Source organism: Coregonus clupeaformis, chromosome 12 (assembly GCF_020615455.1).
Source record: "Coregonus clupeaformis isolate EN_2021a chromosome 12, ASM2061545v1, whole genome shotgun sequence".
In the NCBI taxonomy this organism is placed as follows: domain Eukaryota; kingdom Metazoa; phylum Chordata; class Actinopteri; order Salmoniformes; family Salmonidae; genus Coregonus; species Coregonus clupeaformis.
Genome location: NC_059203.1, coordinates 22,288,907 through 22,360,212, shown reverse-complemented (window position 1 = coordinate 22,360,212; position 71,306 = coordinate 22,288,907). Strand labels below are relative to the sequence as shown.

Genomic DNA, 71,306 nt, shown 5'->3' with positions numbered 1-71,306 from the left:
CTTTAGTTTCAGCTCACAGACGGATGGCCTGACATTCTCCTGTGGAATTCTCTGATACAGAGCAGAATTCATGGTTCCTTCTATTAAGGCAAGTCGTCCAGGTCCTGAGGCAGCAAAGCATCCCCAAACCATCACACTACCGCCACCATGCTTGACCGTTGGTATGAGGTTCTTACTGTGGAATTCAGTGTTTGGTTTTCACCAGACATAATGGGACCCATCTCGTCAAGTTTGCCAAAAAGCACCTGGAAGCACCTGGATGATCATCAAGACTCTTGGAAGGATGTTCTATGGACAGATGAGTTAAAAGTATACATTTTTGGACGACATGGGTCCCATTATGCCTGGCATTTCAACTTAAACCTCATAAAATCAACAAGGCTATATATGCTTTGTTTAATACACTGAAAACAAACTTAAAGATTCAAAAAACAGTTCAGTCCAATATATGTTGCTAAATATCAGGTGGCTGTCCATGGAACTGATTTCTGTGTGTGTGTGTGTGTGTGTGCGTGCGTGCGCAAGTAAAACAACATTTTTTTGACTCACCCTACTTGTAAACTAATTGAACGCCAATGCCATCCTCCTCTCTTTCATGTTGGCAAAACGTTCTATGGCTCTGTCATACAGTACACTTTTAGTTTTTGTTATCATAGGCTACCTAGCTAAAATGCTTGCTACAAGCCTAAGTTCCTCACATGGTCAACAATGAACCAGCGAAGTTAGCTAGCTAGCTAGCTAGTTAACGTGAGCCTGCTAGGCTACATCTAGGCTACATACTGAACTTCAATCGTCTCAGGCCAGTGGCACAACATATTAATTTATGTTTGGATCAAAATCGCCATCATAATCATTGGCCTGTACGGAGAATTAAGTCAAAATCACAAATCCACATCTCCATCCATGGCTTAGGAAAGCGCCGATTTAGCAAGCAAGCTACTGGAGGACATCAACACAAGCTGACCAGAAACAGACAAGTGTTTCTGAAAATTATGTTTTGCTTAGGAAGTGATTTAATTGGTCTGAAGCCAAATCCAAACTGTGCTCCCTTGGGGGGTGTTTTGCTGTACCAGGACAACCCACAGTTGAGCTCAGCTCAACGCTGATTGGCTAATTGATTTGGATGTTTTTTATCAAGAGAGGCCAAATTCTTGCTGGCTTCAATCAATCAAATGCTATGGCGGCAACATGTTATACTCTTTTGTTCCAGACAGCATCAGATACATGGGCTACACATACTGAGACAGAGGGGCGCTGTTCCCCATGCTTGGATGATTTCTCTGGTGAGATTCAGCCACTTGAAAATTGACGGACATTTATGAAAACACACTGAGACGAAAGATACATTATTTCATCATTTTTATTGGTCAAATATCTGGGGAAGCCTGGCTTCCCTTGGCATCCATGAATACACATCACTGCACCCCTGTGGGGCTCCCGTGTTGAGGGTCAGCGTAGCGAAGGTGATGTTGCCGGGTCGGCCCGTCAGGAATTCCAGGATCCAGTTGCAGAGGGAGGTGTACAGTTCCAGGGTCCTACGCTTGGAGACGAGCTTGGAAGGGACAATGGTTTTGAACGCGGAGCTGTAGTCAATTAACAGCATTCTCACATAGGTATTCCTCTTATCTAGGTGGGTGAGGGCAGTGTGGAGTGCAATTGATATTGCGTCCTCTGTGGATCTGTTGAGGTGTTATGCGAATTGGAGTGGGTCTAGGATGATGGTGTTGATGTGTGTCATGACCAGCCTTTCAAAGCACTTCATAATTACAGAGGTGAGTGCTACAGGGCGATAGTCATTTAGGCAGGTGACCGTGGAGCTCTTGGGAACAGGGACAATGGTGGTCAGCTTGAAACATTTGGGGATTACAGACTGGGACAAGGAGAGATTGAAAATATATACTCTAGGTGTGTGTGTGTGAGAGACTGTGGATTTCTTTAGATATTGTTATGAATAAATGAAACAATAATAAAAAAGAACAATATAAATAAGAATAATATATGCATATTAACAGCTGTAGCAATGATAAATGTCCATCGGGGGTGGGGGCAGGGTAAATGTTCGTTGGGACAGGGGGAGCAGGTAGCTGCCTAGTGGCTTGTATAGTTTCGGTGGGAAGAAGTTGTGTGTGTCAACTGTCGGGGTGCCCATGTTGCTGGGGATCGGAAGTATCCGGTGCGAGAGAGGCAGGTTGAGGTGACTAGAGTCAGAGTAGTGCAGAAGGTGACATATGCTGAGGCAGTGAAAAAAGTAGAGGATGATGGGTCAAGGGTGAGTATTAGATTTGTGCCAGCACAGAGGGATAGGCCAACGAGTGATTTATGCTTCAGTAAGTGATATATGGCTTCTTAGCGTTCATAGCAATGGTTATAAACTGTACTACAGAAATGGAACGTAAATCACAGAAAATAGATGTTGTGGTGGCAGCTGCAGAGAAGTATTTGTGTATACAAGATTTTACTTCAGAAGAGTTACAGGGTGTTGTCCCATCCTCCCAGGCCATTGGCATGGTGCAGGAGCAGATAGGGTCAAAGTAGTTGAACGGGGTACTGGGTTTTTATTGAGTGTAGGTGTCAGCTGCAGAGAAGTACCTGGGTGTACGATAATTTTTATTTTATTTTACCTTTATTTAACTAGGCAAGTCAGTTAAGAACAAATTCTTATTTACAATGACAGCCTACACCGGCCAAGCCCTATGGAACTCCCAATCACGACAGCCTGGAATCGAACCAGGGGGGCTGTAGTGACGCCTCAATAACTGAGATGCAGTGCCTTAGACCGCTGCGCCACTCGGGAGCCCAGAGAATACTGCAGAAGAGTTTTAAAATGTTATAAAATGTTTTGAGATTTTTATGAAATAGTTGTATATAGGTGTAGGGTTGGTTGGTGATGCAATTTATTATTTTTTTTCTCCCTTTTTATTTTTGCATCACAAATGTAATGTGATTGAACACACTACCGCACAGTAGGTGGCAGCATACACAAAATATGCGAACGCCATGATACCAAAGAAGAAGAATGTCACCGTCAGTTTATCAGCAGCTGTAGTGGAGAAGACGGAATACATGTATGGTAAATACACGTTCATTTTCTGTTGAATGTTGAGTCAGCATTTTGCAGCGATTTGAAAGTTTGTTCCAAAGCAAGCTTCAGTAATTTAGTTTATGGTAGTATATGCTACAAAATTAGATAATAACAAACATAAGCAGGGACAAATGTTAGAGAAGTGTCAAGGCGTCCTAGCACACTTTAGTTGTGTTCACACTGCACCTTAGCTAGAGACTCCTTAGCCAGGGGCTAAGCGACTCTTCCCACTACACATTCTAAAGTGGGCTAGCACCTCCGGAGCAGGGTTAGCACCAACTTTTCGGGGATAGTCCCAGAAACACGGTGCCAAAATAGCCATTATAAACTGGGTAGTTTTGTTCCTGGATACTGTTGGTGAACACATAATAAGGAGAGGGAGTACAAACCATCGACGCTAGACAGAGAGGAATTTGCTTAATGCAAAAAGGCAGTTTATTAAAACAGAGAGATCTTGTCCTGCTCAAGCTACATGCATGGACCCCAATCAATTGCCTCTTATGGAGACAGTTGAGAAGGATGTTTAAACAGAGTTTACAGCATTACTTTATACAATGTAACATAAAGGAAGGGGTCCTTCTTCTAGTCCCTTGATTGGTTCCCGAGGCGTAGGAGGCGGGTCTGCTCTGTCCAGAGCAGATGCCCCATTGGTGCACGGCAGAGTCCTCTGCCCTTGGCACCCGACCAGTAGAAGGGGAGTTGAGAATGAGTGTGCGTGCAAATGAAAGGTTTGTGTGTCAAAGAACTCGTGGGGAGTATCTGGTGGTTGTGGCCTTGGGCGTGGGTGTTGTCCTGTTATTGCACTCCTGCAAGACTAGGCCATCTGGTGACAAGATATGGCCCTCTGTCCTTTGTTCTTGCACAGGAACAGCATTTATTGAAAACAAACTCCTAACACGAATGGGTCCTGCACAACCTCTTGCACAACATTTTAGTCAGACCAATCTATAACATTTTATATTTACTACGACAATACTTATTGGCTGAAAGCCATGGTATATTTATGGTGTGGTATATGGCCAATGTACCTTATTCACAACGCAATGCGTAGTGCCTGGATACAGCCCTTAGCCGTTCTATATTGGCAATATACTACAAACCCGAGGTGCCTTATTACTATTATAAACTGTTTACCAATGTAATTAGAGCAGTCAAATTAAATGTTTTGTTATACCCGTGGTATTGGCTTTCAGCCAATCAGCATTCAGGGCTCGAACCACCCAGTTTATAACAGACCTTATACCACGGGTATGACAAAATAAAACGTTGGTAACCAGTTTATGATAGCAATAATACACCTTGGGGGTTTGTGGTATATGGCTAATATACCACAGCTAAGGACTGTATCCAGGCACTAGCGGTGTGTGGATAAAATCACTGAGGAAGCCAAGCCAGAAAAAAAAGCCATATTACAACCTATGTGTTGTGATAATTGCGTTGTTTGCTCTATAAACTGTTAGTTAACATGCCCTGCCACCGTAATATATGCCTAAGGCCGAGATAATAAGAAGACAGTAGCAGAAGAAATTCAACCACACCTTTGTTTTATCACAAAACCGGAGAGCAACATCTGTCCGGTGAAGCCCACAAAGCATATTGCATGTAACAAACATTTAGCATGGTCAAGCAAGTTAATGTTTCCGACTACCTTTTCGGACTACTAAACATCTATTGATTTAGAACAGGGATGGGCAACTGCAGAGCAATGAAGAAAAAAAAGTTATTTTCAGGGTCTCAACTTACTGTTGAGAGTTAGAATAATGGAATACACAAGGTGCAATTTCGAAATATGGTTGTGCATCAGCAGTCACTCAATTAGCCCATGTCAGCTAAATGTTTTTAGTTGGTAAGTTAGTCTAGCGGCCAATTATATAAACTTGTAGTAAGCATTGTCGAATTACCGATCGGGGTGGGGCCCATTGATAATCAGTTATCAACAAAAGAACTGCAAACATTTGCCTCCACCCTTTGGCAAAATGTGTAGAATTGCAGGAAATTAGCTGTAAAACTGGGTGGGCTATGGATGTTGGTACGCAGACCCACAAGCCCCCACCCCCATCAAAGTTGCCCATCCCTGATTTAGAACCACGGAGAGTTACCGCAAGTCGCAAAGAAAACAGGAGCTGCCTCCACTATTCCAGCACCATTTCAACTTCAACATCATCAAATCACCTATGCTTAGTTTAACTAAAAGATACCAAAAACAATTTAGTCCAATCAACGAAAGCTAAATATGATGTGGCTGTGCATGGTACTGATTTCTGTGCGTGCCTGTGTGCAAGTAGAAAAAAACATGTTGACCTACCCTACTTGTAGAGAAACGCCAATGCCATCCTCCTCTCTGTCATGTTGCCGAAACGGTCTATGACTCTGTCAAATAGTAGCTACATGCTTTTCGTTTTTGTTGTCCTAGGCTACCTGGCTAAATGAGACCAGGCTGGGCTAAAATGCTTGCTCGCTAGCCTAACTTATTTTCATGTGCAACGATACGCCAGGCCAGCTAGTTAACATTACTACATCTAGCTACATGTTGAACTTCCATCCTCTCAGGACAGGGGCACAATGTATGCATTTGTGGTTGGTTCAGAATCGCTGTTATAATCATTGGCCAGTATGGAGAATTAAGTAAAACCACAGGTCCAAATCCTTATCTCCATCCATGGCTAATTTAGGAAAGGGGCGATTTTAGCTAGCTTCCCTTGCATTCAATACTATAGGTGGCCACCTAGCCACCGGAGGACAACGACACCACATAGTTTCTAAACCGCGAGATGCAACAATTCAAGTTTTTTCTCTAAATGACTTTTGATTTGGTGTGCTTGGTGTGAAGCCAAATACAAATTGGCTTTCCTTGACACTTTTTTTGGTGCGCCAGGACCATTCACAGGTGAGCTCACTCAGTTTAGCTCAATTCTCTGTTCAAATATTTTTTATTGAACACACACAAGAATGGTGTATAGGTATGAAAGACATGTGTACAGTTCTTATTTTTACATTTACATTTTAGTCATTTAGCAGACGCTCTTATCCAGAGCGACTTACAGTTAAGTGAATAAATTTTTATACTGGCCCCCAGTGGGAATCGAACCCACAACCCTGGCGTTGCAAACACCATGCTCTATCAACTGAGCTACATCCCTGCCGGCCATTCCCTCCCCTACCCTGGACGACGCTGGGCCAATTGTGCGCCGCCCCATGAGTCTCCCGGTCGCGGCCGGCTGCGACAGAGCCTGGATTCGAACCAGGATCTCTAGTGGCACAGTTAGCACTGCGATGCAGTGCCTTAGACCACTGCGCCACTCAGGAGGTTAGAGAACATAAGAGAACATACATGAACAACAAGACCCATAGTTCTGGACACAAAACTAATATTACAAAACAAGACATACAGAACAGGGACAGGTAGAAAGAAAAAGGGTAGATGTAACCCCCCCCCCACTTATACCCCCCTTTATCCCCCCCTTAATTCCGTTTAGGGAATCGGACACTCCCAGGATTATCAGAAGCGGGTCTGGGTCTATTGAAGTCTCCAGAACTTCAGAGAGGACCCCAAAAATTCCACACCAATAACCATACAGACTAGAGCATAGGGCAAAGCAGTGGAGTAGTGTACCCTGCTCAGCCTGACATTTATCACACATAGGGGATGTATCAGGAAATATCCTATGCAGTTTAGTTTTGGAATAGTGTAATCTGTGTAATACCTTAAATTGTATGAGACGATGTCTGGAGTTAATGGAGCAGGTGTGGATATACTCCAAGCTATCCTCCCAGTCTGCCACCGAAATATCAGTCCCTAGTTCTTCCTCCCATTTTGCCTCAATGGCATCAGTAGAGGGTGCGCTAACAGATTGAAAAGCGTCATATAGACGAGATATCAGTTTGTCTGAGGTGGGGCATATTTTTATGCATCCGTCAAACATGGAAGGTTTAGCATTCCCAAATGTTGGGAGGTGTTTTCTAACATAGTCTCTAATTTGTAGGTATCTGAAAAAGTTACTTCTGGGAAGGTTATAAGTTTCCCTCAGCGATTCAAAGGAAGCAAAGGTCCCTCCTATATATAAATCCCCTATGGTACTTATCCCCAACTCTCCCCATCGCTCAAAGGTGTTATCAAGGTTAGAGGGGGCAAAGGAGGGATTCCTGGCAACAGGGAGCATGAATGATATTGGTCTAAGCTCAAAAAAATTAATTTGCTTCCAGATTCGGACTGTGCTATGTATAATAGGATTGTTACGGTAAAGTGACATCTCCAGATTGACAGATGACAAAATCACAGCACCAATAGAGAAGGGGTGACACTCCTCCCGCTCCATGCTAAGCCAGCTGGGTGGCGGGGGTGCGTCATCCAGCAAAAACGTAACAGCGCGGAGGTTAGCGGCCCAATAGTAAAATATACAATTTGGGAGAGACAATCCTCCTTCCATCTTGGATTTACATAGGTGTTTTTTACCTATCCTGTGTGTTTTATAATCCCAGATGAAAGGATTGATAATAGAGTCCAGTTGTTTATGAAAGGATTTAGGTATGAATACTGGGATGTTCTGGTATAGGTAGAGCAGTTGTGGGAGGAAGACCATTTTAATGGCATTAATTCTTCCGAGCAGAGAAATTGGGAGAGTTCTCCAAAATTGTATGTTTGCCTTGAGATTTTGCATCAGAGAAGGGAAATTCTCTTTAAATAGTAAGGAGTATTGTTTGGTAACTACAATTCCAAGGTAGATACATTTTTCTGAAGATAACTTAACTGGAAGATGTTCTAGCCAGGAGGTGTTTTGCAACCGTATGGGCATCAATTTATTCTGTATCCCGAGAAGGTACCAAACTAATTAATCACCTCAAGAATAACTGGAATACTAGCTTGGGGTTCTGTTACATAGAGGAGAATATCATCTGCGTATAGGGAAATCTTATTTAGAGTATCTTTAGTATTATAGCCGTGTATTGCTGAATGAGATCTGATCGCTTGAGCGAGAGGTTCAATAATTAGGGCGAAGAGCATAGGCGACAGCGCACAACCCTGCCTTGTCCCTCTGTGAAGGTTAAATCGGGGCGACAGTGATTGGTTAGTGAGTATTCTCGCACAGGGGTTCCTATATAAAAGCTGGATCCAATTTATGAACCCATCTCCAATATTACATTTCTGTAGGACCTTAGATAGAATAGATAGGGCCACTCAACTTGGTCAAAGGCCTTTTCGGCGTCAAGAGATATAACGGCAAGGTCCACGTTAGGTAACCTCTGAGAATACATAATGTTGAAGAGGCGCCTGAGATTGAAGAATGAGTTTCTGTTAGGGATAAAGCCGGTCTGGTCCGAATGGACCAATTTGTCAATTAAAGAGTTTAGCTCAATCCTGATTGGCTATAATTGTTTTATCAAGGGAGGCCAAATGCTCTCAGGCTTCCCTTGCATTCAATGCTACGGGTGGCAACAATGTCATACTCTTTTTGACCAGACAGCATCAGATAGATGGGCTACACATAATGAGACAGAGGGGCGCTGTTTCCCTCACTCTGATGCTTTCGTCGATGAGCTACGTTCAGCCTCTTGCAAATTGAAGGAAAATTATGAAACACAGAGAGACGAAAGATTGTTTTGGGGAAGCCTGGCTTCACATGGTATCCAAGGCTTGAAGGGTACTCTAGAGCGTGCATTATTTAAGTGATAATGCCCTCGAAGCCGGTGTTTGGAGGATATATTGGCACATCGAGGGCCGGCATACCGTGCCAATATATCCTCCAAACACCGGCTTCGAGGGCATTATCACTTTTATATAACAGGTTATTTTTCATTAAAACATAATTTTTATGCATTTATTCATACTATTTCATCCTTCCACAAAAAAAGGATTCCTCTTGCAGCTGGACCTCTATTTTTCCACCATCAGCCCGGCTCCATCGGAGCGGGAGAAGGTGTCCGCCCTCGTCTCCTACCTCTCGGGGAAAGCCCTGGAGTGGGCCAACGCGGTCTGGAGTGAAGGAGGAGATGCGTTGGACAACTACGGGGCGTTCGCTCGCCTCTTCCGGGCGGTCTTCGATCATCCCCCCGAAGGTAGAGAGGCAGGCGAGCGTCTGGTCCATCTGAGGCAGGGGACGAGGACCGCGCAAGACTTTGCCCTGGAGTTTAGAACTCTAGTTAAATAAAGGTAAAAAAAAAAAAAAAATGCCATCCAGCACCCTGTCCATCAAACGCTCAAAAGTAGCTGGAGCGTTGCACAGGCTGAAGAACAGGACTTTGAACTGCCGGTGTCCTCTGTTAGTGGAGAACGCAGTTTTGGCTCTGGCCTCTGGGAAGAGGGGCACCTGCCAGTAGCCACTACGGAGGTCTAGTGAGGAGAACCAGGAGGACCCCTAACCAGGTCCAGTGACTCATCGATGCGTGGTATGGGGTATGAGTCCTTCCTGGTTACCTCATTCAGCCGCACCAGTCCGCACAGAACCTCAGCTTGCCCCTCTTCTTAGGAACCATGACGACTGGTGCCACCCAGGGGTTGTATGAGGGCTCGATGAAGTCTGCATCTCCAACACAGCCTTGTCTGCTGCCTCCTGCCGGCGGGACGCATCTTGATGGGCCAAGCATCACCTGTGTTGATCTCATGCTGCACCAGATGAGTCTGACTCCTAAGGGTCCTGCATAGCCGCCACACACACAGGATGACGCACAGTCCGGCCCCCGACTGTCAGAGTTATTATTCCCTTCCCTTTCATGGGTGCCAGCTCACCTGTGACTGTGCGGAGCTGCACAGTTGTGGGCTCAAACTGAGTCCAACCTGGCACAATATCCGGCCTCACCAGGGTTACTGTGGACCCAGTGTCCACCAGGGCAGAGCAGGGCATCCACAGTGACAGGGACATGACAAAAGTCCCCAACACAGATCCGACCCACCACAACAACAGGCTCCATCCGCCTGCACTCGTCTGCTTCTGGGGGGGCGTGGAGCCTTGCTCCCCCGTCCATGCCGGTGGGCTCCTCCTGGCGATGGTGGTGGTTGGGAAAGAGAGCCAGGGGTCCGTCTATGCAGACCCCGAGCCTGAGCTCTGAGGGACATGGGGCAATCCCAGCGCAGATGGCCTGGCTGGCCACACCCCCAGCAGACCATGGGACCAGGGCGTGTGTTGCATGCCACCTGTAGCGACACAGCACGAATGAGTTCAGTCATTTAAGCCACCCATGCAGTTTTATCCGCTCTGGGCTGCTCTGCCCCACTGCCCACACAGTGGGTGTGTCTCCTTGCACCCCCACCGAAGCCCCAGCCCACACGAGCTCCCTCTCCAAAGCCATCTCCAAGGCTATCTGCAATGACTCAGGATGAGCCAGCTGGGTCTATATGCGCAGCTCCTTAGGAGAGAGCGCCTGTATGAACTGGTCCTGTGCTAGCTCGCGCTGTATGGAGGGGGGCATGTGAGCATATGCCCGCCGAGAGAGGCTCTCAATGTCATTAGCTAGCACCCGTAGTGGCTCTCCAGGCTGCCTGCGTCTATTACTCAGTTTGGAGCGCAGCAGCCCGGGCTGAACACACTGTCCAAAGCGCCTCCTCAGTGCTCCAACTAAAGCCCCATAATCACGTCTGTCCTCGGGGCTAATCAATATCAAACAGGATAGAGCATCATCCGTGAGGCACAAAGCCAACTGCAGTGCCCTATTTTCATTCGACCACCCCCCAAAATGAGCTAACAGTTCAAACTGAGCATGAAAAGCTTCCCAATCCGCCTTACCGGAGTACTGAGCTAACAGTTCAAACTGAGCATGAAAAGCTTCCCAATCCGCCTTACCGGAGTACTGAGCTAACAGTTCAAACTGAGCATGAAAAGCTTCCCAATCCGCCTTACCGGAGTACTGAGCTAACAGTTCAAACTGAGCATGAAAAGCTTCCCAATCCGCCTTACCGGAGTACTGAGCTAACAGTTCAAACTGAGCATGAAAAGCTTCCCAATCCGCCTTACCGGAGTACTGAGCTAACAGTTCAAACTGAGCATGAAAAGCTTCCCAATCCGCCTTACCGGAGTACTGAGCTAACAGTTCAAACTGAGCATGAAAAGCTTCCCAATCCGCCTTACCGGAGTACTGAGCTAACAGTTCAAACTGAGCATGAAAAGCTTCCCAATCCGCCTTACCGGAGTACTGAGCTAACAGTTCAAACTGAGCATGAAAAGCTTCCCAATCCGCCTTACCGGAGTACTTCGGGGTCTTAACAGATCGGGGACGGGGCGCCGCCATGCTTGTTTACATCCTGAGCCCCAGCCTCCTCGTCACGCAGCGTCGACGTCACCCCTTCGGTCCGCTCCCCAGAATCCGCGCGAAGCACACTCGATGAAGCACTCATGCCCGCTTCAGCCGCCATCATTCTAGCGGTCTAGCCAATGTGCTCCGATGCCAGATCCTCCGACGTCCATGCACACGCACCTCCTTGGCCATAATCGTCCCCTACCTCCACCTTCACTGTGCTTTATTACAGGCGACAAATGTAGTACTCATCACTGCATTCTCTACCAGAAAGTTGGTTGGCCCTCTTTGATGTCACATAGGTTAATACATTGCTATATTTTCATTTATAAAGCCCTTTTACCAAAAGTCCCACTAACATCTTTACTAAACTTTAGACATACGAGTTACCACACCCGGTCTCAGGGATGGTTAACTCTGGAAACTCCTTTGGTCTCTACTGAGTTAGGTAAATCAGCTTTGAGTTTTCTTGCACCTTATTTGTGGAACAATCTTCAAAATGTTCTTAAATGTGATGTTTTGGTGCCTCTAGGGCAATTCAGAAAACTGATTGAGGACCTTATTACTGATGAATGTGTTTGTTTTTTATGACTGTTTTTCTTTCTTTCTGCTTGCATGTTGTATTTATATATTGACGTGTGTATTTTCTGTAATTTCTGTAATTCAGGGCTCATCTGTAAAAGAGACATTGGTCTTAGTACGACTCCCTGATAAAATAAAGGTTAAATAAAAAAGTAAAACATTGGTTGTGTGGCAAAGATAGAATGTTTGTCGCATGTGTGTTGTCTTTTAGCTCAGGGCTTTGGAATACAACTGTGGAATCCATAGCCCAGGGCTAAAGTTTAGCCCAGGGTTAACAAATGCTTGTGTGAAAACAGGATAAGCTAGCCCAGGGCCAGTCTTTTTAGCCTAGAACTAAAATAGCCCGGGGCTTAGAACAATCCAGTGTGAAAAGGCCTTTGGTGGTTTAGGCAGCTGGGAAGAAAAATGGTTAAAAACACAGTTTGTCATGTAGGCTAAAATATGTTTCACCTAAAATTCGGCTCAGCTGTTGATTCGGATTTTTGACAACCTTTGCCATTGTTTGGAGGGAGGAAAGGGCCTGATCTCTGGAGTGTTTCTGAGTTGATAAATGTGTTTCTTTCCTACTGCAGGAGTGAATGACGATTCCAGAATGCAAGAAAGAAGAGAAAGTGAAGAAGTAGCCTCAGGAAAAGCACAAAGGTGTATCAGAGTATTAAACACAGGTAACTTCCTATCATTATTATCCCCCATGGTAAAATCGGGCAGGGGACTGGATCTGTGTCCGTCCATCGTCACACACAATATCTGACAGCTCTGGCCCAATTTTGACTGAACTTCGGTGAACGATGCATCTTGCCCATAGAGAATGATAGAGGCTGCTAGTGGCCAAAAGGCTGTTTTAACATGTTGACAGCTGGGTGGGACTTCCAACTTTATTGGCTGATCCTTCTTGACGACGCTCTTTGGAGTAATGTCCAGTCGGGTCATCAGGAGGGATCAGCCAATCGTGAAGAAGAAAATTGACTACTTCAAGATGGAGATTTCCTCAATGGCGCTGCCCGTTCGCTCAGACGCCATAATGGGAACTATATAGGGATGCTTTCTCTATCATTCTCTATGGTCTTGCTTTTACAAAATTATACTGATTGGCCAGATGGTGGCACTACAACAAGCGATTGAAAATGCAAACTTTAAAAGGTCACGCCCCCTCACCCCGTTTGACTAGGAGGTTTTCTCGTTTGGGTAAAAGTCTGTCCTCCATCCACTCTCCTCCTTCCTTTCTCCTTGAACCGTAAACTGTTATGTGGTCGAATGGTCGAGGAGTGTGCCAATTCGTCAGTAGGCGAACGGAGTAGGGTCCTACCCTCCTCGATAACCTCCTTTTGGCGAGCAAGCACAAGTGTATCCTACGGCGGAAGAGTTTTGAAATCTGCCACACCCCCTTTGAATCAGCTGTTGTATTGTCAAAGGAGAAAACCATGCACATGTTTAAAAACAATATGGTACTTATCGTTTTATCTATAAAATGTCTTGCACAACTAACTTAATTTGTTTTGAGCGCTTTACACATTTATTTTGGGATCCACCCATGTAAATGTAATTTGCCTAATGATGCGCGAGTGGAGAAGGATCGTCTCATTTCAAGCAAGCGCATTTCCATCCACGTTCACTCTCCTCGCGGACTCTGACCTTTTTCAAAAGGAGGCGAGAGAGGACGCAGGAGGTGAGCAAATCTAATTGATAAAAGGCCTTAAAGTCATGAAATTCGGTACATAGGTCCCTCTACTCACAAGGAACACATTTGCCTCAGGGACCCATAAGGTCCGCCATGATAGATTTTACGGCATTAAAATGTTTGTGTAAAACACATAAAACGCTGCACAAAACTTGCTATGTGGCATCTATAGCCAAAAGTCTCTCAACGCAATATTTTCCAGATTGGTACCTAAAACAGCATGGCTGCTATTGACCAATAGACATTCATGTCGGCGTGGTCTGGCACATAAATGCATGTAAAGAAGTCACGGATATACGTATTGTTACAACATTTGGTACACATGTTGCAAACACTGTTTAGACTCAATATATTGTACCGACCCTGGGTTTATAAGCGCGGATATCGACTCTGCCACGCGAGCATGCTTTTGGGGCACAGTCGATGGCGCGGTGGACTTAGGGCCAGAAGGTTGAGGGTTGGAGACCTGCCCCCTGCCTGTTTCATTACATTGGTGTCAGAAGTGATCGGACCTTGCATCCACGAACGTGCGTGTGCTTGGCCGGTGATCGCGTTCCTGTAAGACGTTGAGTTGTAGGCTAGCGCGGGGACATGCACTTTGAAAGGAGGGAGTTGTGTAACGACCCTGGGTTTATAAGCGCGGATATCGACTCTGCCACGCGAGCATGCTTTGGACTTCGGGCTAGAAGGTTGAGGGTTCGAGACCTGTTCCCTGCCTGTTTCATTACAATATGTAAGAACATTCATATCGACCATATGGTGGCGCTGTAACAGGCACATGTTTTATTACTATCAGTATAGCGTACCACAGTATCATAATACCAATAAATGTCATAATACCCATAAAACCTATTGGTCAAACAAATAAATAGTTCCAATCGTTTTTCCACCACTCATTTTTCCCATAGGGGATTTTAGAAACACTTAAAATAAAGGCTGTGTTTCGTGTACGCTAACCCTGGCGTGACGTTTTGATAACCATGTAAATCTCTCTAGGACAAGGTAACTTTTTATCGCCTGTATTTAGCCCCAAAAATGAAATGCTAATTAGCTGCTAATGTGGCTATCATAAAGAACTACAAATGCCATGATGATCTGGACGAGACTGCCAAATCGAGGCAAAGGTAAGAATCTCTGGATTAACTATCTAATGTTAGTTAAATGTAGTAATTAATAAATTTGCTACATTTCTTTCAATGGACAATTCTGTGAACTGTCTTGTGCAAGTTTTAAATTGACACAATACCTGTTCGCAAAGGTGTCAGCTAGAGATGACGTGCAGGAGCTTGCAGGGATTTGTAGTTTTGCATGATTTCTACTTTTATGCTAATTAGCATTTTCAAATCTAAGAGTAAATAGAGCCGAATATATTGATAAAAGCCAATAAAAAATATGAATGGTGGAAAAACGATTGGAACCATTTCCCAGTTTGACCGCACTATAGTCTAGTTTGAATTGTTGTCACTAATGGGCCCAAGGTGGGGGGATGACATGTTTATTTACTGTTGCCTTGTTGTTGTATGTGTTTATATTGTAAATACTGAACATGGAATAATAGAGAGATGATAGATATTGACTGCCAAAATGCTGTTATTAATATAAATGACCAGATATGTACATTTCATGTATAATGATACCCAAATACATTGAAAATAGTAAGTTGGCAGAAAAGTCTACTGACAGCAATTATATCATAAAGATCAGGGGCCTGATTTGATCATAAATTGTGCATACCGATACGTTGAAATCAAAAAGTTTGTGATTTATAAGCCTTGAACGTGCAACCTTATTATTCACTTTGGATTTTGCATGAAACTTTCTTAAAAAATAAACATACTGTATTTTTTAAGAATGTGAGTTTACGCTGAATTTACAAATTTCTATAAATGAGTTCCCAGATAAATTTAAATGCACTGCTGCCCTGAACAAATAAATGGGAAATTATAGATTAATATAGTTTCATCGCGTAATGCTAACATGATTTTTAAAAGAAATTCATGCTGCCAGGTAACTTTTCCCATCTCTCAGAGCTGCGGATTGTGCTGCTGGGATCTAGATTATCTGGGAAGAGCTCAGCAGGAAACACCATCCTGGGCAGAGATGAGTTTGACTTGAGGAGAGCTGCTCAGTGTGTGAAGAGACGGAGAGAAGTTGCAGGGAGGCAGGTCACTGTGGTCGACACTCCAGGCTGGTGGGAAAATTACCCTGTAGAGTCCACTCCTGAGCTGGTTAAACGGGAGATTGTGCTCAGTGTGTCTCAGTGCCCCCCAGGACCCCACATTCTCCTCCTGGTTATACAGGTGGATGATTCATTCACAGAGGACCACAGAGAAGCAGTAGAGGACCATCTGGAGCTTCTCGGTGAGAGCGTCTGGAGTCACACTATAGTGCTGTTCACCTATGGGAAAAGACTGGGACAAACAACCATTGAGCAGCATATTCAGAGAGAAGGGAAGGCCCTTCAGGGGCTTGTTGAGAAATGTAATAACAGATATCATGTCCTTAACACTAAGAACAGGGGAGATGTCACAGAGCTGCTGCAGAAGATAGAGGAGACGGTGACAGTAAACAGAGGCCATTTTGAGCTAAAGAGAGGGACACTAGAAAAGATTGAAGGCAGAAAGAAAGTGGAGGAAGAGGGAGTGAAACAGAGACTTACGAAGGTGCAGGAACAGCGAGAGACCCTTGTGACACTAATGGGTATGTTTATCTGAAGTTAAATGACATATGTCAATATTTGCACATTTTATAGTAATTTAGCTGAAAAACATACTCATTTTGCTGTGTCATAATATATTATAATTAATATACTATAATTTCTGTCACAGAGCTAAGGCATATGCCTTAGAACATACTGTATGTCTCATGTACATGGCAACAGTCAATGGAATATTTCCGAACAGCGGCCATTTAATTCTTATAGTCATGCATGTCATTACCTAAAAAGGCTATGTACTATCTCTCTGCCAGGTGACTCTGTCCATCTCTCAGTGCTGAGGATTGTGCTGCTCGGGGCTAGATTATCTGGGAAGAGTTCAGCAGGTAACACCATCCTGGGCAGAAAGGAGTGCCTGAGGGTAGCTGCTTGTTGCTCAAAAGTAGCAGGGAGGCAGCTCACTGTGGTCGACACTCCAGGCTGGTGGGGGAATCTCCCCATAGAGTTCACTCCTAAAATGGTTAAACAGGAGATTGTGCTCAGTGTGTCTCAGTGCCCCCCAGGACCCCACACTTTCCTCCTGGTCATTCGGGGGGATGTTTCATTCACTGAGAAAGAAAGAAGAGCAATAGAGGAACACATGGAGCTTCTCAGTGAGAGAGTCTGGAGTCACACTATAGTGCTGTTCACCTATGGGGATTGTCTTGGAAACACAGCCATTGAACAGCATATTGAAAGTGAGGGGAAGGCCCTCCAGTGGCTTGTCGAGAAATGTGGGAACAGGTATCATGTTCTCAACAATGTCAACGAGGGTGACGGCACTCAGGTCACAGAGCTGCTGGAGAAGATAGAGGAGATGGTGGCAGGAAACAGTGGATATGTGTTTCCTGATCAGATCAAACAATCTGCACCAATCAGGAAAGCTGACAGTATGAAGTGGCTTCCTCCAAACAGTAAGACGAATTCTGACTAAAATGTAGTACAGGGGTCTATGCAGAGTATATTTCTGGTAATCTGACATTCAAAATTCAAATATCGCATAATTTACCTAGCATGAACATTGTCATTTTTATGTTTAGTTTATAACCATTGTGATTAGGTTGATCAACATTGGTTCTCATTTTGCTAAATACCAGACACTATTCAATGTTCTTGTTTTCTTCCACAGTGAGTGGAGATCACAGATCTGACAGCCAGTCTCAGAGAACCTCTGCATATGGCTCCCTGAGCTCCATAGCTGAATCTGAGATAAGCTCAGGAGCCACAGGAGGACTGATGATGCTGACAAAACCAGGAAAGAGAGCAGAGAGCTATCAGTGGCTTCCCCCTAACAGTAAACAATAAGCTGGTAACTTCATTTCTGTTATCATATTCTGACTTCTGGTGTCCAACCCCCCATCTTGTTGTGTTGTTCCACAGTGAATGAAGATGACAGATCCCGTAGCCATTCTCTGGGAAGCTGTCAACACAATTCTATGAGTTTCATAACTGAGTCTGAGACAAGCTCAATATCCAGAGGAAAATACAGGGGTCTGGAACAATCTGCACCAATCAGGAAAGCTGACAGTATGAAGTGGCTTCCGCCAAACAGTAAGAAGTATTCTGACTAAAATGTAGTACAGGGGTCTATGCAGAGTATATTTCTGGTAATCTGACATTTTCTTAAAATGTATATAATCTATCCAAAATGTATCGAGCATGAAAATGATCATTTTTATGTTTAGTTTATAACCATTGTGATTAGGTTGATCAACATTGGTTCTCATTTTGCTAAATACCAGACACTATTCAATGTTCTTGTTTTCTTCCACAGTGAGTGGAGATCACAGATCTGACAGCCAGTCTCAGAGAACCTCTGCATATGGCTCCCTGAGCTCCATAGCTGAATCTGAGATAAGCTCAGGAGCCACAGGAGGACTGATGATGCTGACAAAACCAGGAAAGAGAGCAGAGAGCTATCAGTGGCTTCCCCCTAACAGTAAACAATAAGCTGGTAACTTCATTTCTGTTATCATATTCTGACTTCTGGTGTCCAACCCCCCATCTTGTTGTGTTGTTCCACAGTGAATGAAGATGTGTCGTGGAAATGTCAGTACTGAGAGAGACTTAGACAACCATTCAAGCAATCATCTTCATTTAACATCGATTAATTATTGCAATAATGAAACCAGTCAACCCAACACTCTTGATGAAACCAGTCAACCCAACACTCTTGACTGTTGGGCCGAGTAGACTAACCTGTACAGAAATGCAGAGTTCTTTATATAGCTGAATCTAAGAACGCTTAGTCATTGCTGGTTCCACCCCTCCAATGCAGATTGGGGGCACCATAAGCCACTTTGGGTTCATCTCCTGGTTATCTGCCTCTGGTGTTATTTTTAACCCCACCTCGTCTTAGTTTCCCAGATGCCAGGATAATTAGGAATACTGAGGCCTTTTCTCTGCTCCTCCAGGCTCTCTCTATCTGGTTAAACATACACCACATATTGACAGACCAAGTCACTTGGCTCTGTCATATCCTCACATGGCCTCTCCTATCATTGCTACGCTGATGATACACAACTAATCTTCTCCTTTCCCCCTTCTGATAACCAGGTGGCGAATCGCATCTCTGCATGTCTGGCAGACATATCAGTATGGGTGACGGATCACCACCTCAAGCTGAACCTTGGCAAGACGGAGCTGCTCTTCCTCCCGGGGAAGGACTGCCCGTTCCATGATCTCGCCATCACGGTTGACAACTCCGTTGTGTCCTCCTCCCAGAGTGTGAAGAGCCTTGGCGTGACCCTGGACAACACCCTGTCGTTCTCCGCTAACATCAAGGCGGTGACCCGATCCTGTAGGTTCATGCTCTACAACATTCGGAGAGTACGACCCTGCCTTACACAGGAAGCGGCACAGGTCCTAATCCAGGCATTTGTCATCTCCCGTCTGGATTACTGCAACTCGCTGTTGGCTGGGCTCCCTGCCTGTGCCATTAAACCCCTACAACTCATCCAGAATGCCGCAGCCCGTCTGGTGTTCAACCTTCCCAAGTTCTCTCACGTCACCCCGCTCCTCCGCACACCCCACTGGCTTCCAGTTGAAGCTCGCATCTGTTACAAGACCATGGTGCTTGCCTATGGAGCTGTGAGGGGAACGGCACCTCCGTACCTTCAGGCTCTGATCAGTCCCTACACCCAAACGAGGGCATTGCGTTCATCCACCTCTGGCCTGCTGGCTCCCCTTCCTCTGCGGAAGCATAGTTCCCGCTCAGCCCAGTCAAAACTGTTCGCTGCTCTGGCACCCCAATGGTGGAACAAGCTCCCTCACGACGCCAGGACAGCGGAGTCACTCACCACCTTCCGGAGACATTTGAAACCCCACCTCTTTAAGGAATACCTGGGATAGTATAAAGTAATCCTTCTACCCCCCCCACCCACTGGCTATAAGGTGAATGCACCAATTTGTAAGTCGCTCTGGATAAGAGCGTCTGCTAAATGACGTAAATGTAAATGAAATGTCTATGGAATGCAGGCTGTAAATCAATTGTCAGCTCAAGCTATCTCTAGTGACCATACGCCCAGATTAGCTGCAGGGAGTTAGAGTGGAGACCATGAAACACAGCATTAGTAGAACAGATGTCTTACTGTTTGTTAAGTAAATAATTGTTAAATATCCAACAAATCAGGTAAATACTTAATTTTTCTGTCACAGATGACAGATCCGGTAGCCAGTCTCTGGGAAGCTGTTAATATGGTTCCAGGACATCACTCACAGAATCTGTTTAGTGTTTGTATCCAAGAGATAGTTTGACAACTATCTTTAAACTCATGAACATTATCAACAGATAAAACTGCCTACCCACATTCCGATGTTTATTGACCTTTCAAGGTACAGTCTGCAATTGGTAAATCCATTTTTTGACTTTTACATTAATGATATGTAGTCATTGATTATTAAAGACAGTTTGTAAATGTAAACAAACTTTAAAACATGGTTAAAACTATCATTTTGATCTCATGGATGGTCAGTCCTTGCATCCACAGCTCTGTCTATTAATTTTACATTACTCCAGCCCCATCCCTCAGCTGCTTACCAAAACAAGTAGCGGGCGGCCTACACCTTTAAATGTTTTGTCATATTGTATGTTGTGTATAGGTCTTGTAGATCTTGTTTCTGTAGGGGGAAAGGTGCAACAGAAACACCTTTAGTTGGCTCTCCCTATTTGATTTCTAGAAAAACAATCCTTTGTCTGATCTTCGCTGTTTTTCATTTTGCTCAACTTTTTGGTCTGCTTCCTGTCTAAGTTTGATGTGGGTTTTTCTTTTGCTTGACTCTTCTTGGGCAAATTTAGTGGGTGCTCACGGTAGGTGTCTTTGGTTCCAGTTGTTGTTGCTAGTCAATTTTCAGTGGACACCCCCATGAGTGTCTTTCAAAACCCCTCCTAAAATCCAGTGGTGGAAAAAGTACCCAATGGTCATACTTGAGTAAAAGATACCTTAATAGAAAATGACTCAAGTGAAAGTCACACAGTAAAATACTACTTGAGTAAAAGTCTAAAAGTATTTAGTTTTAAATATACTTAAGTATCAAAAGTAAATGTAATTGCTAAAATATACTTAAGTATCAAAAGTAAAAGTATAAATCATTTCAAATTCGTTATATTAAACAAACCAGACAGCACCATTTTCTTGTTTTGAAAATGTACGGATAGCGAGGGCCACGCTCCAACACTCAGACATAAATTACAAACAAAGCGTTTGCATTTAGTTAGTCTGCCAGATCAGAGCCAGTAGGGATGACCAGGGATGTTCTCTTGATAAGTGCGTGAATTTGACAATTTTCCTGTCCTGCTAAGTATTCGAAATGTAACGAGTACTTTTAGGTGTCAGGGGAAATGTATGGAGTAAAACATACTTTATTTTCTTTAGGAATGTAGTGAAGTAAAAGCAAAAGTTGTAAAAAAATATAAATAGTAAAGTACATATACCCCAAAAAACGACTTAAGTAGTACTTTAAAGTATTTTTACTTAAGTACTTTACACCACTGCTAAAATCCCACCTGTTTCGTTTTGGTTGTTGTCAGTGACTTTTTTTGTTGTTCCCCCTTCTGTTTGAGTGAAATTATTTGGTTTTCTTGCAGGGGAACGTAACAGCCACTACAAAATTCAGCTGATAGGAGAAACTGTGCAAGATTAATTTTATATATTATTTTAAAGATAAAATATTAACTTAACAAAGGGGGAGTGGTAGAATCTGTGTTTTTAGATTTGCAAAAAGTATTTAATACTGTAAATCAGTGTTCTACTTTAAAAACGTTCAAAGTTTAATTTCTCTCCCAATGCCTTAGCATGTATGGATTCATATTTATCTGACAGAATTCAGTGTGTTAGAATCAATTGGAAAGTCTCATTGTCTGGCAACTGTACAACCAGGATTTTCTAAACTTTCAAGGATTTTAGGTACATGTAAAATATATAAAATAAGATGTTTTAAATATAAAACGCTTTTATTTATTTATTTTACTATGTCTTTGTTATAATTGTTTTGAGGCCGAACTGGTGGCAGTTGTGTAAAAAAGATGCTGCAGAGTTAATTGAAAATGTCTACCTACCTGGCGCCGATGAAGATGGCGGCCTTATTAGCTCAGAAAGTGTTTTGTATCACATACAGCCGGGAAAAACTATTGGATATCAGAGCAGTGGTAACTCACCAGCATTATGACCAGGAATACGACTTTCCCGAAGCAGATCATTTGTTTGCTCTCCCCAGGGCAACTGAACTGATTCCAGCGGCTGACCCAAAACATCGCCGGCGGAGGAGAGGCACTCGGAGCGGCCTGCTGGTCCGACTTAGGAGGCGCGCACACCACCCACCGCTTCCAAGTATTCTACTCGACAATCTTCAATCTTTAGTTAACAAAGTCGACGAACTACGGGCAAGGATTTCTTTCCAGAGAGACATCAAGGCCTGTAACATACTCTGTTTCACGGAAACATGGCTCTCTTGGGATATTCTGTCGGAATCAGTCCAGCCAGATGGGTTCTCAGTTCATCACGCAGACAGGAATAAATATCTCTCCGGGAAGCAGAAGGGCGGAGGTGTGTGTATCATGATTAACGACTCGTGGTGTAATTGTAGTAACATAGAGGAACTCGAGTCATTCTGTTCACCCGACCTAGAATATCTCACAATCAAATGCCGACCGTATTATCTCCCAAGATAATTTTCTTCAGTTATATTCACGGCCGTGTATATCCCCCCTCAAGCCGATACCACGACGGCCCTCAAAGAACTTCACTGGACTTTATGCAAACTGGAAACCACATATCCTAAGGCTGCATTTATTGTAGCCGGGGATTTTAACAAAGCAAATTTGAGGACTAGGCTGCCGAAGTTCTATCAACATATCGACTGTTGTACTCGTGCTGCTAAAATCCTCGACCATTGCTATTCAAACTTACGGGATGGTTATAAGGCCCTCCCCCGCCCTCCTTTCGGCAAATCTGACCACGACTCCATTTTGCTTCTCCCTTCCTATAGGCAGAAACTCAAACAGGAAGTACCCGTGCTAAGGACTATTTAACACTGGTCTGACCAATCGGAATCCACACTTCAAGATTGTTTTGATCACGCGGACTGGGATATGTTCCGGGTAGCTTCCGAAAATAATTTAGACATATACACTGAAACAGTGACTGAGTTTATCAGGAAGTGTATAGGTGATGTTGTGCCCACTGTGACTATTAAAACCTACCCTAACCAGAAACCGTGGACAGACGGCAACATTCGCGCAAATCTGAAAGCGCAAACCACCGCATTCAACCATGGCAAGGTGACTGGGAATATGGCAGAATACAAACAGTGTAGCTACTCACTCCGCAAGGCAATTAAACTGGCAAAACATCAGGATAGATACGAAGTGGAGTCGCAATTCAACGGCTCAGACACGAGACGTATGTGGCAGGGTCTACAGACAATCAGGGACTACGAAAAGAAAACCAGCCACGTCGCCGACACCGACGTCTCGCTTCCAGACAAGCTAAACACCTTCTTTGCCCGTTTTGAGGATAACACAGTGCCACTGACGAGGCCCACTACCAATGACTGTGGCCTCTCCTTCTCCATGGCCGACATGATTAAGACATTTAAGCATGTTAACCCCCGCAAGGCTGACCCAGACGGCATCCTTAGCCGCGTCCTCAGAGCATGTGCAGACCAGCTGGCTGGTGTGTTTATGGACATATTCAATCTCTCCCTTTCTTAGTCTGCTGTTCCCACATGCTTCAAGAGGACCACCATTGTTCCTGTACTCAAGAAAGCAAAGGTAACTGAACTAAATGACTATTGCCCCATAGCACTCACCTCTGTCATCATGAAGTGCTTTGAGAGACTAGTCAAGGATCATATCACCTCTATCTTACCTGTCACCTTAGACCCACTTCAATTTGCTTACCGCCCCAATAGATCCACAGACGATGCAATTGCCATCACACTGCCCTATCCCATCTGGACAAAAGGAATACCTATGTAGGAATGCTGTTCATTGACTATAGCTCAGCATTCAACACCATAGTACCCTCCAAGCTCATCATTAAGCTCGAGGCCCTGGGTCTGAACCCCGCCCTGCGCAACTGGGTCCTGGACTTCCTGACGGGCCGCCCCCAGGTGGTGAAGGTAGGAAACAACATCTCCACTTCGCTGATCCTCAACACTGGGGCCCCACAAGGGTGCGTGCTCAGCCCCCTCCTGTACTCCCTGTTCACCCATGACTGCGTGGCCAAGCACGCCTCCAACTCAATCATCAAGTTTGCAGACGACACAACAGTAGTAGGCTTGATTACCAACAATGACGAGACCACCTACAGGGAGGTGGTGAGGGCTCTGGGAGTGTGGTGCCAGGAAAATAACCTCTCACTCACTCAACATCAACAAAACAAAGGAGATGATCGTGGACTTCAGGAAACAGCAGAGGGTGCACCCCCCTATCCACATCGACGGGACCACAGTGGAGAAGGTGGAAAGCTTCAAGTTCCTTGGCGTACACATCACCAACAAACTGAAATGGTCCACCCACGCAGACAGTGTGGTGAAGAAGGTGCAACAGAGCCTCTTCAACCTCAGAAGGCTGAAGAAATTTGGCTTATCACCAAAAACCCTCACAAACTTTTACAGATGCACAATTGAGAGCATCCTGTCGGGCTTTATCACCGCCTGGTACGGCAACTGCACCGCCCACAACCGCAGGGCTTTCCAGAGGGTGGTGCGGTCTGCCGTACCTACCCGCCCTCCAAGACACATACAGCACCCGATGTCACAGGAAGGCCAAAAAGATCATCAAGGACATCAACCAGCCGAGCCACTGCCTGTTCACCCCGCTATCATCCAGAAGGCGAGGTCAGTACAGGTGCATCAAAGCTGGGACCGAGAGAATGAAAAACAGCTTCTATCTCAAGGCCATCAGACTGTTAAATAGCCATCACTAGCACATTAGACTGCTGCTGCCTATTGAAATCACTGGCCACTTTAAGAAATGGAACACTAGTCACTTTAATAATGTTTACATATCTTGCACTACTCATCTCATATGTATATTGTTACGGGTACAGGTATCCTGTGTGTGTTTTTGTGTTTTTCCTCTCCTTCTGCCCTAATCACAGGTGTCCTTTATGTTCCTGGTTGGTGGTCGTTGGGATGTCCCACCTGTCCGACATCCGTTTGTCTGCTGATTGCTGAGGTGGACCAATCAGTGGACATTCCTCTGTATTGCACCACCTGTTTCTGGTTTTTCACTTACACCTCCCATTGTTTAAAAGCCAGTCAGTTGTGTTTGTTGGAAGACTATTTTTGTATGGATACTGTGGTGTTCTGTGTTTTGTGTACTCACTCATTTGCCGGTTACTCTGTTTGGTAACTTTGTTGTGTGTTTCTGGGAAAAGGGGGATTTAAGCAAGTTGCCCTTGGGCATACATTACCCGTAGGAAGAAAATTGTCTAAAAACACTAGTTAGACCTGAGCGGACCACCCACTGTAATTGTTGTATGATTAGCAGTAGCTTAGCGGTTCTTGAGGCAGGCAAGATCAGTTTAGGTTTTTTTTACATTATTGTTTCATTCCTTGGGTCCTGCTCAGCCCTTTTTCCCAAACCTTTACCGTGTGTTAAAAATAAACATTTTATGTTTGACGGTAGCTTATGGTTGTCGGTGTATTTTTTGTTCTCACTGATTCCATGTCATGATTCTAATTTGCATGAATTATGTTATGGGTCTCTTTTCTATCCACCCTAGACTTTTAAAGCCACGGGGTTCATAACAATATACTGCATTCTATTCTATAATATTCTTCTGTATCTTAGTCCATGCCGCTCTGTCATTGCTTGTCCATATATGTATATATTCTTAAATCCCATTCCTTACTTTTTTGTGTGTATTGTGTACAGTGAGGGAAAAAAGTATTTGATCCCTTGCTGATTTTGTACGTTTGCCCACTGACAAAGACATGATCAGTCTATACTTTTAATGGTAGGTTTATTTGAACAGTGAGAGACAGAATAACAACAAAAAAATCCAGAAAAACGCATGTCAAAAATGTTATAAATTGATTTGCATTTTCATGAGGGAAATAAGTATTTGACCCCCTCTGCAAAACATTACTTAGTACTTGGTGGCAAAACCCTTGTTGGCAATCACAGAGGTCAGACGTTTCTTGTAGTTGGCCACCAGGTTTGCACACATCTCAGGAGGGATTTTGTCCCACTCCTCTTTGCAGATCTTCTCCAAGTCATTAAGGTTTCGAGGCTGACATTTGGCAACTCGAACCTTCAGCTCCCTCCACAGATTTTCTATGGGATTAAGGTCTGGAGACTGGCTAGGCCACTCCAGGACCTTAATGTGCTTCTTCTTGAGACACTCCTTTGTTACCTTGGCCGTGTGTTTTGGGTCATTGTCATGCTGGAATACCCATCCACGACCCATTTTCAATACCCTGGCTGAGGGAAGGAGGTTCTCACCCAAGATTTGACGGTACATGGCCCCGTCCATCGTCCCTTTGATGCGGTGAAGTTGTCTTGTCCCCTTAGCAGAAAAACACCCCCAAAGCATAATGTTTCCACCTCCATGTTTGACGGTGGGGATGGTGTTCTTGGGGTCATAGGCAGCATTCCTCCTCCAAACACGGCGAGTTGAGTTGATGCCAAAGAGCTCGATTTTGGTCTCATCTGACCACAACACTTTCACCCAGTTCTCCTCTGAATCATTCAGATCTTCATTGGCAAACTTCATGCGGGCCTGTATATGTGCTTTCTTGAGCAGGGGGACCTTGCGGGCGCTGCAGGATTTCAGTCCTTCACGGCGTAGTGTGTTACCAATTGTTTTCTTGGTGACTATGGTCCCAGCTGCCTTGAGATCATTGACAGAATCCTCCCGTGTAGTTCTGGGATGATTCCTCACCGTTCTCATGATCATTGCCACTCCACGAGGTGAGATCTTCCATTGAGCCCCAGGCCGAGGGAGATTGACAGATCTTTTGTGTTTCTTCCATTTGCGAATAATCGCACCAACTGTTGTCACCTTCTCACCAAGCTGCTTGGCGATGGTCTTGTAGCCCATTCCAGCCTTGTGTAGGTCTACAATCTTGTCCCTGACATCCTTGGAGAGCTCTTTGGTCTTGGCCATGGTGGAGAGTTTGGAATCTGAATGATTGATTGCTTCTGTGGACATGTCTTTTTTATACAGGTAACAAACTGAGATTAGGAGCACTCCCTTTAAGAGTGTGCTCCTAATCTCAGCTCGTTACCTGTATAAAAGACACCTGGGAGCCAGAAATCTTTCTGATTGAGAGGGGGTCAAATACTTATTTCCCTCATTAAAATGCAATTTAATTTATAACATTTTTGACATGCATTTTTGTTGTTATTCTGTCTCTCACTGTTCAAATAAACCTACCATTAAAATTATAGACTGATCATCTCTTTGTCAGTGGGCAAACGTACAAAATCAGCAGGGGATCAAATACTTTTTTCCCTCACTGTATATGTTGTGAAATTGTTAGATATTACTGCACTGTCGGAGCTAGAAGCACAAGCATTTCGCTACATCCGCTATAACATCTGCTAAACACGTGTATGTGACAAATAGCATTTGATTTGATTTGACTTTGAAGATGCAAAATATGTTTTACTGTGAAACAAACAAGAAATAAGACCAAAAAAAACGTACAACTTGAGCGTGCATAACTATTCACCCTCTCAAAGTCAATACTTTGTAGAGCCACCTTTTGCAGCAATTACAGCATCAAGTCTCTTGGGGTATGGCTCTATAAGCTTGGCACATCTAGCCACTGGGATTTTTGCCCATTCTTCAAGGCAAAACTGCTCCAGCGCCTTCAAGTTGGATGGGTTCCGCTGGTGTACAGCAATCTTTAAGTCATACCACAGATTCTCAATTGGATTGAGGTCTGGGCTTTGACTAGGCCATTTCAAGACATTTAAATGTTTCCCCTTAAACCACTCAAGTGTTGCTTTAGCAGTATGCTTAAGGTCATTGTCCTGCTGGAAGGTGAACCTCCGTCCCAGTCTCAAATCTCTGGAAGGCTGAAACAGGTTTCCCTCAAGAATTTCCCTGTGTTTTGCCCCATCCATCATTCCTTCAATTCTAAGCAGTTTCCCAGTCCCTGCCGATGAAAAACATCCCCACAGCATGATTCTGCCACCACCATGCTTCACTGTGGGGATGGTGTTCTCAGGGTGAGGAGAGGTGTTGGGTTTGCGCCAGACATAGCGTTTTCCTTGATGGCCAAAAAGCTCAATTTTAGTCTCATCTGACCAGAGTACCTTCTTCCATATGTTTGGGGAGTCTCCCACATGGCTTTTGGCGAACACCAAACGTGTTTGCTTATTTTTGTCTTTAAGCAATGGCTTTGTTCTGGCCGCTCTTCCGTAAAGCTCAGCTCTGTGGAGTGTATGGCTTAAAGTTGTCCTATGGACAGATACTCCAATCTCCGCTGTGGAGCTTTGCAGCTCCTTCAGGGTTATCTTTGGTCTCTTTGTTGCCTCTCTGATTAATGCCCTCCTTGCCTGGTCCTTGACTTTTGGTGGGCGGCCCTCTCTTGGCAGGTTTGTTGAGGTGCCATATTCTATCCATTTTTTAATAATGGATTTAATGGTGCTCCGTGGGATGTTCAAAGTTTTGGATAGTTTTTTATAACCCAACCCTGATCTGTACTTTTCCACAACTTTGTTCCTGACCTGTTTGGAGAGCTCCTTGGTCTTCATGGTGGCGCTTGCTTGGTGGTGCCCTTTGCTTAGTGGTGTTGCAGACTCTGGGGCCTTTCACAACAGGTATATATATACTGAGATCATGTGACAGATCATGTGACACTTAGATAGCACACAGGTGGACTTTATTTAACTAATTATGTGACTTCTGAAGGTAATTGGTTGCACCAGATCTTATTTAGGGGCTTCATAGCAAAGGGGGTGAATACATATGCACGCAGCACTTTTCCGTTATTTTTTTCATTTCACTTCACCAATTTGGACTATTTTGTGTATGTCCATTACATGAAATCCAAATAAAAATCCATTTAAATTACAGGTTGTAACGCAACAAAATAGTAAAAACGCCAAGGGGAATGAATACTTTTGCAAGGCACTGTACACAGATGTAAAGATTAAGACAAATTGTATATTTTATATGAATATATATTTTTAAAGTCATTCAAGTATAAATTACCTCTTTAATTACCAAATGTACTGCAAATTCCGGTAACTTTGGGAAATTACCGGTAGTTTTGCAACCCTAGGCTTGAGCAGTCATGTCTGTGGGTATTAATGTTTACACAGAAAGTGGAAAAACTGGTTTAAAGTAAATCAAGGATATAACCACTTGCGAACCTGTTTGGTTGTTTGTTTTGATTAGTTGTTTTCTTGTCTTTTTTAAACCATTTAAAAACCTATCTAGGTACTGATTGATCATTCATGAATCCTGTTGATGATTCAATGTGTAAATATTTTAATTGTGTCTGTCCCTAATAAATAAATAAATCCATGAAAACCGAAGACCCAGAGCTCTGACTTGATGTATAGTATGTTACTGTACAGCCTCTGTGTTCCAATTGAAGTGCTTATAGTGACCAATCTGCCATTTTCGTACCATATACGGGATGTAAGTATAAAGGTCTACGAACCTGTGTTTGTTAGTTATAAGATTATCTTACCTCAATATAAAAGGTGTAGTACTGACACTTTTCCTAGTTTAGGCCCCCCGTGACATTATCATATCTAGTATGCTAAGACAGTTCAGGGCAAGCTTTTTCAATTAAATATTTCCATTCTATCAGAAGATAAATAAAGTCAACGAAATTAGTATAAATGCATCAAACTAAATTAATGTACAAAAATAACCTTAGGTATTCTATATACTTTAGCGGTAATATCCTTATATACATCCCAGACCTGGGTTCAAATACTTGAGCCGACCTTTATTGAGCTTTCCTGTTGTAATGGAACCAATAGAAAAGTCCCAAAAGTGCAAACAAAGTATTTGAAATATTTCAAATAGTATTTGAACAAAGGTCTGATACATCCCTTGACTAGGTGACTATGAGATCTGACAGTGTGAACACCCTCTCCTCCAGTTCCTTCTGTGCACTGTGGACCACCCGGCACCTGAACTCTGAGCCGTAGTCCTCTGTGGTGGGGCTCAGTTTGAGGAAGCTCCACATAGAGTAGAGGCCGTTGATGTTGAGGCTGGGTGGGGAGTTGAAGACCTGGCGGGTGGGGACCCCCTGTCCATCCTTAAACCACGTGACAGACACTTGTTCGGGACAGAAGTCTTTGATGCAGAGGTTGAGCGTGCACTCCTCATCTGGGAGAGGGAGTAGTGGCTCACACTTGATGAACATCACGCTTGGAGGAGTACCTAGTGAAGAAGACACATGGGTCCTATTCATTGGGCATCAAATTGAAGAACATTGCCTGAAACAGGGAGGGAGTACCTGGACTTGCCCAATAAGAAATGATCATTAAAATTTTCAGTTGCAAAAACGTTTTGCTATGATAAGCCCTAATGAATATAAAATGATGACGCAAGCACATTACGTTTGTGCAAAAAAGTTATCAGAAGACACTACCAACTTATCAGGGGAAGACTATCTTGAATATCAGCTCCATCAGTTATATTTTGTCGATGCATTTTGAGCAAAATTATGAAAACCAACAAATATAATTCAATTTCCAGGATGTAAATTTGCATTTAATCTACACATTATGACAATTACCACCATATAGCCTAGCTTTGATTGACAGAATACATTTGTGTAAACACGTAAATAAAACAGAGGTCTCAAACTGGTGGCCCCAAGACAAAACGAGTTTGTGACCCCTGTGCTAAAATGAACACGTCTTTGATTAGTTACCTTGTGTGTTGATATGATAGAGAACGTCTTTGTATCCCGGCCCGGGGAAACTGGAGTGATACAAGCGGCATGTGTAGACCGCCCTCTCGTCTTCCTGAGCCACGGTCAGTTCAATCTTACTCCACATGCTGTACATGCGCTCGTGGTCAGAGAACGGTCCATAGTTAGTGGCTGTCCTCACCTGCTCCCCGTCGTTTCTCAACCACTCGAGATGGAGGTCGTCTGGGTAGAACTTCTCGACCCGACAGCATAGCACCAGCAACCTCTCCACCTCTGGGATCTGAGGCATGCTGGAGATGTGAAAGAATGATGGAGTCACTGGGGAAAATGTAAAGAGAACAGTGTGTTAAGTCAAAAGTGGCACATTTCTAGATATTGGTACAGATTCAGTTGGATGGACTTTGCTGTCATTTTTGGTTGTGTTTTATGACTGACAGTGTATTCAATTCTACTCGATTGATGAGGAAAAATATTAATACGTCCACTCATTTATATTGCTCTCAAGACCCACTTCAAGCTCGGACTACTACCTGACTTTGAATACAGAATAGTTCCGCATGACTGTACTGGTTACATTACCTTATTACATTATTATAGATATTCCATTACCTTTTACACTCACAGTGGTCTCTCTGGTGATCTTCCTGCCTCTGTAGAGCACAACACACAGGTACTTAGCCTGGTCCTCACTGACTGACAGACAGATGGACAGGGTGGACACGTGATGCACGCTCTCAGAGTGGATGTTAGCCTGGTCACTCATGTCCTTATGGCTCAACAGCGCCATTGATTGACTGTTGGATGCTGCGGTACAGTCCGTATTGGCTGTTATCTTGTACCATTTCACTTTGAGCTCTCTCACTCGTACTCTTTTAATGGTGCATTTTAAGTTGGTCGGCTTCATGGCGTAAATTATGGTGGGTTTGATGATGTCAGAGATGCTGGGTGGATCTGAGGAAAAATACACAAACATTATGACAATGATCATGTACATCGGTAGTCAGCATGCTACTTCAGTTTTCACCATGCTGTCAGTAGTCACCATGCTACATCAGTAGTCACCATGCTACATCAGTAGTCACCATGCTACTTCAGTAGTCACCATGCTACTTCAGTAGTCACCATGCTGTCAGTAGTCACCATGCTACATCAGTAGTCACCATGCTGTCAGTAGTCACCATGCTACATCAGTAGTCACCATGCTACTTCAGTTTTCACCATGCTGTCAGTAGTCACCATGCTACATCAGTAGTCACCATGCTGTCAGTAGTCACCATGCTACATCAGTAGTCACCATGCTACTTCAGTTTTCACCATGCTGTCAGTAGTCACCATGCTACTTCAGTTTTCACCATGCTGTCAGTAGTCACCATGCTACATCAGTTTTCACCATGCTGTCAGTAGTCACCATGCTACTTCAGTTTTCACCATGCTGTCAGTAGTCACCATGCTACATCAGTTTTCACCATGCTGTCAGTAGTCACCATGCTACATCAGTTTTCACCATGCTGTCAGTAGTCACCATGCTACTTCAGTATTCACCATGCTACATCAGTAGTCACCATGCTACATCAGTATTCACCATGCTGTCAGTAGTCACCATGCTACTTCAGTATTCACCATGCTACATCAGTAGTCACCATGCTACATCGTAGTCACCATGCTACAAGGTGTGCAGGCTTTGGTTCTACCCCAGCACAACAGAACACACCTGAATCTACAGTGAGGGAAAAAAGTATTTAATCCCCTGCTGATTTTGTACGTTTGCCCACTGACAAAGACATGATCAGTCTATAATTTTAATGGTAGGTTTATTTGAACAGTGAGAGACAGAATAACAACAACAAAATCCAGAAAAACGCATGTCAAAAATTTTATAAATTGATTTGCATTTTCATGAGGGAAATAAGATTTTGACCCCTCTGCAAAACATGACTTAGTACTTGGTGGCAAAACCCTTGTTGGCAATCACAGTGGTCAGACGTTTCTTGTAGTTGGCCACCAGGTTTGCAAACATCTCAGGAGGGATTTTGTTCCACTCCTCTCTGCAGATCTTCTCCAAGTCATTAAGGTTTCGAGGCTGATGTTTGGCAACTCGAACCTTCAGCTCCCTCCACAGATTTTCTATGGGATTAAGGTCTGGAGACTGGCTAGGCCACTCCAGGACCTTAATGTGCTTCTTCTTGAGCCACTCCTTTGTTGCCTTGGCCGTGTGTTTTAAGAGTGTGCTCCTAATCTCAGCTCGTTACCTGTATAAAAGACACCTGGGAGCCAGAAATCTTTCTGATTGAGAGGGGGTCAAATACTTATTTCCCTCATTAAAATGCAAATCAATTTATAACATTTTTGACATGCGTTTTTCTGGATTTTGTTGTTGTTATTCTGTCTCTCACTGTTCAAATAAACCTACCATTAAAATTATAGACTGATCATTTCTTTGTCAGTGGGCAAACGTACAAAATCAGCAGGGGATCAAATACTTTTTTCCCTCACTGTACTAATCACTTCTTGGATGTCAACGTACCTGTGAAAAAATACCTGTAGAAGACCATTGCACCACCGATGACGGAGAAGACCAGAAGAACACTAACAAGACTAGTAACTACCATCAGTGTTACAGCATTAAACCCTGGATCTGATGAGAGAGGAGTTATAAGTACATGTTGATTAGCTGATGAAATACACTATAAATACACTGAAATTGACTTTCAGTCCATTGAAATACACTGTGTATAGTAGTGTTCAGTTGAATCATTTTTAAAATCACCCAATTGCATTTGTTCTATTCTCATTGTATTTATGATCTGTATTTGTCTTTATGTCCTTTGTATGCTTAATGACATCTTTTAATTTCTGCACAGAGCTGCAAGCAACATTTTCCCATGGGGACAATACAGTATAATTTGTTATGAATCCCAATATGAAGTGAATAGGAGAGCGGTGTATTGGCTTCCCACCTTGCACGGTCAACAAAATGCTTTTGCTGTATTTCCCATCAGGGTAGGACCTATGTTCGATGTGACAGATGTACATGGCTCCTCCGCTCCCTACGGTTGTAGCCTGGACAGTGATGTGACTGCTGACACTGTAGGTGCCGTCTGGATTGGGCACAGTCATTCCGGTGCACACGTCACGCGAGACGGTCCCGCGAGCCATGCTCCCACGGGCCACCCGGGAGCCATTTTGGATCAGCCAGGTCACGGCCAGATTCTCTGGGTAGAATCCCATGATGTCACACATCAATGTCCTTTCCTCCCCCTCCATCACCATGGCTGTCTCTGGGAGGGACACTGAGGGTCTGGCTGTAGGGAAAAGATGGAGGAAAGAGAGTGAATTCATTTCCCTCACTGTATCCTAGTTCACACACAATCAAATACATTGTACACACAGCCTGAGTGTCAAGTTGTGAACTAAGCCTGAGTGTGAAGTTGTGAACTCAGGCTTGTTGTGAACTAAGCCTGAGTGTGAAGTGAACTAAGCCTGAGTGTGAAGTTGTGAACTAGGCCTGAGTGTGAAGTTGTGAACTAGGCATGTGTGTGAAGTTGTGAACTAGGCCTGAGTGTGACATTGTGAACAAAGCCTGAGTGTGAAGTTGTGAACTAAGCCTGAGTGTGAAGTTGTGAACTAAGCCTGTGTGTGAAGTTGTGAACTAAGCCTGTGTGTGAAGTTGTGAACTAAGCCTGTGTGTGAAGTTGTGAACTAAGCCTGAGTGTGAAGTTGTGAACTAAGCCTGTGTGTGAAGTTGTGAACTAAGCCTGTGTGTGAAGTTGTGAACTAAGCCTGTGTGTGAAGTTGTGAACTAAGCCTGTGTGTGAAGTTGTGAACTAAGCCTGTGTGTGAAGTTGTGAACTAAGCCTGTGTGTGAAGTTGTGAACTAAGCCTGTGTGTGAAGTTGTGAACTAAGCCTGTGTGTGAAGTTGTGAACTAAGCCTGTGTGTGAAGTTGTGAACTAAGCCTGAGTGGGTGTAAGGTAAAGCCATGTCATTATTTAAACAATAAGATACACCCATTAGGATACTACTGGAGGCCTTTTCTAAACTTTCACAGCAATATCAATACTATCGTAGCATCAGTGGAGGATGGTGTCACTTTAAAATTGGAGGACCGGCTCATTGTAATGACTGGAACAGTATCAAACACACTCCATTCCAGTCATTACTATGAGCCGTCCTCTTTTCAACAGCCTCCACTGCATATCATTGCTTCATTTCCCGCTGGGCTAAAATGTTCTGGTGATAAAACGTACAAAAGAAGGGGCACATATAGCATATCAGACAGCACCTGATACTTCCAGCTGAGAGGAGACTTTGTATATGTTGGGAGTGATGATCACTCTGCAGCGGTAGAGTCCCTCATCAGCCACAGTCACGTTGAACAAATGAAGGGAGGCATTGCCCTGAAGCAACCCTGTTTGGTCGACTTGGGACCCTTCACGATGCACCTTGCCGCTCTCGTTCTGGAACGTATATACTAGGTGCTTTATGGTCTCTTTATCCACCATGATCCCCCACTCGACCGTGATTTTCTTCAGCGGTACATGTTCAGGATTGTTGAAAAAGCAGTTTAAGGTAACGTCCGTGCCAGCTAAAATGGCGATCTTCTTTGTAGACTCGGCATTTGCACCTAAAAAGTCCAAAACACAAACCAGTTTAGGTGATATCTTTTTATCTCAGTCATGAGAGTTTGGGATTGAGTGCCTTGCTGCTGTATTTTAATATTGCACGACTGCAGCATGTAGCTTGCATGTATTTAATGATATCACCCTGATTCACAATCAATACATAGGATACAATCCTTTATTGGTCAATTTGCACAGATATTTCTTTTTTGCTGTCACGGGACCCAACCTGACACACTGGAAGCAGCACCCCTGGGAGCACTTAGGGGTAAAGTGCCTTGCTCAAGGGCGGTAGGTAGTATACAGGGATATTAAAGCTGGCAATCCTACGGCTGCCAGATCACTCCTTGCATATTTCCCCACAGGCAGCTCAAGGGTTCGACCGGCAATCCTCCGGTTAACAGCCCGCCTCTCTAACCACGATGCCCCATAATCAAAACGGACAACTATTCTCTGCTGTTTCATAAAAAACATGCATAGCATTAAGAGCTACTGTAGGATATCTTCCCATAAATGTAGTAATGCAACGATAAAGATTACATGTGAAAAAATTTAGAATAACTTGTTCTGTAGCCAAGGCAAATACTGTTGTTCGCTTCTAGGACTGACTTTGACCTTTGTCCCACTACTCCTAAGAAACCTGTAGTTACACTACAAAGACAATCAAAACACTGGACAGTTTTTCCTCTTACCTTTACAATGCAAAATAATGAGTATAATCGTAATGACATGTTTAATATCCCAGCTGCTATTCATTGGTAGTCACCTTGGATTTTTTACTGTGGCAGGTGCATTGGGACTGGAGAGCAATTCTGAAAGTAAAAACTTCGACACGGATCTCAGTCATGTGCGTTCCCATGCTCCAATTGAGTCACAGGAAAGCTCATAAGTTACCAAATATGGACTTGGTTACTTAACAGTGAATATTGTGGTTGTGTGCGTCAGAATGGTCCAATAGAAATAGAACTGAAAATCATTGCCTGACACCGTGTGGGGCTGATTGACGAACCGCATTCTAGATTCTCAACACACTGAAATAAACAGTGAAAGAAAAAAACACAAACAAACACAAAACCAATAAAGCGAACAGTATTTTATTTCAAAATAACTATTTGTAGTAACGTAACATTGTGGCACTGACAGTCTCTATACCGATATGCTTCCATACAAATATCAAATAGAACTTTTAACAAATCAGTGCCAAGCAGGGCATGTCCTTGTAAATGCATTTGCACAACTGATCTCGTAGGTTGCCTTTAACCGACCATCTACCTTTCTCGCTCTCAACCAACCATCGACCTCTTTCTCCCTCTCAACCAACCATCGACCTCTTTCTCCCTCTCAACCGAACTTCGTCAAGCTTTTTGATGACAGCATGGGACTTCTTGGACGAGGCTGCATAGGCCTTCAGCAGCTTCTCGAACAGAGCCTCAGTGTTGGGGTGGGTGCTGAGGAAAGCTTTCTCCAGCACGTACATGTCCACTCCCTTGTCCTCGGGCAGCGACGATATGTAGCTCAGGCCAAAGTCAATGAGGACCAGCTCCATCTCTCCACTCTCAGCGCCCGCCTTCAACAGCATGTTGGACGTGGTCAAGTCTCCATGGACAACGTCCTCATCATGCATTTTGGCCAGAATCTGACCCATCTTCTTTGCGAGCTGGTCCAGGCGTTCCTCTGGGCCTTTCTGGGTGGAGGCAATGTGGTCTCGCACTGTGATGGAGCCAACGATGTCTTCAAGGAATATGCAGTGGGAGGTGTAGTCTACAAAGTAGACTACTGGTGCAGATATGCCTAGAGAGAGAGAGAGAGAGAGAGAGGGGGGGGGGGTATAATTAGACACTAATGCAGATCAGGGATAGACAGGAATGTATCTTATCTAATATGTGTACACTACATGGCCAAAAGTATGCTCGACGAACATCTCATTCCAAAATCATGGGCCTAAATATGGAGTTGGTGCCCCCTTTGCTGCTAAAACAGCCGCCACTCTTATGGGAAGGCTTACCACTAGATGTTGGAACATTGCTGCAGGGACTTGCTTCCATTCAGCCACAAGAGCATTAGTGAGGTCGGGCACTAATGTTGGGCGATTAGGCCTGGATCGCAGTCGGCGTTCCAATTCATCCCAAAGGTGTTTGATGGGGTTGAGGCCAGGGCTCTGTGCAGGCCAGTCAAGTTCTTCCACACCAGATATTGACAAACCTGTTCTGTATGGACTTCAGTTTGTGCACGGGGGAAATGTCATGCTAAAACAGGAAAGGGCCTTCCCCAAACTGTTGCCACAAAGTTGGAAGCACAGAATCGTCTAGTATGTCATTGTATGCTGTAGAGTTAAGATTCCCCTTCACTGGAACTAAGGGGCCTAGCCCGAACCATGAAAAAATGGCAGTGAGCTTTACACCACGCCAGCCAACGCTTGGCATTGCGCATGGTGATCTTAGGCTTGTGTGGCTGCTCACCATGGAAACCCATTTCATTAAGCTCCCGATGAACAGTTCATGCACTGACCTTCTTTCCAGAGGCAGGTTGGTACTCGGTAGTGGGTGTTACAACAGAGGACAGACGATTTTTATGCTCTGTGCGCTTCAGTACTCGGTGGTCCCGTTCTGTGAGCTTGTGTGGCCTACCACTTCACGGCTGAGCCGTTGTTGCTCCTAGACGTTTCCACTTCACAATAACAGCACTTACAGTTGACCGGGGCAGCTCTAGCAGGGCAGAAATGTGACAAACTGACTTGTTGGAAAGGTGGCATCCTATGACGGTGCCACGTTGAAAGTCACTGAGTTCTTCAGTAAAGCCATTCTACTGCCAATGTTTGTCTATGGAGATTTCATGGCTGTGTGCTCGATTTTATAGACCTGTCGCAAACGGGTGTGGCTGAAATAGCCGAATCCACTAATTTGAAGGGTTGTCCACATACTTTTGTATATTTAGCGTATGATCTGCGCTAAAACAGTATAGGCCTAGCAATCATCAACATCCTGTATTGGAAAAATTTGACAGCTGTCCAGTTCTGGACACCACAGTACCTCTGCAGTGCGATGCAGCTCTGCAACATACATTTATTTTAAGATTGAAGATTATTGCATAGAACCCCTGTAGTCACTCACTACCTCTTGTTCACAAAAGACGGCTCCCTCTGGTTCTCAGTTGAAGCACTGACGACGGCGCAGGACTGCGTACAACAGTCCGACGCTCTGTCTACACGTTCATAATTCTCACTTGCGATATGGTTTTGGAAACCTTTGAAACTTTACTTTCATATAAATCGAGAAATAATTGTCATAAAACCAAAAAGGTAAAATTACTACATCCTTTTAACACGACCCCCACAAGGCCAAGAGAAAGGAGATTACCTGTTCTAATTAGCTACGTTATCTAACGTTTAATTAGCTATCTAACATTAGCTTCTCCGAACATCTATGTGTAAAGGAAAGATGCCAGAAAAGTGTTGTAACTGAGAAATACGGTCAGCTGCAACTGTGTTAAAACAGTGTACACTATAGTAAGCATATGTTTAGCATTTAAAAAATGATTTTGATGTGATATGAAAGTAGAGGGTTTTATGTTTCTAGAACCGTATCACAATTGAGAATCAATTCAGGTTTAATGGAGTATTTGTCAGTTTTGGCTGCCAGAGACAGTTTCCTGTACCTCTGAACAGATAAGGTCCTTAACAGTAGGCTACAGTGGGAGAACAAGTATTTGATACACTGACGATTTTGCAGGTTTCCCTACTTACAAAGCATGTTGAGGTCTGTAATGTTTTATCATAGGTACACTTGAACTGTGAGAGACGGAATCTAAAACAAAAATCCAAAAAATCACATTGTATGATTTTTAAGTAATTAATTTGCATTTTATTATATTAATTTATATTATCCCGAGTGGCGCAGCGGTCTAAGGCACTGCATCGCAGTGCTTGAGGCGTCACTACAGACCCGGGTTCGATCCCAGGCTGTGTCACAACCGGCCGTGATCGGGAGTACCATAGGGTGCCGCATAATTGGCCCAACGTCGTCCGGGTTAGGGGAGGGTTTGGCCCAGGGTCGTCTGGGTTAGGGGAGGGTTCGGTCGGGGGGCTTTACTTGGCTCATTGCGCTCTAGCGACTCCTTGTAGCGGGCTGGGCGCCTGCAGGCTGACTTCGGTCATCAGTTGAACTGTGTTTCCTCTGATACATTGGTGCTGCCGGGTTAAGCAGGCGGGTGTTAAGAAGCGCGGTTTTAGCGTGTCATGTTTTAGCAAGGATGCATGACTCGACCTTCGCCTCTCCGAAGCCCGTTGGGGAGTTTTAGCGATGAGACAAGATCAAAATTGGGGAGAAAAAAACAGAAGTATCACATTTACATAAGTATTCAGACCCTTTACTCAGTACTATGTTGAAGCACCTTCGGCAGCGATTAAGGCCTTAAGTCTTCTTGGGTATGACGTCACAAGCTTGGCACACCTGTATTTGGGGAGTTTCTCCCATTCTTCTCTGCAGATCCTCTCAAGCTCTGTCAAGGTTGGATGGGGAGTGTCGCTGCACAGCTATTTTCAGGGCTCTCTGGAGATGGTTGATCAAGTTCAAGTCTGGGCTCAGGCTTGGCCACTCAAGGACATTCAGAGACTTGTCCCGAAGCCACTCCTGCGCTGTCTTGGCTGTGTGCTTAGAATCGTTGTCCTGTTGGAAGGTGAACCTTAGCCCCAGTCTGAGGTCCTGAGCGCTCTGGAGCAGGTTTTCATCAAGGATCTCTCTGTAGTTTGTGCCGCTCATCTTCCCTCGATCCTGACTAGTCTCCCAGTCTCTGCCGCTGAAAAACATCCCCACAGCATGATGCTGCCACCACCATGCTTCACCGTAGGAATGGTGCCAGGTTTCCTCCAGACGTGACGCTTGGCAATCAGGCCAGAGGTCAATCTTGGTTTCATCAGACCAGAGAATCTTGTTTCTCATGGTCTGAGAGTCCTTTAGGTGCATTTTGGCAAACTCCAAGCGGGCTGTCATGTGCCTTTTACTGAGGAGTGGCTTCCGTCTGGCCACTGTACCATAAAGCCCTGATTGGTGGAGTGTTGCAGAGATGGTTGTCCTCCTGGAAGGTTCTCCCATCTCCAAAGAAGAACTCTGGAGCTCTGTCAGAGTGACCATCAGGTTCTTGGTCACCTCCCTGGCCAAGGCCCTTCTCCCATGATTGCTCAGTTTGGCCGGGTGGCCAGCTCTAAGAAGAGTCTTGGTGGTTCCAAACTTCTTCCATTTAAGAATGATGGAGGCCAGTGTTCTTGGGGACCTTCAATGCTGCAGAAATGTTTTGGTACCCTTCTCCAGATCTGTGCCTCGCCACAATCCGTTCTCTGCGCTTTACGGACAATTCCCTTCGACCTGGCTTGGTTTTTGCTCTGACAACTGTTGGACCTTATATAGACAGGTGTGTGCCTTTCGAAATCATGTCCAATCAATTGAATGTCCCACAGGTGGACTCCAAGTTGTAGAAACATCTCAAGGATGATCAATGGAAAGAGGATGCAGCTGAGCTCAATTTCGAGTCTCATAGCAAAGGGTCTGAATACTTATGTAAATAAGGTTTCTGTTTTTTATTTTTAATACATTTGCAAAAAATGTCTGAAAACCTGTTTTCGCTTTGTCATTATGAGGTATTGTGTGTAGATTGATGAGGAAAACATGTAATTTAATCAATTTTAGAATAAGGCTGTAATGTAACAAAATGTGGGAAAAGGGAAGGGGTACTTTCCGAATGCACTGTATAGGCTAAATGTGAAGCGCCCAGTGGCAAGGCAGTGGGAGAAGATGGACTTTGGTTGACATTCTGCTAATTTCGTCATTGATGAAACATTTGATGTCCATACATTTTTCTGTTTCCAAAACTACGAACTCCAATACTTTACCATTTGCAAAAGTTAAGAAATTGCATTGTTTAGGAGTGCAAGGTCGAATTGAGTTACTGCACACGCACTTCATACATTCCATAACGGAAATATGCAACTGAATGCGCCAATAGGATCTCACTAACACGTGCTTGGTTCTGCCCATTATGATTAACTTACTCCAATTTGAAACCACAGCCTCTGGTCTAGGTCTATCTTGGGTTAGTTATTTAAAAAATAATTGGCTAAAAGCTAGCAAGTTGAAGTCTGTATGTGTACTTTCGTTTGTACCACCGCAAGGTAAAGCAACGCACGAGTTGAAAATATTGAATGCATGCGGTACACAGAACGCACCGCAGCACCCCCATCGTAGCGTTGCGGACTGCTCCATTGCCAAAGAATGACTTCCGACGGAAAGCAATGCATCTGGTGGACATGAAACATACCTCTAGGCCGCTACGCCTCCAGTTGAGTAACACAAATGTATATGATACGTTTTTATTAAAAGTATGAATTTCGCGCGACCAGTTATCAATACTCAACTCCGCCTTGATATAAGAGTACGGAGATGAGCTTTCCTCAGCTATATCTAGGGTTAACGCTACTCACCAGCTTTTCGACAGCGAAGTATTGAGCGCACCTCTTGCACGGTTCTGCGATGTGTGAGTTTTTCATCCAACAACGGGTGTCTATACAATTTCGGAAACCTTTCTTTTACAATGGTTGGCTTGCCCAAAAACGACCCCTGATATACACGAGCTTCTGCACCCTGTTTTATCAGTTCTATATTCTTTAGAAACTGCGGGAGGGCCACGCTGGTCCCCGCAACAGCCATGTTTACAAATCGCTGTATCGCCCCTCTTCCTGGCAGTTGGCACAATTGCATGTATTTGAAACGGCTGCCACCTTCCGTTTCGGCGTAAAACTGACGAGGATCATAATTGAGCAACTGTATGGAACTTATATTAACAAAAACATTGTCTTTCCAAAAAAAAAATACACTTACTGTAGCAGGTCCGATCCATACGGCTGTGTGCCTCCAGCCGACGAACTACACTTCCTCCCCAGTTACGATAGCACACAGGTGTTCGAGCATGATAGATAGCTAATTAGCACAGATGGTAGGTTCTATCTTCAGTCTGCCTTCCGTAAACAAGGCTGTAACATGGAGATATGGCCGTGTGGGAACAGTAACCCTAACCATATAAAGATGTGTAGTCATTTAAACTAGAGTTTATTTTATTTTACATTTACGTCATGAAGGATACTTTCCTTATGTTTATATTTTATTTAAAACATTATAAAACGTACAATATTTTACAAAAATGCGTGCCACTCCATTTATTATATGTTACTTTACGTTAGGTTACTTTACATTGGCCTACCAATGTAATAGCGGTTGTACAATATAATGCGAATTGTAGGATGTATAGTATCCTACGTCTTGCTTGCATTTGACCCGTTTAGTATGAGATATTGCGTTCGACTGCTTTAGTATGATATGGTATGTTAGGTTAGGAGTTAAGGTTAGGGTTAGTGGAAGGGTTAGTTTATAGTGTTGCGCAATTATCTGAAATGTAGGTTATTTTTCGGTTTTTAACTAACTAATTGACCAATGTCGGTTCAATTATTTGAAATCCATTTCGTTCTGTTTTTTTTCTGTGAGCTCAATGCAGAGGCTAACGTGATTATACAGTGCATTCAGAAAGTATTCAGACCCCTTCCCTTTTTCGCATTTTGTTACATTACAGCCTTATTCTAAAAATGATTAAATTCATTTTTTTCAATCTACACACAATACCCCATAATGACAAAGCGAAAACAGGTTCTGACATTTTTGCAAATGTTTTAAAAATAAAAAACTGAAATACCTTATTTACTTAAGTATTCAGACACTGTTATGATACTCGAAATTGAGCTCAGGTGTATCCTGTTTCCATTGATCATCCTTGAGATGTTTCTACAACTTGATTGGAGTCCACCTGTGGGAAATTCAATTGATTGGACATGATTTGGAAAGGTACACACCTGTCTATATAAGGTCCGACAGTTGACAGTGCATGTCAGAGCAAAAACCAAGCCATGAGATTGAAGGAATTGTCTGTAGAGCTCCGAGACAGGATTGTGTCGAGGCAAAGATCTGGGGAAAGGTACCAAAAAATATCTGCAGCATTGAAGGTCCTCAAGAACACAGTGGCCTCAATCATTCTTAAATGGAGAAGTTTGGAACCATCAAGACTCTTCCTACAGCTGGCCGCCCGGCCAAACTGAGCAATCGGGGGAGAAGGGCCTTGGTCAGGGAGGTGACCAAGAACCCGCTGGTCACTGACAGAGCTCCACAGTTCCTCTGTGGAAATGGGACAACCTTCCAGAAGGACAACCATCTCTGCAGCACTCCACCAATCAGGCCTTTATGGTAGAGTTGCCAGATGGAAGCCACTCCTCAGTAAAAGGCACATGACAGCCCGCTTGGAGTTTGCCAAAAGGCACCTAAAGGACTCTCAGACCATAAGAAACAAGATTATCTGGTCTGACAAAACCAAGATTGAACTATTTGGCCTGAATGCCAAGCGTCACGTCTGGAGGAAACCTTGCACCATCCCTACGGTGAAGCATGGTGGTGGCAGTATCATGCTGTGGGGATGTTTTTCAGCGGCAGGGACTGAGAGATGAACGGAGCAAAGTACAGAGAGATCCTTGATGAAAACCTGCTCCAGAGCGCTCAGGATCCAACCTGACAGAGCTTGAGAAGATCTGCAGAGAAGAATGGGAGAAACTCCCCAAATACAGGTGTGCCAAGCTTGTAGTGTCATACCCAGGAAGCCTCGAGGCTATAATCACTGCCAAAATTACTTCAACAAAGTACTGAGTAAAGGGTCTGAATACTTATGTAAATGTGATTTCAATGTTTAATTTTAATACATTTTGCAAACATTTCTAAAATCCAGTTGTTGATTTGTCATTATGGGGTATTGCGTATCGATTATGGGGTATTCTGTGTCAACACAATTTAATCCATTTTAAAATAAGGCTGTAAAGTAACAAATGTGAAAAGTCAAGGGGTCTGAATAGTTTCCGAATGTACTGTATGTGTTCTATTTAGAGTCCGATCCCATCAACATCTGCAGCGGCCTCAACATCAAGCTCAGCACCAGTCACCTTCTAAAATCTTACTTAAATCTTTCCATGACTCCATGGTGGAAAGATTTAAGATAAGGTAACCTTCCTAAATGACTACCGACCCGTAGCACTCACGTCTGTAGCCATGAAGTGCATTGAAAGGCTGGTCATGGCTCACATCAACACCATTATCCCAGAAACCCTAGACCCACTCCAATTTGCATACCGCCCCAACAGATCCACAGATGATGCAATCTCTATTGCGCTCCACACTGCCCTTTCACACCTGGAATACATGACTGGACTGTCTACAAGTCAAGCCCCCCTCAAACGTTTCAAATGTTTGCTAACAGCCCATCTCAATGCCCCATTATTGACTCTGAGTGTAACAAAACATACCAGTCTACTATACCCTCCGTTGGATTTGGACCAAGTGAGTACTTTCACCTGGAATAATTCAGAATATGCTTATTTTCTGGCAAGGTATCTAAATGTGGGGCCACAAGGTTATTGTAAACACTAGCTAAATCCTGCTTTTGACAATGATATGTGGTGTCTTGTGAATGATTTTAGATTGTTTGTGCATTTTCCTTTGCATAGTGACCTGGCTCATTTTGAGTGAAATATTCCCTGCTGTGGTCAGAGGGAGAGCGTTTGCATTCTCCAACTGGGCTGCCAACTTAATTGTCACATTCTCCTTCTTTAATGTCATTGGTAAGTAAGCTTCTCCCTCTATGAACTCACATTCAATCAAGTCTGGTTTGTTATCTGTATTGGTAGTACCTGGCAATTAAGTTGTTGATGTTTCGTCAACAGATGCGATTGGTTTGTCTGGGACGTTCCTTTCATATGGGCTGATTGGAGTGGGAGCTGTGGTGTTCCATTTCCTGTTACCAGAGACCAAAGGGAAATAACTGGAGCAGATAGACAGTGAGCTCTGTTTGAAAAGGTCCAACTCAAACTCTGGTCTATCATTATGCGTTAAAAATGTTATTTTCAAAGTGATCTGAAATGCAGCTTGTTCTAGGAACTTATCCGTTTCTTCTTTTGTAGTGTACACAACAGTGAAGAATGCTGCGATATCATTAGCAGGAGAATCGCCTCCCCCGGTTATCAAAGAGTTAGCTCAGTAACCCAGTGTTGAGTGAATCTATCCAAGTAGTGTTTTGTTATTGTGGAACATTCCAAGAATGTCAAAGGGTGGACGTTTTTTTCACCTGACTGCAACCAACAGACGGATGCGTTTGTCAGTATCGAAAAGTTTAGTGATCCCTCCAGCTAACTTAGCAGAGCTTATTGTTGTGTTACATGACTGAAATATACTTTTATTGCACTGGCATTGGTTATTTTTGTAATGTTAGCCAAAAACTCATTTATTTTCAGATGAAAATTATAATAAAGCGCAATGGTTTTGCAAGGCATACAGCCATCCTACTAACTTTCAAGTCTGCATGAAAAATAATTAGCGTTTTCTATTTAATCCAAGAGACATCGTAGACAGGGGTCAGGAACCTGAAGCTCCTGAGCATATGGGGCTGTTTAAATACCCATTCTTGGCTCCATGGCAATCTCATTTAATTAAATCATTCAAAGTTGTTAAACTTGCACATTCACTAGAATTCTTAAGGGCACATTCTGCACTAGATTATAAAGCTCTGAAATTATCGTTATCTACACTGAACAAAAATATAAATGCAACATGTAAAGTGTTGGTTTCATGAGCTGAAATAAAAGATTGCAGAAATTTTCCATATGCACAAAAAGCGTATTTCTCTCATTCTGTGCACAAATTTGTTTACATCCCTGTTAGTGAGCATTTCTCCTTTGCCAAGATAATCCATCCACCTGACAGGTGTGGCATATCAAGAAGCTGATTAAACAGCATGATCATTACACAGGTGCTTGTGCTGGGGACAATAAAGGCCACTCTAAAATGTGCAGTTTTGTCACAACACAATGCCACAGATGTCTCAAGTTGAGGGAGCGTGCAATTGGCATGCTGACTGCAGAAATGTCCACCAGAGCTGTTGCCAGAGAATTGATTGTTAATTTCTCTACCATAAGCCGCCTCAAATGTCATTTTAGAGAATTTAGCAGTACAATCACAGCCCAGGACCTCCACATCCAGCTTTTTCACCTGCGGGATTGTCTGAGACCAGCCACCCGGACAGCTGATGAAACTGTGGGTTTGCACAACCAAAGAAATTCTGCACAAACTGTCAGAAACCGTCTCAGGGAAGCTCATCTGCAGCAGCGAATGGACTACTGTATTTTGTCGTCGTAACCTACTTCAGTGGGCAAATGCTCACCTTCGATGGCCACTCACCCATGGTGGCGGTGGGGTTATGGTATGGGCAGGCATAAGCTACGGACAACAAACACAATTGCATTTTATCGATGGCGATTTGAACGCACAGATACCATGACGAGATCCTGAGGCCCATTGTCGTGCCATTCATTCGCTGCCACCACCTCATGTTTCAGCATAACGCACGGCTCCATGTCGCAAGGATCTGTACACAATTCCTGGAAGCTGAAAATGTCCCAGTTCTTCCATGACAGGATACTCACCAGACATGTCACCCGTTGAGCATGTGTGGGATGCTCTGGACCGACATACGATAAAAAAAAAAAAAAAGGTATCTGTGATCAACAGATGCATATCTGTATTCCCAATCATGTGAAATCCATAGATTAGGGCCTAATGAAGTTATTACAATTGAATGATATCTTTATATGAACTGTAACTCAGGAAAATCTTTGAAATGGTTGCATGTTGCGTTTATATTTTTGTTCAGTATAAATGCTACGCTGGAAGCAAGGGGAAATTGTGTGTGAGTTGAGATAAATAAAAGAGATGATTCAGACAGCAACATGAACATGATATTCTTATGGCGGCGCAGTGATAATTCAGATGGAACTGTTAGCAAGCAAAGGCGTGTCTGATGGGCAACACAGCACGGCTTGGAACGCTGCTCGTCCAATCAGCATCCAAACAACCCGTTTTATAATCACTGTTACAATTAACTTAAAACATAGCAAAAATGTATACTGTAGAAGTGACGTCAAAAGAATACTAAAATTAAGGAAAGTGATGTTTGTAAAACATTTCAATCAGATTTACTTGATAAAACGTGTTTATTTACACAACTTTTTTCAAATACTAGTCTACATAAGGACATAAAAATATATACAACGATGTAAGGACTCATACAACTTCATTATGTCGATGTATATTTCATATGTTGAGAGATTTCAAATGAAAAAAGGATTCATATGTACAGCTATACTCAAACAAGATTCAAATTTCTGGCACTAACACAGGGAAAATTCAACCGTTCAAGTTCAATACATCCTTCAGTGTCTAACCAAACAGATGATCGATCCTGAAACTTAGCCCTGGAACAAACTAAATACAACAAAATAAAAAAAACTTTCCTCAGGTTCTAACAGCAGAGATAAAAATACATTTCAAGCCAACTTAACCAGGACTCCGGTGCTTTCGTATTCTGTTGCGATCTTATATCTAACATTTTCTTACCCATATTATTTCCACGTAACTCAGTGTAACTCTCTCCAAGAAAACAAAGGTTTGGTCAGTCTCCTCTTCCCAAGCGATTGAGTAAACTTTGGTTTTTTACAACTTGAATTAATTCAAGGAACTGGAAAGCAGCAAGTTTGAGAGAAACATTTCAAATTAACCGAACGGATGGCTTCGTCTGGCTTTCGAAGGGTTTGAATGACAATACTGCCATGAAACCGTTTCCACAGTAAATGAAACCCATCCAGCACCTCAGCATTTCAGTACATAAAAGGAAAACGGTCAGGGAACCCTTACATAAAAAAGACTAGGTATCCAGTTCGGTAGAAAGGCAAGACATACTATTCAGGCTGAAGTGTCATTAGTATACGATGAATGAGGTGGCTTCAGTGTTTCAACACACGACTGGAGCACAGAACAGCACCAAACACTTTCAAACGCTGTGGGGAAGAGTCTTTAATGGTGCTATAGAGTTCTGGATTGAACTAAACATAGGGGATTGCTTAAGGTGTTCTCACCAGGGCTTGTTTGATGACTTTGCATTAGTAAACTACAGATTCTGCTCCTTTTGGTACGAATGTTACAGTCCTTTCCTGTTGCCTTCCGCTAACTACTTCGCGTGACCATTGTCAGTGATGTACAAACAAAACGTGTTGCGAGGGTAGGAACCCCCGTCACCAGTGGATTCGTGACTGATTCTCGGCTTGTGAACTTAAGACACACAGCCACACACACACACACACACACACCAGTTATCGTCACTATCGTTTTGTCAAGATGAAAGGAATACCTGTATGTCAATTACACAGAACATTCATTTCATATGTCAGGTTACCTCAAGTTCATTAAAGGAGAAACAAACAAACATTGTTCAGGTGAGACTGCCTTCAGAGGTTGGCATTCCTGGATCTCAGGGCAGTTGGACTGTGAGTGAGTAGAGGTGGTGGCGCGGGCCGGCAGAGTGAGTGGAACCCATTGGTTGCTCCCTGGGGAGTGCAATCACTGGGGGGCACCAGCAGCGGTGGGCACGGGGATGCTCAGGGCATTGGTGGTGGCAGCAGAGAGGACGGGTGAGCCGGTGAGGGTGACCAGGGCAGTAGCGACTGGCAAGGCAGAGATGCCTGGAGAGAGAAAGAAGGGAAATGTAGCTTAACTACCTACCATACAGATAAGCCTGCTGGTTCCTTAGAAAACACTCTTCCAAGGGTGTTCTGATGATGCAGTGACTACAATATAACCAATGAGTTACATAGGAAAGATGACAATGGATGCACTCACATACAGTGAGGGAAAAAAGTATTTGATCCCCTGCTGATTTTGTACGTTTGCCCACTGACAAAGACATGACCAGTCTATAATTTTAATGGTAGGTTTATTTGAACAGTGAGAGACAGAATAACAAAAAAATCCAGAAAAACGCATGTAAAAAATGTTATAAATTGATTTGCATTTTAATGAGGGAAATAAGATTTTGACCCCTCTGCAAAACATGACTTAGTACTTGGTGGCAAAACCCTTGTTTGCAATCACAGAGGTCAGACGTTTCTTGTAGTTGGCCACCAGGTTTGCACACATCTCAGGAAGGATTTTGTTCCACTCCTCTTTGCAGATCTTCTCCAAGTCATTAAAGGTTTCGAGGCTGACGTTTGGCAACTCAAACCTTCAGCTCCCTCCACAGATTTTCTATTGGATTAAGGCCACTCCAGGACCTTAATGTGCTTCTTCTTGAGCCACTCCTTTGTTGCCTTGGCCGTGTGTTTTGGGTCATTGTCATGCTGGAATACCCATCCACGACCCATTTTCAATGCCCTGGCTGAGGGAAGGAGGTTCTCACCCAAGATTTGACGGTACATGGCCCCGTCCATCGTCCCTTTGATGCGGTGAAGTTGTCCTGTCCCCTTAGCAGAAAAACACCCCCAAAGCATAATGTTTCCACCTCCATGTTTGACGGTGGGGATGGTGTTCTTGGGGTCATAGGCAGCATTCCTCCTCCAAACACGGCGAGTTGAGTTGATGGCAAAGAGCTCCATTTTGGTCTCATTTGACCACAACACTTTCACCCAGTTCTCCTCTGAATCATTCAGATGTTCATTGGCAAACTTCATGCGGGCCTGTATATGTGCTTTCTTGAGCAGGGGGACCTTGTGGGCGCTGCAGGATTTCAGTCCTTCACGGCGTAGTGTGTTACCAATTGTTTTCTTGGTGACTATGGTCCCAGCTGCCTTGAGATCATTGACAAGATCCTCCCGTGTAGTTCTGGGCTGATTCCTCACCGTTCTCATGATCATTGCAACTCCACGAGGTGAGATCTTGCATGGAGGGAGATTGACAGATCTTTTGTGTTTCTTCCATTTGCAAATAATCGCACCAACTGTTGTCACCTTCTCACCAAGCTGCTTGGCGATGGTCTTGTAGCCCATTCCAGCCTTGTGTAGGTCTACAATCTTGTCCCTGACATCCTTTGAGAGCTCTTTGGTCTTGGCCATGGTGGAGAGTTTGGAATCTGATTGATTGATTGATTGCTTGTGTGGACAGGTGTCTTTTATACAGGTAACAAGCTGAGATTAGGAGCACTCCCTTTAAGAGTGTGCTCCTAATCTCAGCTCGTTACCTGTATAAAAGACACCTGGGAGCCAGAAATCTTTCTGATTGAGGGGGGGGTCAAATACTTATTTCCCTCATTAAAATGCAAATCAATTTATAACATTTTTGACATGCGTTTTTCTGGATTTTTGTTGTTGTTATTCTGTCTCTCACTGTTCAAATAAACCTACCATTAAAATTATAGACTGATCATTTCTTTGTCAGTGGGCAAACGTACAAAATCAGCAGGGGATCAAATACTTTTCCCCCCTCACTGTATGGTGAGAGTTGAGCTCTTCTGAAATGTATTGCATTAAGTTACAGTATGTCAATTATGACAATGTCATAACCCTTGATGAAATCATTATTTTACTACCCACCTTTAAAGGCCTTTACAGAATGTATGATTTTGCCATCCCAGAAGAAATGTCCACGTCGTTAGCAAAGTCTTAGGTCGTAAACGATTGTCGGACGTCTTGGCCCATTCAGTGTGACAGGGTCTAGGTCTGCCGATTTAGTAACACTACGTGCAGTCGTAGGCTCCGACAAAGTTCTGTCAGTGTCAGAATTTGTTTGCCTTTATCGTGTGTGGCTGGTGTTGAGCCGATCCCGGTAATTGACCAATAGGAACACGGCCGGCACTAAGCAAGCACACAATAATCTGTTTATTGTGAATAGTCCGATTAATATAATAGTCTGATTAATATAATAGTTCGATTTAAACGTTTACATGCTGTGCAAGTGGAATAATTTCCCTAATAATCTTGTTTGCATGACACATTTGAAATCAGGCTACCTGATTGGATTTTGAAAAATGCACAAAATCACCAATCAAAATACACGTTCATGTTATTTTGGGGAAGCTGATTCTGAATTCAGATATACACTGCTCAAAAAAATAAAGGGAACACTTAAACAACAAATGTAACTCCAAGTCAATCACACTTCTGTGAAATCAAACTGTCCACTTAGGAAGCAACACTGATTGACAATAAATTTCACATAATGTTGTGCAAATGGAATAGACAACAGGTGGAAATTATAGGCAATTAGCAAGACACCCCCAATAAAGAAGTGGTTCTGCAGGTGGTGACCACAGACCACTTCTCAGTTCCTATGCTTCCTGGCTGATGTTTTGGTCACTTTTGAATGCTGGCGGTGCACTTTCACTCTAGTGGTAGCATGAGACGGAGTCTACAACCCACACAAGTGGCTCAGGTAGTGCAGCTCATCCAGGATGGCACATCAATGCGAGCTGTGGCAAGAAGGTTTGCTGTGTCTGTCAGCATAGTGTCCAGAGCATGGAGGCGCTGCCAGGAGACAGGCCAGTACATCAGGAGACGTGGAGGAGGCCGTAGGAGGGCAACAACCCAGCAGCAGGACCGCTACCTCCGCCTTTGTGCAAGGAGGAGCAGGAGGAGCACTGCCAGAGCCCTGCAAAATGACCTCCAGCAGGCCACAAATGTGCATGTGTCTGCTCAAACGGTCAGAAACAGACTCCATGAAGGTGGTATGAGGGCCCGACGTCCACAGGTGGGGGTTGTGCTTACAGCCCAACACCATGCAGGATGTTTGGCATTTGCCAGAGAACACCAAGATTGGCAAATTCGCCATTGGCGCCCTGTGCTCTTCACAGATGAAAGCAGGTTCACACTGAGCAGGTGACAGTCTGGAGACGCCGTGGGTCAGTCATGGTGTGGGGTGGCATTTCTTTGGGGGGCCGCACAGCCCTCCATGTGCTCGCCAGAAGTAGCCTGACTGCCATTAGGTACAGAGATGAGATCCTCAGACCCCTTGTGAGACCATATGCTGGTGCGGTTGGCCCTGGGTTCCTCCTAATGCAAGACAATGCTAGACCTCATGTGGCTGGAGTGTGTCAGCAGTTCCTGCAAGAGGAAGGCATTGATGCTATGGACTGGCCCGCCCGTTCCCCAGACCTGAATCCAATTGAGCACATCTGGGACATCATGTCTCGCTCCATCCACCAACGCCACGTTGCACCACAGACTGTCCAGGAGTTGCCGGATGCTTTAGTCCAGGTCTGGGAGGAGATCCTTCAGGAGACCATCCGCCACCTCATCAGGAGCATGCCCAGGCGTTGTAGGGAGGTCATATAGGCACGTGGAGGCCACACACACTACTGAGCCTAATTTTGACTTGTTTTAAGGACATTACATCAAAGTTGGATCAGCCTGTAGTGTGGTTTTCCACTTTAATTTTGAGGGTGACTCCAAATCCAGACCTCCATGGGTTGATACATTTGATTTCCATTGATATTTTTTTGTGTGATTTTGTTGTCAGCACATTCAACTATGTATTTAAAGAAAAAAATATTTAATAAGATGATTTCATTCATTCAGATCTAGGATGTGTTGTTTAAGTGTTCCCTTTATTTTTTTGAGCAGTGTATAAAGTTTGTATGTGAAAACTATTTCTAAGATGCATACTTTCAGTTTTTCCCGAACTCACTTTTCGCGCATAAGCAAAGAGTTGCTTTCGCTGCTGGCACATGCACAGATCACATAATGTGACGACAGAACTGTAGCAAATCGTACAATCTGGCCAGGTTGATATCAAGATTTTAATTTTCATTCGCACAGTGTGATGTTATAATCATAAAAGATTGAATCCGACGTACAGTCTGCAAAGGCCTTTAGAGAGGAACAACTAACTAACTCACATCAGTGTCGGCATCCCAGACATGTTTGTAATACTGAGGACATTTGCCTGGACAAATATAGCAGGTTACCACGCGTCATTGAATCTTTACACAGACCAAGTCGGCTGCTTGGGTCTACGTAATTTCCGAGCTTGGCCTGCCACTGACAAAACATCCTCAACACTGAGTAATGGGAGTTCAGACGAGGAGACAGGTGGGCATTCAGGATGATTGGTGTGTGTGCGCGCTCACCAGTTATCATGTTGGCTGTGCTCATGGCTGTATTTCCGCTGGGTAGGTTAGCCGACCCCGGCATGCGACCCTGCTCTTTCACAATGGGATCTGTGTGGACAAGAAAACACATTGAACAAACCTCTACAGTCTTGAGTCCCTAGTCTCCAGCTACTGCAAGTATATAGTCATAAGCAACTACTGATGACCACACTGAACTGGGCCGTGTTCATTAGACAAACTGGATGAAAACTGAGTCAAACGAGGTAGAGCTACCAAAAGAAACATTTGGTTTTTGTTTGCCACTGCAAAACGTTTTGCTAGTGTGCCCTAATGAACACGACCCGCATTAGCGCAAACAAAAATAATTGTTTAGCACGATATCAAAGCCATCCAAATGTGAAGTACCAGAACATCCGGCTCCCTTGTTACATCGAAAGGAAAACACCACTGGGTTTTTTTGAAGCCATGAGTTGCTTTTAAAGACAAACCTTGTTGCAATGCCAAGTAACCCCAGTTATAACAAGCCTTTTATTTGCAACTGTAGCTTGGCCTATAGAGTCATATAGAGGATCACACAGGTTCAAAGACATAAAAACACCACAGAACAAAGCACAGGGTTACAGCTGGGACCATCTTTCCTGCCAGCAGCAGCCACAACTACTTCATTGGATGATCTAATCAATAAACCATTCCAATAATCATCATCATGTGGGCAACTTTCAGAGAACATTCTAAGAACGTCAACAACCTATAAATTCCTTTCTCAGAATGTTAAGGAAACATTCAATAAAAAAACTAGTTTCTCAACTTTCAGAGTTACTAAGGTAGACTCAGGGTTATGACATTGTCATGATCAGCACCGCAGATATTCAAATGAGCGTGATGCAAAACTGTTCTCTTATACAGCCACACATAGTATCTGGCCATGTACGCTTCACGTCTTTACAACGTGGTATCTACGGGACCAGAACAGCGGATAAGTTTAGCCTCACACTTCAACACTCTTAGTTGTTGCGGAAATCGACCCAATATTGCTGTTTACTTCATGCATCGCTGAGTCTTCAACATCCACACTCACAGAAGTAGGGGTGATCCATGGCCTCGCGGGCAGTCAGCCGGGCCTGATGGTCATAGCGCAGCAGCTTGTCCAGGAAGTCCAGACCCTCAGGGCTGATCAGGTGCTGGTTCTCACTGTGGACGAAGCGTTCCCACCGCTTACGAGAGTGTCTGGATGGGGAGAGCTGGTTAGCAGCAGCTGTGTGTGTTTAGATTCAGGAGTTGGTTTTACTAAGTGTCCAAAACAAGTGTAGAAAACCACACATTAGTAAAGACAGACGACCACATACCTTCCCAGAATGTCGTTGAACCGAGGCTCCAGCTCTATGTTGTACTTGTCAATGTAGTCGTACAGGTCTTCCGTTCCCAACACCTTGGCTATTCTCACCAACTACGAGGAGAGAAAAAAAAACTGGGGAAACATCTAGTCATTCAGCTCACCTGGGTGTATTCAGTGACGTGAAACGTGCTGTACGTTGCAGATAGAAATGGAATGAATAGAACTGACAGGATTCCCTATTGTACCTGACAGAATCAAATCTGCTCTATACAATCTATTTCCATTTGAATGTTCTGTAACCTTTCACCCTCCTGAACAGGTCCAAGGTTATTCTCTTCACTGGTAATGAATGGGGCCCTTGAGACATGGTGGACAACATATTGGAGAGAGTATGTTTACCTGGTCGTAGTTGTCGTGGCCGTGGAAGAAAGGCTCCTTCCTGAAGACCATGCTGGCCAGCATGCAGCCCAAACTCCACATGTCCAGACTGTAGTCATACATCTGGAAGAAGAAGACAGTCAAATCAGTGAGTTAGAGAAAAGCCAAGATGGCGGAATGGAAGAGGAGCCTGCAATAGCCCCTTGGGGAAATATTGGCACGATCTAATAAAATGGATTTGAATGGCCAATGGGAGATCTCTTGACTGTTGTTTGGTTTTCACATTGCCGTGTTCAGCATGGTTCCAGTAACTACGGTGGATGCTTAACCAGCTCAGCACAGTTTGGTTCAGTGGCGTAAATGTAGCGGTGATCTACACAACAGCGAAGAATAGACTGAGCTCGACAAAATTAGGACCAGTAGCCGGACAACATACCTGATAGTCGACCAGAAGCTCGGGTCCTTTGAAGTAGCGAGAAGCCACTCGGACATTGTACTCCTGTCCCGGGTGGTAGAACTCAGCCAGACCCCAGTCAATAAGGCGCAGCTGGAAGAACACAAACAGTCGATATTGAAAGGAGCATAACATGGTTCTGTTCATTAGGGCACCAAACAAAAATAAACAGACAAACATGGAGGGATTACTTAGACTTTGGGGTATTGTAATGACGTTTGTCATTGTGCAATATCTGCTTGTAAAACAGCTCCAATAATACATGCATCATAACATAATTCATCAAGAGTTAAAATATTTCCATTTAAACTAGCATTAATTTTTTGTCACATTAAAATACACTGATGACAAAGGTCTTGTCTATGGGCGAATCGGATGGAGGGAAATAACTGTGCCGCCGCCGCATTGGTCATAAACACTCACCTTGCGGTGTTCGTGATCTATCATCACATTGTGGGGTTTCACGTCCCTGTGCATGATTCCCATGCTGTGGCAGTAGTCCAGGGCCTGCGGACAGAGCCAAAATGGCCGCCAGTTAGCAACAAGGTGGCTGGAGATTTACTCAACAAAGTAATGCAAAGCAGAGATGACAAAAGAGACGTCTACCCATCTTGGCGCACAAACATGTTGATGGGCAAAAGTATTCATCCCCCTTGGTGTTTTTCCTATTTTGGTGCATTACAACCTGTAATTTAAATGGATTTTTATTTGGATTTCATGTAATGGACATACACAAAAGTCCAAATTGGTGAAGTGAAATGAAAAAAATAACGGAAAAGTGCTGCGTGCATATGTATTCACCCCCTTTGCTATGAAGCCCCTAAATAAGCTCTGGTGCAACCAATTACCTTCAGAAGTCACATACCGTATTTTCCGCACTATAAGGCGCACCGGATTATAAGGCGCACCTTCAATGAATGGCCTATTTTAGAACTGTTTTCATATATAGGGCGCACCGGATTGTAAGGCGCATAGAATAGAAGATACTGCAGTCAAACGTTTGACTGGGGTTGCATTATGCATCCACTAGATGGAGCTGTGCTAAAGGGAATGTCAACAAAACAGTCAGATAAAGTCAAACTTTATTAAGCGTTCTGACAACTCCGTTCACTCCCATGGTAACGTTGTTCAAACGTTAATGTGCATATTAACAATATCTCCCAGCCTTGCTCACTCTTCTCCCAAACGTGGAGGGGAACTTTTCCCTGATTCAGTAAACACGTAGTAAAAGAAAGTCTGATACCACTAAATCAAACGTTAGTGCATAACTCAACATTGTTCAGTTACGTATAACACGTAAAGCTCACTTTTTCAGTTCATTCCCCGTCCACGAATCCCTCGAATTCTTCTTCTTCAGTGTCCGAATTGAACAGTTGGGCGATTACGGCATCCAACCTGCCCGGCTCCCTCTCGTCATTATCCGAGTCAGTGTCGCTGCTGTTGCCTGGCAGTTCAGAGATTATTCCTGCCTTCGTGAAAGCTTTAACCACAGTTGAGACCGATATATCAGCCCAGGCATCCACGATCCATTGGCAGATAGTGGCGTAAGTCGCCCGGCGCTGTCTCCCCGTCTTGGTGAACGTGTGTTCGCTTTCTGTCATCCACTGCTCCCACGCAGCTCGCAGTCTAGCTTTGAACGCCCTGTTGACACCAATATCTAGCGGCTGGAGTTCTTTAGTTAATCCACCCGGAATGACGGCAAGCTCCGAATTAGTTTGCTTCACTTGTTTTTTGACAGCATCGGTGATATGGGCGCGCATTGAGTCGTAGATCAATAGGGACGGAGCTGTGTGGAAAAAGCCACCCGGTCTCTTGACGTAAATTTCTCTCAGCCACTCACTCATCTTTTCCTCATCCATCCATCCCTTCGGGCTAGCTTTGATGACGACGCCGGCTGGAAAGTTATCTTTTGGCAAGGTCTTCCTCTTGAAAATAACCATGGGTGGAAGTTTCTGGCCATTAGCCTGGCAGGCGAGAACTACAGTGAAGGATGACTTCTCATTCCCTGTGGTGCGTACAGACACCGTACTGGTCCCCGTTTTCTCCACAGTGCGGTTCACGGGAATATCAAAGGTGAGTGGAACCTCGTCCATGTTGGTGATGTGCTCTGGCCGGATCTTCTTTTCAGTGATCATCTTTTTGCAGTATGCGCGGAAAGTGACCAGCTTTTCTTGGTAATCTTTTGGCAGTTGCTGCGAGACGGTAGTTCGTGTGCGGATGGAGAGATTACGTCTTTTCATAAAACGAAAGCACCAAGAAGGACCGCCTCGAAATTCATCGATGATCATGTCCCGTGCTAGCGCTGTTGCCTTCATTCGAATAGTGACTGTAGATACGCACTGTAGATACGCTTCTACTTGCTGCTCTATGTTCAACAACCCACTGTTCGAGTTTGTCCTCTAACTGTGGCCATCTCGCTTTGTTCCCTCGGAAACTCTGTTTAGTCTTCTTTACTTGGCGCAGGTCATCTTCTTGCTTCCTCCACTTCCGTACCATTGATTCATTAATGTTGAATTCTCTCGCTGCTGCTCTATTCCCATATTCTACTGCGTGACCGACAGCCTTGAGCTTGAACTCTGCGTCGTAAGCGTGTCTCTTGAAAGGTGCCATTTTGGGGTCTTTATACACACACAAGTGGTGTGGGACTGTGAGTAAGCACAGTACCGGTGTTTACTGACTACGGTAGCCGTAATGCTGCAAGCGGTGCGACTTTGTAGTTTAATAATATAATAATAATATGCCATTTAGCAGACGCTTTTATCCAAAGCGACTTACAGTCATGCGTGCATACATTTTTTTTTTTTGTGTATGGGTGGTCCCGGGGATCGAACCCACTACCTTAGCGTTACAAGCGCCGTGCTCTACCAGCTGAGCTACAGAGGACCACAGTTTACCAGTCGTACTGAAACATTTCATTATTATTAAATTGTTTTTATTGGTTTTTCATACTGAAACATTTTGACAGAGCGCCTTGAGCGCCGTGTACAACCAGTATGGATCAACCAATTAACCAATTGATCCATATATAAGGTGCTCCGGATTATAAGGCGCACTGTCGTTTTTTTAGAAAATTAAAGGCTTTTAAGTGCGCCTTATAGTGCGGAAAATACGGTAATTAGTAAAATAAAGTCCACCTGTGTGCATTCTAAGTGCCACATGATCTCAGTATATATACACCTGTTCTGAAAGGCCCCAGAGTCTGCAACACCACTAAGCAAAGGGCACCACCAAGCAAGCGGCACCATGAAGACCAAGGAGCTCTCCAAACAGGTCAGGGACAAAGTTGTGGAGAAGTACAGATCAGGGTTATAAAAAAATATCCGCAACTTTGAACATCCCACGGAGCACCATTAAATCCATTATTAAAAAATGGAAAGAATATGGCACCACAACAAACCTGCCAAGAGAGGGCCGCACACCAAAACTCACAGACCAGGCAAGGAGGGCATTAATCTGAGAGGCAACAAAGAGACTAAACATAACCCTGAAGGAGATGCAAAGCTCCACAGCAAGAGATTGGAGTATCTGTCCATAGGACCACTTTAAGCTGTACACTCCACAGAGCTGGGCTTTACGGAAGAGTGGCCAGAAAAAAGCCATTGCTTAAAGAAAAAAATAAGCAAACACGTTTGGTGTTCGCCAAAAGGCATGTGGGAGACTCCCCAAACATATGGAAGAAGGTACTCTGTTCAGAGACTAAAATTGAGCTTTTTGGCCATCAAGGAAAACGCTATGTCTGGCGCAAACCCAACACCTCATCACCCCGAGAACACCACCTGTGGGGATGTTTTTCCATCGGCAGGGACTGGGAAACTGGTTAAATTGAAGGAATGATGGATGGCGCAAAATACAGGGACATTCTTGAGGGAAACCTGTTTCAGTCTTCCAGAGATTTGAGACTGGGACGGAGGTTCACCTTCCAGCAGGACAATGACCTTAAGCATACTGCTAAAGCAACACTTGAGTGGTTTAAGGGGAAACATTTTATAGAGACATACCCCAAGAGGCTTACAGCTGTAATTGCTGCTCAAGGTGGCTCTACAAAGTATTGACTTTGGGGGGGTGAATAGTTATGCACACTCAAGTTCTGTTTTTCTGTCTTATTTCTTGTTTGTTTCACAATAAAAAATATTTTGCATCTTCAAAGTGATAGGCATGTTGTGTAAATAAAAAGATACAAACCCCAAAAAAATCAATTTTAATTCCAGGTTGTAAGGCCACAAAATAGGAAAAATGCCAAGAAGGGGGTGAATACTTTCGCAAGCCACTGTAACCGTCGGACAAACAAGGGGCTTATACTCTTAAGCACCTGAATGTTCTTGTTTTGGGAGAGGAAATGATGACTCATGTCTAGCAGTCTCTGGGACTTCCAATACATTTTAAGAGAACACATGAAATGGGGTAGTACACCCAAATTACAACATTACGAGACCCACCTTGAGGATCTCGAACATGTAGAACCGGATGTCATAGTCCGTTAGGGTCTGGTACAATTGCTGCAAGTAAAAACAGATGAATCAATACAGTGATTCAACCAAACCCTGAAGAGTACATGCATATATCTGTCTAAGCAACCTGAACCCATCCAATACAAAGAGTTCACATATTATTAAAATCACAAGGTATCAACTTGGGCATCTGACTGGTAACACTTAGGCCTTTTAAGCAACACTAAACTTGACGCAACCATTCCAATTGATCATTGCGTACCAGTGATTGAGGATAGAACCACAAGACAAGAAACATCCTGGCACCGAAGACATAGCACTGCACCTGTGTCCCTCCACACATACACACTGGAGTACGGGGAAACAACATGCATGCCAAAAAAGGAGGTTTCATAGGGCTTTGTTTCTAAATAGAGATGTTATACAGTCAAGAAACAGGGTCATATTCATTAGGCACCAAACGGAAGAAAGACTGCAGCGAGGACGGACTACCTGAACGTGCCCAATAAGAAACGGCAAACGTTTTGATGCAGTGTGCTCTAAAGAATACGACCCAGGGGTTAAATCTGATGCTCCATCTTACCTTGAAGTCTGTGTTGTTGACATGTTCAAAGACCAAGGCAGGTGTCCGAGACTGAAAGAAAATAAGGGGTTGTTGCATCAAAGTCATGGAGCACCTCTAAAAGCGTAATACAGTTTTCACATCTCTTTCTCCGCCCCCCCATTCCTACTCACCACTGGGTCTTTGACGATGTCTACAAGGGAGATGACGTTGGGGCCTCCGCGGAGGTTCTCCAGGATCTTAATTTCACGCTTGATTTTCTTCTTCTTGACGGGCTATGGACACAATTAAAGACCAATTGTATTGATTGTCAGGGTGGTTTTACTTCAATATGAATCCAACAAGCCAATGTGAGTCTGTATCGAATGGCAATCTGAATGATACCGATTTCTCATCGTGGCCTTACCTTGAGTATTTTCACCACAACCTTCTCGTTGTTGGTGATGTTGATTGCTTCGAACACTTCACTGTACTTCCCGCGTCCCAGCTTCCGCACCAACTGGAAGTCATCTTGATTTCTGCGGTCAGAATTGTTTTTGTCAATTACACCATTCAAGGAAATTGGAATTAAACTGCAGAGATTTAACGTGCAAAGAAGAGAAAGTCATCAGTTAGTTTAGCAAGCACCAACCAACATTCTCTGTGACTTCATTTAGAGACTGGGAGTGTGTGTGTGTCGCTGCTGCGTACCCCCATTCCACCACATGGGACTCATAGTCCCAGTACTCCCTGGGCCGTTGTGTATTGACATCGGTGTACACGCGGGCCCGACTCGGCACGGGTCCTGACATGTCCGACAGCTTGGCAGAGGTGAGGGGGAGCACTTACTGCAGAGAAGGATGAGGAGGGAAGAGGGTAGGAGGGAAGGTGGGGGAACGGGTGAGGGGCCTCTTCCTGACAGGGCAGGGGTAAGGGGGGGGTGGGGGGGGGCTTTGGCTGTAGTGGGGGGCACCTGGGGCGGACAGCTGAGACAACAGGGGGACCAAAGAAACAATGTCAGTTATATTTGAGACCGTCACCTAGGCCAGATCAAATACGCATCATTGACATGGGTGTAAAAACTTCCTGCAGAACTGATGGCCAGTGCAGACAGTTTCTATAGGTGTGTGTAATGCAATTTGATGCACTGTTACAACAACACTGCATTTGTTGTTGATAACTATAGACCTAACAAAGTGAAGAAACTAGTATGTCTTGTTGCAAACTAAATTTCAGGCCTGACTACCTGTAGGCTGTTTTAAAATGTGTCACTGCACCGCCCCCAAAGTATTGACAATGTTAAATTACTAAAGCTGGCAGGGATAAGCTATGTGACTATTGATTTAGTTTAAAATGCAAAATCCATTCTCTTACTGCCGTAATCATCAATGTTTGATGGAATTCATCATTAACACCACACACACAAAATCAGTCAAAAAATGTGTGAAAATACTATCACATTTGACTTTTTAACTGAGAAGATCCCATTTGTTCAAAAAAAGGTTCATACATACTCATACAGGCTTCTATTGATAAATTATAATATCCATCTATACTTCTTGCCAATAGACCATTTCCTCTGCAATAGTCAAGCCTTCACTTATCTTTGCCAACAAACGGTTATAACTGTGGTGCCTGTCAAAGATATCCTCTATATCTGTATAGAGGTGGGCATAGGTATGATAATGGAGCCTACTAAAAATGTAGTACCATGAGTGTATTTGGGGCTTACCTGGTTCGTAATAGTGACCCAGGGATATGCAGTTTTACCCTGAGGCTTGTTTTACCTAGCTTTGAGATGTGTTTGGTACATCTAGCTCTCTACCTCTGATAGTATGTAGCCTACCTAGGCTTAAAGTAAGTGCTTTTAGCAACAGTCCGTGGGAAGCCAGAAGTTATATACGATTCCATTTCAACTTACTGTTCTGGTGGGCAGGATGGTCGGTCACTATCACGTGACACGATGTATGCAGAGAGGAAGTGGGTCTACAACAGACCCACATTTGGAAAGTGTGTTTAATAATATGATCCTTTAGATATTTTGTCTCAAACTCCCCTCGTCATAACGACCAACCTCCTACTCCTCGAAGTTACCTCAGCAGCCGGGCAGAGCCCAACTGTGGATCCGAGTCATGACACCATTGTAACAGAGTGCATTTGTTCTGCTTCGAGCAGGGAGCAAACTAGCAACCTGAGTGACAGTTGCCTTTAGATTTCAGGGAAGGTTTGATATTAACTCCAGCCAACATGCTACAGGCGAGTTCCACATCCACTACATTCTAAAGTTAGCGTAGTTTTATTTTAAAAAATATGTAGCAATTAATAAATCTTCTCTGCAATGGATGCAATACATCTTCGGGGAAAAGTGGTGTTGCTGCCCTCTTGTTAAGATATAGCTAGCTAACGGAGGTTAATGCCATGTTTGATAACAAACATGTGTATCTAGCTATTGAGGAATAAGAAATGTTTGTTTGTTCAGTGCCCCTGACGAGTAGTTACGATAGTGAGCTAGCCTAACGTTAACGAAATCAATGTGGCAACTGTAGGTTGCAGCGTTTCCCCAAACTCGGTCCTGGGGTGCACGTTTTGATGTTTGCCCCAGTACTACACAGCAGATTCAAATAATCAAAACTGAATGATGAGTTGATTATTTGAAATCAGCCGTGTAGTGTTAGGGCCAAAACAAAAACGTGCACCCCTTGTGGTCCCCAGGACCGAGATTGGGAAACGCTGAGGAGTTGCTTCAAAGATGAGCTATGCTAGCTAACGTTAGCACTTTCACACATCTAACTAGCACATGGCTGGTTTGCGCAGTTTGTCTGCAACAACTACATTGGACAGTCTTGTTATCCAACTACCTAGCTAGCTAGCTACCGCTAGTCTCATCTAGCCCAGCTAGCTAACGTGTTGGTCACCAGTCCCACTGGAAAGCTAGTTAGCTAACTCTGTTAGCATTGCTACCTGCCTGCTTGTTTCATAAAATAATTTGACCCAGAGTCCAAACATGTATTGTATAGCTACCTCTTTGATCAAATCTGCGACCCAACTCCTTTCTTAGGAGCGGAGTGAAGGCAGGGTCCCTTCCTTTCCTCTCGCGGGTGTACTTGCGTATGATTTTTGCTGTCTCAGAGACAATATGGCCGACTACCGCCACTCACGGCTGTTCTTCTTTTCCTATTGGCAATCGCAACCAACTGAAAGGTGCATACGCCGCCATCTTCTGTACTGGAGTGTGAGGCTGGTGTCGTAGTAAATATATAATGTTATAGCTTGGTCTGACTAAAATCTTGTGCATGACCCATCTTGTGTTGGGCCTTTGTATTTAATACAATGCACAAAAGACTTCTATCTTGTCAGCCTTATCAGCAGGTGGCTATGGACAACACCCACGCCATAGGTCTCTCAGTTCTTCCAACTCACGAGTTCTTGCTCTGAGGACACACACACACATACACACACATCATCACTGATAAACACACACACACACACATCATCACTGATAAACACACACACACACCACTGATAAACACACACACACACACACACCACTGTTAAACACACACAAACACACACACACACAAAAACCCCCTTCTCTTAGGCTGAACATCTGAAGACAGAGAACCCGACTCAGAGCCAATGCAACAGTGACACTAGCCTGGAGGTGACCTCGCCCAACTCATCAGGACCAATCAGAAGATCAGAACTACTAGAATCAACCTACTTCATTTTATTGTATAAAATGTCAGCACACAATGTTTAGGGGCTCTCTCAGATATCTCCCTACGAGATTGACGAACGGGTCCGTGCACGCTATTTACAGATATCTTTACCTCTGAATAAACTGTCTTATATTATACAATTATCCACCTTGTCCGAAAGTCTCTACTTGGTCTCCGTTCTCCAGTAAACGTTCTATTTCTCTTATCTAGCGCTGTGTTTCTGCCTACTGTTCTGGAGTGTGAATTCGTTATACGTTGTGACACAAAAAGGGAAGGGAAAAATGACGGGAAAAGGGAAAATAATTGCCCTACCGACTAACTCTACACCCATTAAATCTTCACCACTATTCCACTATTTGGCCCCATCTGATCCTACACCACGCAGGCAGCCTGGGAGGACAGGACACAACACACCTTGTAACTCTTCTGCAGTAAAATCTCGTACACCCAAGTAATTCTCTGCAGCTGCCACCACAACATTTCTTTTCTGTGATTTACATTCAATTTTTTAGGTAAAGTTGATAACCATTGCCATGAACGCTAAGAAACCAACCTTACTGAAACGTCTTATTCCTATCACTCTTGGCCTCAGCCTATAGGATCCCTAGCCCTGGATCCATCTTCCTCTACTACTCTCTTCACTGCCTCAGCATATGACACCTTCTGTACTACTCTGATCCTAGCAACCTCAACCTGCCTTTCTCTCACCGGACAATTCTGATCTCCGACACCATGGTACCCCTACAGTTAACACACAACTTTTTTCACAGATACTACACATTCCTTTGTCTCATGCCCTCCTGCACACTTCTCACATCTAGGAATCTCCCTCCTACACACTGCTACAACATGACCATAAGCTTGTGTAACCAGCACTGTACTGCACGGCTGTATCTCTGCGTTGTGTGCGATTGATTGGGACTATAGACGTGGACTTCGAAGATCAGGCTGTTTTAATTAATCAGAATTCTCTCTGCATCCAAAAGAAAATACAAAACATTTGTAGAGCACAAATATGTTCTGCCCATTGTCGCCTCTTTCTCTCATAGTGCATCAAAATGATTTTTTTAGAATACAAAAATGAGTACAACCTCTCCTTATAATGTATCAACACATAACATACATTTTACATAGATAAAACCACATACCTGCATCCAAAAGAAATTACAAAACATTTGTAGAGCACAAATATGTTCTGCCCATTGTCGCCTCTTTCTACAACAAAGGACTGGAATCAGTCGAGGAGCTAGCCATCGTTCACACATACAATACCTTAACTAGCTAGTAACCACATGTTGAATTCAGAATGTTAATATCATCCTAAAAAGTACAATTACAATTGCATCTTAACAATACCATCCACTCATGAGTAAACTCTAAATATACAACATTATTCATGAACAAAACACTGTGTGTATGACTTTGTGCTTGAAGGAATCTAACTTTTCTAAAGATGACAGAAAAAGCGTGCCTACCTCTCATAGTGCATCAAAATGATTTGAGCACGAGCACGCAGGTCAAAACGTAAGTACACACTCTCCTATTCCCAGGATGCAGCCACGCATAATAACAAATCAACATGCTATATTAATATATGAGCATGGTGAAATTCACAAGGTACTTTAAAAACTGTTACATTCACCCCTCCTGAATTTCATCAACCTTGTAAAACGAAACTAAATAATCTACCAAGCTCAAGGCATAATTCTGAATTCAGCTCAAAGCTACCCATAGGGTTCAGGGCAAGTGAAAGTTGGTCAGACCTTCAACTGCCCCTAGATGCATAGTGCCTCTTACACTATATCTACCTTCTTAGCCGTAAAATAAACTGTAATTCTGTACTATATCTCTGTACTATGTTCAACTTGCACCTTCTGGGGGATAACTCCTGAGTGGCGCAGTGGTCTAAGGCACTGCATCGCAGTGCTAACTGTGCCACTAGAGATCCTGGTTCGAATCCAGGCTCTGTCGCAGCCGGCCGCGACCGGGAGACTCATGGGCGGCGCACAATTGGCCCAGCGTCGTCCAGGGTAGGGGAGGGAATGGCCGGCAGGGATGTAGCTCAGTTGATAGAGCATGGCGTTTGCAATGCCAGGGTTGTGGGTTCGATTCCCACGGGGGGCCAGTATAAAAAAATATGTATTCACTAACTGTACGTCGCTCTGGATAAGAGCGTCTGCTAAATGACTAAAATGTAATGTAAAATGATTGACTCAATTAGTCTCTTGACAGGTTTAACTACCCTCCCCGCCCTTGTACGACCCACCACTGGGCTAGGGGCCATGGTGACTAACAGTGGTTCTGGCCTTAGATCATTGATCAGAGGAGGGTTTGAAGGAATCAGCTCCAGGATTTCAGAAGTGCTTCCCAGGTCATTTTCATCAGGCAGGCAAGGTTCTTCTGGTTCTGTCTTTGCATCCGATGTCCACAGCTCGGAGTAATCGCTTGAATCCTCCGCCATCCAAGATGCACTTTCCTCCCCAGAGTCCTCCATGTCTTCCCTGTCCAGTCCATCACCGGAATGCGTGGCCTCTCCTGCATCTCCATTGATCGAAGGTCCTGCAGCATCACTGTCATTGAAGTACTCTGAATCATCAATTTCAAATGGCAGGAAGTTCACCTGCAGCAGTAGATTTCTGTGAACCGCCATCGCGGCCTTGGATTCTGTATGTGTGAGTTTGTGGATTGACTGAAGTCACTGTGAGAATCTCGGGATTCCACTTGTCAGCCAATTTGCAACGGCCCCTTTCACCCTTGTTGGCGATGAGGACACGATCCTCCATGGACAAACTGATGCCTTTAACCTGCTTGTCGTACTCCCGACCTTGTCGTCTCTGTTGCTTGTCAGTGTGCCTTTGGGCAACACTCATAGCTTCCTTCAGCCCAGTGATCAGCGTCTCAACATACTTGTTGCAATCCACAACACTGGAGTCGTCCAATACATTGTGGAACATCACATCCACTGGTAGCCGAGGGATCCTACCAAACATGAGAAAGAATGGAGCATAGCCCGTGGTCTCGTGAACAGTGGCATTATAGGCGAATGTCAATGACTGGATTTGTTCAGGCCAATGTTCCTTGGTTTTCAGGGGTAGACTCCTGAGCATGCTGCCTAAAGTCCTGTTGAAGCGTTCAGTCTCTCCATTCCCCATAGGGTGATATGCCGTGGCTCTTGACTTTTGGACACCACAGAGCTTAAGCAGTTCTGCTATTAACTCGCTCTCGAAATTCGCGCCCTGATCAGAATGGATCCTTGCAGCAAATCCGTAGACACAGAAGACATGATCCCACAGTTTACGAGCTACTTGCTTGGCTGTCTGGTTTCTGCATGTTCATGCACGGGCAAGTTTAGTGACGTGGTCAGTCACCAGAATGTCAACTGAGTTCTTCTTACTGTCTTCCGCTGTCCAAAAATCCAAACACACCAACTCCATGGGAGAGCAGGTTTTGATGCTCTCTAACGGGGCTCCAGCCGCTGGCTCTGGAGTCTTTGCTAGAACGCATCTCTGGCAGCAGCGTACATACTCCTTGATGTCTCTCTCCATTGCAGGCCAGAAAAACCTCTGTCTTGCCAGGGCTAGAGTTCTAGCCTGGCCTTGATGTCCTGCAAGGTCGTGAATGCCGGTCATTGCTTTGAGTCGCAACACCTCTGGTAAGACATACTGGAATTTTCTCCGGTTTGTGTGACACTCCATAATGACACGATACAGAACTCCCTCTCTTAGGATCAAGCGGTCCCACTGCTTCATAAGCAACAACACTTTCGAAGAAAAAAAATAAACTAGCATTAGTACACCCGAGCCAAACCCGTGTACAGAAAGTTTTTCCCCTCACAATCTTCGAACTCTTCAAACCAACGAGTCCCACTGAAGATCATCAGCATCATCCTCTCCACCAGTCCTGACAACACACGCATTCTTTACACTTATGGTAATTTCAACCCCTCAAGATTCACAAGCCTCCGCTACATAATAAGTCAAATTGGTGTCGACTGCAGTCATCGAAGAGAAGGATCCGACAGAGATGACTAAGAAGACCCCAACCTCCAACGTGGAGAAGACTTCCTATTGCATGCTATGCCTGAAAACCGATTTACGGGGCATACATAAGCACCTGCAGAGCATGCAGCACCACAGAGAAATTGAGAAGCTGAAGGGCAGGGACTGTAGGCACTGGTGCCATGTGTGCAAAGTGACCTTGTTGGGTCTGATGGAGTACGCCCAGCACATCTCCACTCAGTCGCACAAAGACAAGCTGAAGAACCCGCCACAGTTGCCCAAGTGTGTGGAACACGCCCTCGGCTCGGAACTGCTCATCTCCCTGGTCAGGGAACGGAACAGAGAACTGGAGGACAAGAAGAAAGGTGTTACTACAGTTGGACGATCAGCCAGATTACAGAAGGCAGAGGAAGACCGTAACACACCTCTGTCGAAGGAAGGTGCGGGAGCGACGTCTGACACCAACAGGCCTGGTCCCAGCCAAATGGATTCCGAAATCACCACTAACCACCGCCGTCAGAGGCTCGGACGAGGGGATCAGACCAGCCTAGAACCAGAGGAGCAGTATGAGGAGGTAGCCAAACCGATCCCGAATTCACCACTATCCTCGACTGTCAGACACTCTGACGTGGGGATCGGAGCAGCGGACGGTGAACGGAGCAAGTTGGAAAAAAAGAAGAAGAAACGGAAAGCGGACAGTGAATTCCCTGACGCTCCTAGTGTGGATGAGAGTGGGAGGAGGCTAAAGGTTAAGTCAAACAGCGAGCACGTCCAGGTGGACCAGTTGCTAGCCGTGTATCTGAAGCCAGAAATGATGGGCCTTGCTTTATCTTCACCTTCAGGCACTTGACAAAGCACAGCCCCGAGACCATCCAAAGAAGCGTCAGTGAAGAGAATGAACGGCCTCTCAAAATCAGGGTGAGCCAGCACGACACAATTCAGCTTCTGGAATGCAATGACACACTCCTCAGTCCAATCCGATAGCGTCAGCTTCCGGAAAATCCCACTGTTGCCCTTCTTCCTCCCATCTCTTCCTCTTCTCTTTTGACCCCCAGTGAGTGCAAACAAAGGCTTGGCTATGGAGGAACAATCAGGAATGAAGTGCTGGTAATATAATACCATTCCCAAGAAGGATTTCAGCCACCGAGCAGAGGGAGTACACCCGTCTGTCTCCATCAGCTGAGCTTGGCTCATCTTGGCAATGGCCTCCACCTTCTCAGCGTCCACTGACACACCGTCCTCTTTAATGATATGTCCGAGGAAATTCACTGTTCTTCGTAGGAAGTGGCATTTCTTTGGTGCTAGTTTGAGATTGTTGGCACTTAGACGGCTAAACACAACTTCAAGTCGCTGCAGAGCCAGTTCCTCAGTGGGTGCAAAGACCAACAAGACATCTAGGTAACAAAGGAGATTTGAGAAATGTAGGTCCCCAAATATACTTAACATCATTCTCATGAAAGAGGCCGGGCTGTTACACAGACCTTGTGGCATGCGATTGTACTCAAAGTCCCATCAGTGTGGTAAAGGCTGTGTACTTCTTGTCCTCTTCATGAACTGGAATGTTATAAAATCCTGAGGTCAAGTCCATGGTGCTGAAAAATTTACTGCCACCAAGGGCTGCGAGGCAATCTGCTTGATGAGGAAGGGGATGAGCGTCCTTCACCGTTCGTGCATTCATCCACCTGAAGTCAGTACATAACCTCAGACTCCCGTCTTTCTTCCATACCATGACTAAAGGGGAGGCATACTCACTAACCGACTTGCGTATAAGGCCTACTTCCTCCATATCTGTTAATACCTTCCTCAGCTTCAGTTAATGAGCAGGCGGAACCCTTCTGTATGGTAGGCGGAAGGGTCTGTCATCAACCAGGTGGATACGGTGAACATAACCCCTGGCTTCTCCGCAGTCCAGATTATGTCTTGAGAAGATGTCTTCATATTTTGTGATGGTATTCACAAGCTTCTCCTTCCACTGGTCAGTCCCTTGGCATCCATCAATGTCGATGTCTCCTAATCCTAGATCAGACAGTCTTTGTTTCAGGTTGTGGCAGCCATTGTCATCCTGTTTCTGTTCCACTGGGGTCTTCCTCTACTCATGAAGGCCCTGAAAAATTATTGCATCTTCAACAGCCAAGCATGTAGACACATCGGCCAGCTTCATGTTACGTCTTAGAGTGAGATGTTTATCTGAACAGTTTACTACCTTTAAAGGGACCAAGCCATCTCCCCACATGGGCGTAATAACTCTACCCACAAGTACAGTGGGGAAAAAAAGTATTTAGTCAGCCACCAATTGTGCAAGTTCTCCCACTTAAAAAGATGAGAGAGGCCTGTAATTTTCATCATAGGTACACGTCAACTATGACAGACAAAAGGAGTAAAAAAGATCCAGAAAATCACATTGTAGGATTTTTTATGAATTTATTTGCAAATTATGGTGGAAAATAAGTATTTGGTCAATAACAAAAGTTTCTCAATACTTTGTTATATACCCTTTGTTGGCAATGACACAGGTCAAACGTTTTCTGTAAGTCTTCACAAGGTTTTCACACACTGTTGCTGGTATTTTGGCCCATTCCTCCATGCAGATCTCCTCTAGAGCAGTGATGTTTTGGGGCTGTCGCTGGGCAACACAGACTTTCAACTCCCCTCCAAAGATTTTCTATGGGGTTGAGATCTGGAGACTGGCTAGGCCACTCCAGGACCTTGAAATGCTTCTTACGAAGCCACTCCTTCGTTGCCCGGGCGGTGTGTTTGGGATCATTGTCATGCTGAAAGACCCAGCCACGTTTAATCTTCAATGCCCTTGCTGATGGAAGGAGGTTTTCACTCAAAATCTCACGACACATGGCCCCATTCATTCTTTCCTTTACACGGATCAGTCGTCCTGGTCCCTTTGCAGAAAAACAGCCCCAAAGCATGATGTTTCCACCCCCATGCTTCACAGTAGGTATGGTGTTCTTTGGATGCAACTCAGCATTCTTTGTCCTCCAAACACGACGAGTTGAGTTTTTACCAAAAAGTTATATTTTGGTTTCATCTGACCATATGACATTCTCCCAATCCTCTTCTGGATCATCCAAATGCACTCTAGCAAACTTCAGACGGGCCTGGACATGTACTGGCTTAAGCAGGGGGACACGTCTGGCACTGCAGGATTTGAGTCCCTGGCGGCGTAGTGTGTTACTGATGG

The 71,306-nt window shown here is 44.2% G+C and overlaps 3 protein-coding genes, 1 long non-coding RNA gene, 1 other non-coding gene and 1 gene segment (V, D, J or C); 2 read left to right on the top strand and 4 right to left on the bottom strand.

Annotated features, from left to right (window-relative positions):
* The first annotated feature begins 2,997 nt into the window (after nt 1–2,997).
* On the top strand, nt 2,998–17,386 carry LOC121578822 (GTPase IMAP family member 8). The gene is made up of 4 exons (XM_041893188.2): nt 2,998–3,070; nt 12,463–12,555; nt 15,597–16,268; nt 16,539–17,386. The coding sequence occupies exons 1-4, from the start codon at nt 2,998–3,000 to the stop codon at nt 17,195–17,197; spliced, it is 1,497 nt and encodes a 498-aa protein (XP_041749122.2). The 3' UTR covers nt 17,198–17,386.
* Nucleotides 17,387–28,833: 11,447 nt separating this feature from the next.
* LOC121578001 lies at nt 28,834–36,105 on the bottom strand. The segment is given in 7 exon segments: nt 28,834–30,125; nt 30,622–30,939; nt 31,231–31,572; nt 33,146–33,256; nt 33,579–33,923; nt 34,903–35,244; nt 36,006–36,105. Coding segments are annotated over 6 exon segments (1,665 nt in total).
* A 212-nt stretch (nt 36,106–36,317) lies between these two features.
* On the bottom strand, nt 36,318–42,266 carry LOC121578002 (EKC/KEOPS complex subunit TP53RK). 2 transcript variants are annotated; one of them, XM_041892038.2, is made up of 2 exons: nt 42,109–42,266; nt 36,318–37,030 (listed from the first exon to the last, which is right to left on the bottom strand). In XM_041892038.2, the coding sequence occupies exons 1-2, from the start codon at nt 42,125–42,127 to the stop codon at nt 36,552–36,554; spliced, it is 498 nt and encodes a 165-aa protein (XP_041747972.1). In that variant the 5' UTR covers nt 42,128–42,266; the 3' UTR covers nt 36,318–36,551. The 2 variants fall into 2 exon arrangements, with proteins under 2 accessions (XP_041747972.1, XP_041747971.1); XM_041892037.2 differs by lacking the exon at nt 42,109–42,266 and adding an exon at nt 41,712–42,035.
* Nucleotides 42,267–44,448: 2,182 nt separating this feature from the next.
* On the top strand, nt 44,449–45,928 carry LOC121578617. Its single transcript, XR_006002794.2, has 3 exons — nt 44,449–44,655; nt 44,823–44,936; nt 45,039–45,928. It is a non-coding gene; the product is annotated as an uncharacterized LOC121578617 (long non-coding RNA).
* A 1,413-nt stretch (nt 45,929–47,341) lies between these two features.
* On the bottom strand, nt 47,342–63,605 carry LOC121578003 (casein kinase II subunit alpha). 2 transcript variants are annotated; one of them, XM_041892039.2, is made up of 13 exons: nt 63,418–63,605; nt 61,108–61,382; nt 60,824–60,935; nt 60,591–60,692; nt 60,439–60,489; nt 59,844–59,903; nt 55,831–55,914; nt 55,390–55,500; nt 54,975–55,076; nt 54,586–54,686; nt 54,318–54,466; nt 53,258–53,347; nt 47,342–48,884 (listed from the first exon to the last, which is right to left on the bottom strand). In XM_041892039.2, exons 2-13 carry the CDS (start codon nt 61,206–61,208, stop codon nt 48,763–48,765), a joined length of 1,185 nt encoding a protein of 394 aa, XP_041747973.1. In that variant the 5' UTR covers nt 61,209–61,382; nt 63,418–63,605; the 3' UTR covers nt 47,342–48,762. The 2 variants fall into 2 exon arrangements, with proteins under 2 accessions (XP_041747973.1, XP_041747974.1); XM_041892040.2 differs by having other exon boundaries at nt 61,108–61,244.
* Nucleotides 60,110–60,243, bottom strand: LOC121578837. The gene has a single exon (XR_006002838.1). It is a non-coding gene; the product is annotated as a small nucleolar RNA SNORA57 (small nucleolar RNA).
* Nucleotides 63,606–71,306: the final 7,701 nt, after the last annotated feature.

What these genes read in the sequence shown, in the direction of transcription:
- LOC121578003 (XM_041892039.2), bottom strand. Translation starts at nt 61,208, where the DNA reads ATGTCAGGACCCGTGCCGAGTCGGGCCCGCGTGTACACCGATGTCAAT. An exon ending in ACATCGTCAAAGACCCAGTG is followed by an intron (nt 60,490 to 60,590) that starts GTGAGTAGGAAT and finishes ATTTTCTTTCAG; the next exon opens with TCTCGGACACCTGCCTTGGT. An exon ending in CATGGATCACCCCTACTTCT is followed by an intron (nt 53,348 to 54,317) that starts GTGAGTGTGGAT and finishes TTGTCCACACAG; the next exon opens with ATCCCATTGTGAAAGAGCAG.
- LOC121578822 (XM_041893188.2), top strand. Translation starts at nt 2,998, where the DNA reads ATGATACCAAAGAAGAAGAATGTCACCGTCAGTTTATCAGCAGCTGTA. An exon ending in GAAGACGGAATACATGTATG is followed by an intron (nt 3,071 to 12,462) that starts GTAAATACACGT and finishes TTCCTACTGCAG; the next exon opens with GAGTGAATGACGATTCCAGA. An exon ending in GACCCTTGTGACACTAATGG is followed by an intron (nt 16,269 to 16,538) that starts GTATGTTTATCT and finishes TCTCTCTGCCAG; the next exon opens with GTGACTCTGTCCATCTCTCA.
- LOC121578002 (XM_041892037.2), bottom strand. Translation starts at nt 41,988, where the DNA reads ATGCAATTGTGCCAACTGCCAGGAAGAGGGGCGATACAGCGATTTGTA. An exon ending in ACTTCGCTGTCGAAAAGCTG is followed by an intron (nt 37,031 to 41,711) that starts GTGAGTAGCGTT and finishes CTCTCTCTCTAG; the next exon opens with GCATATCTGCACCAGTAGTC.